Raw genomic sequence first — 70,416 nt, 5'->3', positions numbered from 1 at the left:
TTATCTGTGCAAACTGGCCATTGCAATCTGCACAGGGCCAAGCACTGGCTGCTGAAAATGCTCAGCTACTACAGAAGTACTTAATTTTTCTCCATCTCTGTCTGCAGTTTGTGCATTATGGCCAAGTTATAACAGTTAAAAATCCATATTTAACCTTCTAAAGAAAGCCTCCAGAATATGGCATAGCAGAATATACAGAAACCAGAGCAATAAAGGAAACTTGTACTCAGCTTCTCTACTTAAAATCATGGCTGTGCCATATCAAGTTACTTTGGAAAACACTTTAACTCAGGTCAGTACAAAAGTCCAGCTATTAAAGTTAAAATTCATCTATTATTGTACAGAAGCCAATATATAGCTGACTTCTTGAAACTCATCTCCCCCTTCCTAAAAATGTGAAGAGGAAAAATCCAAGTACGCAATCAGCAATGTTTGTATTCAAAGTGAGCATTAACTATTTAACCAAGCATTCATTAGAAATTAAACTGGAAGATGCTACTGAGAGAAATCTGCTGTTAAAAATTAGCCTGTCTATGTCATAAGCAGCGACTTATAAATGCATTAAAAATAGAGTATCTTAGTCCTGTTGTGATGAGATTTCCTTGTGCCCTTACAATGTTACCACTAGAATATATACGTTTTTAATACTGATAACCGTTACCTTATCAAAGGGGCTCACGGAGCCAGAGGCCAGTGGTGGGGACAAGCCATAGGTTCTGCCAGGGGAAGGAAAAGGCCTCAGTGGCAATGGGAGGTCACCAGCATTTCCCATTATTGTGCTTTAAAAACGCTCAGCATTCGCTCCCCAGCTATTGTTTTTCACATTCACCTTTGGAAGCGAGGTCACCCGGGTCTATTTAAAAAAAGTAAAACCAAATGTCAATATAGGTCTGAGCTATCTGCATGGAAAAGTCTGCAATAATTGTCATGTCTTACACAGAAAAAAGTAAAAGTTCTCCCTCCTTTTCCTTTACACAATAATTTCCCTTAAATCTTCCAGATTTGTTTGGACAAGACCAAGAACGGAATATTACCCTCCATTAAAAATTCTTTCAAAAAGAAAGGATGGATGCGATCAGGGATTCAGGAAGGAAATCTTAACCACAATATTCACAGCAATACTTCAATCACGTGTTACACCTCTGTCAATATATACATATATTTTTGCTCCATATACATATGGCAATGTTTTGTTCATGAACATATTACAGATCTGAAGCCCAGTTCTACCTAAGAGAAGATTATAGCATCAGGCTCTTAAAATGGCAGCAAATAATTTCACCCAAGACGTCGATACAAATACTTCAGCACATTATAATAACACCTAATAACACTGGTATCAGGAAGAATAAAATTCCACAACTGTGAATGCATTTTTTCTTAAAAAAAAATTAGCAAGACCAACCTGAGCATGGTTTTCCATTGTAACCCAAACACGACATCTCATGCTAACGTTGATTCAGTACAGACAGTCTGACATTAAAAAGCAACTCCCCCAAAGAGGAAAATGGCATCGAGTTTTGTTTGATGTATCGTATACAACTTCTCATCAGAACTTGCCCTATCCCAGGCTTCCGTTGCTAATGTATTAGTGTCAGCAGGAGAAGCAGAGATCTTCCAACAGAAAATGTCAAATTTGCATCTGTAAAATATAAAATATTAATCTGGTTTCTGCCATAAATTGCATTTTCTTAAAGACTTGGGAGGGTATCAAACCCAAATCCCTGACATTTCAGTTTGATTTAGTAAACAGCAGAATAATTTCCCAGATCACATCATATTCCCTGCCAGAAGAAGCTTAGCTAATGAGTTAGATGCGTTTTGCTGGTGATAACAAACACAGTGCTGGAAAGCCTGGTCACCAGGTGAAAAATAATGTGTGCTGCAAGTTGCAGGAGAAAGCTGGTGTCTGCTCAATGACATTATCTCTAGATCTAGATATGCAAAAAGTAAGAAAAAAACAAACCCAAAAACCAGGTCTGTGGTTTGTGCTGGAGCTGGGCATAAACATCTGATCTATACTAATATGCCAATCATTTCCAGGGAAACTGATTTAATATCACATTCCCCATCAGTAAAAATCCATAAAGTTCTTAGGTCTTGACCTAACAATCTGCTGATGTGTAAAATTAGAGACCAGGTTGTACATTTCCCCAAAAATCTGATATATTGAACATTTGAATATACCAAAGACTTATTTTCCCAGACCAGAACTACCGCTTAGGCTACACATGACATCAAACATTTCCCATTTTCATTAGCTCTATTTCTCATAGAAACTCCTGATGTAAAGGACAAATGTTACAGACTAATGCCCATTTCAGCATTTTTGACCAAACGCATAAACCCCATTTTTACAAGGGCACGTAGCAAGAGATGGCAGCCCAAGCGGTCAGTTCACTTCTCTGCGGTAACGTGATACAGCATTCAGCTCGTGGCAGCGGAGGTTTGCCAGATTACACAAACCCACTCAAATTTAATGGCAATGGAAGCTGAAGAACTTTCTCCTTGTAGTCTCTCCAACTGGAATTAATGTTGCTGAAAATTACTGTTTAGTGCTCCTCTACTGTTCTTCACAAACTGGTTTTTCCTTGAGCTTTAAATGGCTGAAAGTCTTTTAGTCATTCTTATTATGGGATCAAAGCTGCCGCTGAGATCATAGCTTTTGGTTGTCACTTGGATTTTTTTCAGTATAAACACTGTTTCAGTGACTATAATGCTCATGAAAAGTACCACATTGGCCACGCTGAAGTCTGTGCTTTGTAAGTGATGTTATTTCTCCATATTTTCTTTAGCCCTTAAACCTAACAGAGAGATTTCCATTTTGACTCCACCATCATCCTGCTGATTAAGCCCAACTACACAATGTGGAGAAATAAACACAATAGTTCCTATACGTTTACATGAGGAAACAAGTACGTATTTGTCAAAACAGTATGACTAATCAAGAAAAAAAGATCATTTTCTCAGAAGATCTGGGAACATACAGTGATGCAGGAAAGGACAAAGAAGGAATTATTCCTAATCAGAACCAAGAAAATGAGATTATCATAAAATGGAGCAATGATAAGAAAACTGTCATTGACCAGTGAGAGACGTGCTGAGAAAACAAACCAATCTTTAGTACATAAAGGACATAATATATATATATATGAATTACTTAAAGAACTGGAGACAGTTGCTCTGATGATGTTATTCCATATTTGTCTAATTCTCAGAGTAAAAACACAGTTCCAGTTTATTTTTTATGTCACATTAGTAGTACCTACAATAACCAAATATGACCCTTGCAATGAAAAAAAAAGAAATATAATATGGTTTTTGAAGGTCCTGAAGAGTAAGCTGCCTTTATTGCTATCAGGGTGGTCAATCTGCTTCAGGCCTGTATCACCTGGTGCTACAGGAAACCCCACAGAAGAGTAAGTATCATCACACCCTTTTATAGGTGTGAGCTGAAAATTGGGTAATTACTAACATAAATACAGATTACAGAATTTAACTTTGAGCAAATCTTAAAAAAAAAGAAGTACAAAGTTCAGTGTGTGAAGATAAAATGCCACACATAAATCAGTTAATCTCTGAAATGTCTCCCTGCAACAAAACTTCTTGCCAGAGAATTAACAGTAAGTTCTACCTGTTTTCCAGCCTAAATAACACCCCTAGCTAATCAAGGGAACCCTTCAAGGAGGAATATTTTTTTGTGTGCATTTCATCTTTTTTGTCTGAGACATGTTATAAATTATGGGGGTAACATATTTAAAAATTAGGATCACCTTTTAGGTTTGTCTGCCCAGAATGGTCTGTGCAGGAGTGACAGTGTAAGGATTGTCCCCAGCTGTGCTTCTACCAGTGTTTTGCCCGTTTTGGCTTTCGGTGAGACAAGCCAGGGACCGTGCAGCTCCGCATCCCCAGCTCCTGGGGAGAGCAGACCCCTGGAGATGGTCGCTGCAAAGGCCAGAGAGAACAGCAGTCACAAAGGAGAGGGCAAATGGGAGGATACAGTGAGCAAGACATGGAAAATGTGTTTCCTCTCAATTGTTACTTCTGCTGGATCCTTTCACACACGTCACCTTGCGAGTAAGACGGTTTGTGATACAATGTTGTGGAATTTAGTGTAAGAATTCGCTCATTCGTCCACACCTTATTTAAAACACTAACTGAACCGCCTTTCCCTTATTGTGCAAATATTTAATGCCTTGTTTAAACATTGTGCAACTAAACACTTCAAAAATTATTGTTCTGTTGCAATAGTTATTTAACAGTGACATACATTGAATCTTTATAAAACCAGTGTCAAAAAAAGCCAGTATTTCAAGGGGATTTTTATTGCTATCAGCTATGAGCAAATGTTAGCCTCAAACAAATCAAAATAGTTAGTGTGTGGGGCAAGGGGTGGTGACTTAGCATCCATCTGGGTCTGCTGGGAGGAATTTAATATGAACAGTGCTTTAGAAGCTCCATTTTAGACCCCATCTCTTGGAGATCTGGAGCACTGTCCAGACACCTCTGGAGAGGCAGTACAGCTGTGAGAGCTGTACAAAGCAAGGAAAGACTCTAATCAAACCTTTCAGCCCAATCTTTCAGCTGAGTTCCTCTCTGGCAGCCATCAGTGGTACAAAATACTCAAACAGGTGCATTTCCTATCAGCATTTCATCTTTAAATGGCTGCTTTAATTTCTATTTAGCTTTAAACAAGCCTGAGCATGTGTTCAAGATCCATTTTTACAGTTTCACAAGGCAGAATTGTGATTTTGGTTTATTAATAGGTATTATTTATTGCTTGTGTTTATTCTTGGCTCTGATTATATCTCACTGGGCATGTAAGGGATTTGTTTGCTGGGGCTGCCTATAAACTAAGATTTCTCTGTTCCATACCTGTTCCATAATAAAAAAAAAATATCCAAACAGGTTAGCAAAATGTTCTGTGTCTCCTTTTAATGTTAGAATACCAGTGATAATAATCTGCAATGATTTACTCCCCCTGGTTATAATATATGGGCTTTTGCTTTTCTTGAGGTCATTTCATATATATATTCCAATTTTCTAGCAAAATACAATTTCTGATTCCATTATTTCTTAAATTTAGCCATCTGCTATAAGCCTGTCTCATTTCTGAAGCCCAGCAACCCCCAAGCAAAGTCCATCCCAAGAAATACCCTCCAAACCTTTCCTCACTCTTCTGCCAGACAGGCTCCAGAGACGCTGGCACCGCAACATGCACAGCATCCGTCCTGTACACCTGATAAATGTTAAGAAACTAAAAATAACTGTAAATGCAGTCAGTCTTAGCTTTGGTGACTATTCCCCGAAGCAGATGACTTTAAATGTGGTCCTATTATGAAATACACCCTTAAGAAACCCCCGAAGAATCAGTGGTGTGTATTGCATTAGTGGGTTGAAGCAGTTGAAGACGCAGCCTGGCGACAGGCTGTTTCACCCTGAATTTCCCGTAGGTACCTCCATTACAGAGAGAATCCAAACTGCACATGCTCTGGGTTACTAGATTCAATGCTGGCACATTTATACTGCAACCACTGTTAGTATTTGGGGAAGTACAATAAAAGAGGATGCTATAAATGCTCATGTGCTTGAGAATTTTTGTGCTTCTCTGTTTCACTGGGTTCACAAAGTTTTTTTCTGCACTGAAAAGTTTGACACTGTAAAAGGTATTGATTCGATACACTAAGATTGAATGAAACACCATGTGGCTTCAGACACCTTCAGAAAAAAAGAGTACAACGGGAGATTAAAGGTGATTTACACCATCAAAGATTGATTTTGAACTGCAGGAGCCTCCGAGCAGCAAGACCAGAAGTCCTGATGGATAGCTCACTGGAAAAGTTTGCCAACAGCACAGGGGTGGTTAAAAGGAAGCTCTGAAGCTTACCTGTGACCGTTTCAATTTTACAGGATGGTGACATGTGTTTTAAAAGCAACATAAAAATATACAAAATAATGGAAACAGATAGCATCAATCAATTTGCAGGTTCTGGGCCAAAAGGCATTACTAGACTTACTTGACTGACATAGATATCGCAGTCCCTTACATGTCAAGTGGTGTCCCTGCACTGACCCACATAACTTGCATTTAGTGGTGGCTTTCAAGTCCTTTCACTTCTCTTCATTTCCTGGCTCTAACAATTCTGGTCAAAAACAATCCGGTAAGTTAACAGGAGACCAAGTCAAAGGCCTTGAAGGTAATTCATGTCACAGTGCGTATTTATTGGCTTCAACTGCTTTCTCTCTCCTTATTTATTTTTCTGTTAGTTCCCTATGGAACTATTACAGCTGCACAGCAAACTTCCTCATAGGCCAATTGATACACAGAATACACAGGTTTTTAGAAAACTTGTCTACTGTACACTCACTCAAAATATAGGAGACTTCATTTTGGCTTTAACATAGCCTGCCCTTTTGTAAAAATGCAACATATCGTATATTTTGTGCACTAACACCTGCAGAAAAATACAGTCTGTGTTGAGTCACATGTATAAAACCCACTGGGAAAATTCTGGTACCTGGGTGTACAAGAATGGCATCTGTCGCTGCTGACACTGAACATATACATTTGTCTTTTTAAAAAAATCCTATCCATAACCAGAAAGATTTAAAAACAGTCAGAAGCCTTCAAAACCAAATTTCCCTGAAAAAATGAGCCACACTAAAACATACATATTTTTATGCCTATGCTTAACCATAGGCAAGTTCAGCCCAACAATGCATTAGAAAATCACCTATTCAAAGCTTGATAAATCCAGCAAAAAAACCTGGAGACTAATTACACAGAAAATAAGCTCTTGTGATTAATTATTGGGAATAAAATCAAGTCATAATTATTGATGGGGGGGAAAAAAAGCCATAAACAATTCACTTAAAATCAAGTAACAGAGCTTGTTTTTAACTACAGCAAGATGCTGAAATTAGAACTAGAAAAGTTACAAAACAAAATAAACTGAAGTTTGTCCAAATTCATTGTATTATATTACAGTCATCTGTTAGTGATTATGAGCCAGTGAGGTCTGTTGTAAAATGCTTACAAAGGATATAGAAATAGTCTTCAAATATGAAGCAAATTAGGAATAGCTGGCCTCTAAACAAGCATTTGATGTACGAAAAAAGACGGTAAGAAAATGAAAACCTCAGAATGCTTTTTAGAGCAGCTGCTGCAAACAACCCTCATTTCCATTTCTAAAGGGTCCAAGTCAGATGTGACATAAGCGTGATGCAAACCACCGCACAATCTTAACATTGGGAAATTTGCCACGACGTACAGTTTGCTAAAGGAGAACAGAGAAAGGAAGAGTGAGAGAGGCTTATTAACATGTACCACCAGCACCGTCCTCTTTGAGTCTGGACCGACTTAACTGGAATGAGAGGTAAAAAGATATTCTGGAAGGACAAAACCTACATGCATCTCATTCTAGCTAACCAGAATATATGTGTCACTTCAAGTTAGATCACTCACTCTGGTTCCCTTTGTTCAGATGGTACATGCTGTAGAGCTTCATTTTCACTGTCACCAAAAAGTCTGAAGCACATAAGCAGAGTCGAGCTTGAGGCCTGGCTGTTAGAGTATGCACTTGCAGCTTTTAAGGGCCCCATAAAATCAGGGCTTAAAATAAATACATTTTCTAAATGTTGCGGAAGCAGCAAATGCCTGTGTTTGTACATATTTAGGAACATCCCCCCAGCCCTGACCTGGACCTGTTCAGCAGTTGAGCTTTTATTTTCCCAAGTCGAAATGCTTTGTAAATTCAGAGTCATGTTTGATCAACAGCAAATTATAGCAACATAATCTCTGCAGCAATTTAGGAAACTGCCATGGAAATTCTTTTTTGACCCTGCTTTGTGATACAGGTCCTCTGTCCTTGTCATACTGACCCTCGGGTCTCAGTTACTCACAACCTCTTTGTTGCACTCGGGAGGAAGGAAACAACCACATCACTGACAGCGATGCTGACTGAGAAAGCAGGAAAAGGAGGAGAACATACGAGGGAAAAGGAAGTACATCGAAAGTTACGGATGGGGTCAAAGCCTGGCAGCTCAGGCATCACGGGTTTGCACGCTTTTCCAGTACGAGCAACAAAGAGCCAGATCTACAAGCTCTTACCTCTTTTTAAAGTCTTACCTCTCATTTGAGCTCCCACAAAACCTGAGGCATCAAAACTGTGAGCGTGAAACTTCTGTGCAGGGTGGTTTTACTCCTTTCCTTGAACAGGGAGAGCTGCAGAACATGAGTAGACCCATGTCATGAGTCGGAGAAGCTGGCCCCTCGCCTCCTCCCTCCTCACCCTCTGCTACACATCCTGCGCCAGAGCTTTCCTCATCAGCGATCCCTGCTTCACCTCGCTGCTTGCCCTTCCGTGGCCTGTGCCTCCCCTGCTCCCACGACATCCTCAGCCGCTCCAGAGCACTGCTGTCAGAAATGAAGTGCGTGAAGCGAACTGGTTGCATCAGGAAATGATCGGCGCTGCTCAAACCCCTCCAGTGTCAGCTAAGGAGAATCACGCTTTGTATTTCATTTTAACAGTAACATCGGAGCTGTCATCGTGGCGAGAATAAATGAGAAAAGACTGGATCTTGGTTTCTTCCAGCTAAACAGAAAATATTAGAGACAAACATGGCCAGTGTCCCAATAAGGAAAATATTAGCCTGCTCCCTCTGCAAAATGTTATAAACACTTCCTCATAAAAATATATGAAAAATGCCGTTACCCTCTAATAAGCAGCTGTGTGACTCCAGATACGTTAACTAAAGCAGCGCATTGTAAAACTGGGAGAGCTGTCAAATTAATCTAAAGTTAACCTTTCTATATGGGCTATAACTCAGGTGCAGATGGAAAGTTTGGTCCCTAAATTAGATAAACTTAAGTTGCTGCATAAGTTATTGGCAGTGTCAGTTAAGACTGAAGGCAAAAAAACCCCAAACTGCTTAGCTCCACATTTTCTCTTGGATGCTGAACTTACTGAAATTGAATTTACCAAAACTTTACCATCTTCTAGTATGACTGGTATGACAGAACAAATTATTTTATTTTCTTTCTTAATACAAGTCCTGGAGCCAGCTGTCACACGGGTTACACAGACTCTCTGAGGATGCAGACGGAAAGCTAAACAACGTCAAAGAAAGAGATGGGAAAAGAACACGTTTGCATTTTTGTCTGGAACCAGTCATAGCGTATTACAGAAAAACAACCATTAATCAGCAAAAATAAAGATGAAATTAAGTAGTGTTCAGAGCCTGGCCTGCGCCTTGGGGAAACTGGACTAGTTTGAGGAAGAGAGATCTGCTGAAGGTTACTAACTGCCCAGAAAATACCTCTACCATCTCAGGAAATCACAGAGCCAGAAGTGGTGGGAAGATGGGAGAGTACTCCTGGGAAGCACCGCCTATCCTTGCCTCTTCCTTACAGTCTTTGCAAAGCGAAGGTGCTGTCAAAGGAGATTGGGCTAGATGAGCTCTTGGCCTGCCCTGGAACGGCTGTCTTCATCTTACATTTTCACTCAAAACACGGCCCATTTCTCTTGTGATACTTCAGAATTGGTAACAATTTGTTAACAAGTGACAAAAAGGAATAAAGGAAGCTGCAGAAGGGACAAAACAGAAACAGCACGGGGTTTCTGGGAAGGGAAGGAAAGGAAAAAAGAGAGGAACTACCTTTGCATCTGCTACCCCAATGTAAAGAAAGAAAACAGCATGCCAGAGAATATGAAGATAAAAACTATTACTTATTGAAAATATTTCAGGAAGGAAAATCATAATCACCAACAAAGTCAGGGCAATTAAATGAGTTGGGTGGCACAGACAACGGTCTAAAAAAGAATGTTATTATACCTTTATTGTAATAATTCTCTCCCTCGCTTAGGAAAACCTCAGAAATACTGAATTTCAAGTTCTATGAAAAGCATTACAGTAATAAAGGCAACTTAATGCTCCATGAGAGGCGGTTTGAGTCTTTAACCAGAGTTCTGATTTACTTCTTTGACATCCCAGCCCTGAAGTATGCCCCAATACACATGCAGAAGCATAAAAATAGATTCCCAGCTGTGCATATTAATACCCATCTGCTCAGATGTTAATAGACTAGGTCATTAAAAAAACAGCATTTTTTAACCCAGGAAGTACTGCAGTCTTTTACGTTAAACCACATTCAGTCTTTCCGAAAGAGATGCTTCCAGGAGTAGCAAGGCAGAGGGCCAACTGTATCCTAAAAATCATCTTAAGGGAATCTGGCTGCTGGGCTGCTGTCTCAGTTCATTTTCTTCACACTAGAAGAGATATGACCATACAGGTTCCAAAAAACTTTGCTTAGTGTGATTTATTTCAGGGAGGAATGCTTCCTTCTGCTCCTTGTATGCAATTTTTGGAATATTTCAGCTGTATCTCAGGGAAACTGTGTCTCTCTCTGAGCAAGCTTGTTTAAGTTTTGGAAGCATTGAGTAGTAACACTGAGAAGGAATTAAGTCGTTTTTTTCCACATAATTACCTGTATTTGTTCGGATATGTTATTATGATTGCACATCTGTCTTGGAGCAGCAGTCTCTCACCTCACATAGGCTCCTCTCCTGGATGAGAGGGCTGGGGGCTGTCTGAGGGGAGCTGAGGGGCCTCAAGTTTTAGGAAGTCTTGAGTTGTTGCAACACTAAGAAGGAAATAAGTGGGGGTTTCCACATAAATACCTGCATTTCTTCTGATATGTGTTATTATAATCGCACATCTGTCTCGAAGCACAGTCTCCCACCTCACATAGGCACCTCTCCTGGACGAGGGGGCTGTCAGACAGCCGGGTCCCGGGTCCCCTCAGACAGCCCCCAGCCCCCCCTCAAACCCTCCGGCTCCTCTCAAGACTCCCCCGGCCCCGCCGAGGCAGGTGGGAGGGATGAGGGGAAGGGGAGTAGCCGAAGAGCCAGGAGTTTCCCCGAGCGCTTCCCGACACTGACAGCGGGCGGAGGGAGGGAGGGCGGGAGGTAGCGGGCTGGGCCCCCCGCTATTAGTACCGGCCCTCGGCGGAGCCCGCCTCAGTGCGGAGCCACCCCGGTCGCTCGTCGCCTCTCAGCACCATGCAGGGGCTCAGCGCCGCGCCGCCCGCCGCCTTCCTCCTCCTCCTCCTCAGCGCGCTGCTGTCGCCGGCGGCCGCGGCGCCGGGCGCGGAGCGGGAGCTGAACCCCAGCGGCCGTTTGGCCGCGGGGGCGGCGCGGGTGGCACTGCACTACCTCAACTTCCAGGCGGGCTCCCCCGGGGCGCTGAAGGAGCTGGGGCAGGTCCGCAAGGCCACGCTGAAGGTAGGGGGAAGCCGGCGGGGCAGGACGGGGAGGGGAAGCGGGGTGGCTGCGGCTCCGGAGGAGCGCACCGCTGGTGAGGGGTGAAACTCCCCAGCCGCGGTCTTTAAAACGACGCTGAGAAAAGTACAGTCTACAATAATTATTATAATAAAATAATAATTATTATAATAAAAGAGTGGGGCAGCGGTGCGGGGCTGAGCCGCCCTGACGTTAGGGCGGCCCCGCGCTGGGCGCCGGGCACCTTCCCGCCTCCCTCAGGGAGCTGCTGTCCCGCTGCCCCTTCCCTCAGGGAATTCGGGGCACCCACGTCCCCTCAGAGAGCTGCTGTCCAGCCGCCTCTTCCCTCAGGGAGCTCAGGGCACCCAGTTCCCCTCAGGGAGCTGCTGTCCCACCCCCCCTTCCCTCAGGGAATTCGGGGCACCCGGGTCCCCTCAGGGAGCCGTTGTCCTGCCACCCCTTCCCTCAGGCACCTGGGTCCCCTCAGGGAGCTGCTGTCCCGCCGCCCCTTCCCTCAGGGGGCTCGGGGCACTCAGGTCCCCTCAGAAGGCAGTGGGGATCCACCTCGAAAAGTCATGATTTAAACAGCACCCAAATCCAAGCCCAGTGCCCCGTAGGGTGGTTGAGGTTGCTCTGAGTGCCCTGTCCTGCAATCAAAAGCAGCATAGCGCAGATGAGAGAAAGAGGGAACCGAGGCACATGGCAGGCACGTGATGGAAAGAAAAGAGTTTGATAGGGAAACATTTTTAGCAGAATCGCTTCTGGAGCGACCATCTACTTTGTGTGAGTAGGGACAGAAAGGACTTTGGCTTTCTACCTCTGGAGACCAAGAGTTTCAACTAAAAGGCAGTGCAGCTCCCATCAGAAAACCTGCCTTTCTCTTCCAGAAAAACATGTCAAATTGAGGTGACAGAAAGAGGTGGGAGTCCTAGATAGGAGCAGCTACAGGGGCAGAGCTTCCACATCACCAAGAGCTTGTCAAGGATGCTCAGAGCAATGCCCAGGGTAGGCCCAGTGTACCTACATCCTGTGCCCCAACGAGCAGGGCCACTGCCCATGAGCACCGTGCCGTGCAGCCCTTCTCTTCCTCTGGCCATGGGTTTGGGTTTTTTTTTTTTACAGCTTACTCAGTTTCTGAAAGTAAGAAAACAGGCAAAAATTTTGGGGGAACATTTGTCCAAGGCTGTAGATCCTGGAAGGAAAGCACTACCTTCCTGGAGAGCTGAGGAGGGTCTAAGCTATCGCAGTGGATGAGATTTAAAAACCAGCCCTCTCATCTGGTCTTTCTCTCCAGGCTAGTGCTGGGCAGCTCCCAAAAGCGAGGGCTGGTGGTTTTGGATTCCCAGTCTGAAGTCCCAAATGCATGACTGGATTCTGGCTCTGGCATCTGAAAAGGAGATATTAACTTTTCTCCTTCAGCATCTGCACGGCTTGTTCACCCTCACTCCTAAAATTGAGAATAAGATGGTGTAGTGTAAAATTTTCCCTTTCAAGAAAGAAGTTCCAAGCCAGCCTAAAGTGGCTTAGGATGGATTGTTGCAGTCCTTAGAGCACTGAACTTGAGCCTCGATCTTTCACATACATCCCAGCTGACTGTGGTTCCAAAACAATTTCAAGTCTGCGTTGCACACAATATTTACCAGGCCAGTATAATTTCCAGTTAAATTTGACAGAACACAAACTACTGCCTAACCATTCCGAATTTGAGTATTACTTTGTGTAACACAAGGCTGAAAGATGGCATCGGTCATGCTGCCTGTTTGGGAAGGTAAGCACGATGTCCTGCTCTAGATTTATCTGAGACCATACCCTTTAGGTTATCTCACTTATCATCATCATTCCCAACACAACAGTACACATATAGTGTGACAGGTGCTGCTCACGGATGTGCTAGTCGGGCATTTCATTCTTCCTGTGAAATTGCTGCAGACACCCATGACAAAAATTGGTATTTGATACTTCTCTCGAAACCTGCAAGTGCTCCTTCTGTATTTACTGGGCACTTTATTGGGTAGTGCACATACATATATATTTACATATACAAATGCCTGTGCCTCTTTTAAAGCACAGCAGTGTGGCCTCTGGGAGCAGCGTGTGCTACTGGAAGCTACTGGTCTAGTAGAGACATATCAGAAGTACAGGGTTGGTGCAGATCCTCTTTCCAACCCCAGTGTAACTGACTAGTTGTGAGGTAGTTCTGGTTGCGGGGAGGGAAAGGGATTTTTTCTACCCACTATCAGCCACCTGCCTTTTAATATAGGAAAGAAAAAAATTGGTTCATTATAGAGAAGTGAAATGCTTCATTATTTCCTCACAGTACTCAATGCTGTAGGAGCACACTGTAACCACTTTCTGCACTTTATTTCCCCTTTTTCTTTGCACACTCTGTGAAAACAAGAGGAGAAATGTACTAGACGTGGTGACTTCCTTCTTTCCTGTCCTCCACTGTGAAAAATGAAAAGAATTTCCTGGAAGGAATGTGCTATATTATGTGAATGCAAGAGACAGAAATGTTGGGGGCTTTGGGGTTTTTTTGTTTGCTTGTTTTTTAATTTTTTTTTTAAGAAGGCTAGTTTCCTATTGGTTAGTATATTACTGGATCTAGTAAAAATAGGATAATTTTATCATGGAATTTAATCAAGAGCACTGTATTTTAAAACTAACATTATTAGCCCACTAGCCAATGAAACTGTGGTAATCAGAAACAGGACTGGAGACAGTCACCGGTACAGTAACTCTTAAATGTGAAGGATTTTTCAAGTTCAGGTAAAATGAGACTTCAGTGCTTTTCTCTCCCAGCAACAAACAGCAGGGATACACCAAACATGTAATAATTCCTACCTTGCCATTGGCTGCAGTTTTCTTTTTGTTGTCCCTTCTCATTCATGTGGGTTTTTTCTTAAGTGAGTATCTTCTAGGAGACAGCAGCATGCATCTTATGGAATTGTTGACAGCTGCACTTTAAAATACATTTTTGAGAAGCATTAGTGTGTGCCAGCTGAAGATCCTAGAATTCAAGAGAGAAACTTTCACAGCACTGACGTAGCAGTCTTCCATACCGAGCTGTCCTGGAAATCCTAACTAAGCAGTGAACCAGGAGAAGTGTAAAGGTAAAGCTAGGTAATCTCTTGACTAAACTGCAACATTTGCTTAAATTGGGCTACAAAATACAATTTTACAAATGGATGTTTCACTTCACAAGCTCACCGTGACAGAAAACAGTGCAATACCAGAGCTATGGTCCTAATATTAGAAGTCAATTAAAAGATTTCTACTTATTTCCAAGAGCCAGGACCCCATGTTAGGGTGGGAAAGGTAAAATCAGTGGCAGGGTAGGTAAATTGTCTAGGGCAAGCTAGAGAGGTCGAGAAAATACCCATCTCTGCTGGTTTTTCCCTCCCACCTGGCGCAGCCCGAGGGCTCACCCACGTCTCCAGCACGGAAGCCCCAGGCCACCTGGGTTGTCTTGCAGGGACTGTGGCAGGGCTGCGAGGGGGGAATCCCACCAAACACCTCTTGTACTCCTCTCCAGCAGTGCCAACATCTCCGTGCTCAGCGATCGGGTCAGCGCGCTGGTCCAGAGACCGCAAACTGGTCCTGGAGAAGAAATGCTGGTGGGAGAACACACAGAAACCTGAGCAAGGGGTGAGAGAGGGATTGTGCGTTTCCGTGCCAGTGAGGAGTCTGAGCAGTGTAAACCAATTGCAAAACCACCTCCTTTGGGACCTGGAATGAAACTACTCTTAAACAGCTCTTCTGGCCTTTATAGTATTAAAACTCTGTCATGAAAGTTGCATTGATTTTGAGCCCGGAAATAAAACAATCCCATGACCCAGATATTCAGTGGAAAAATGAATTACTCACTTGTTTTCTTCTCTTTTGGACACTTCTATCTTTGGCTGCTTATCAGCCCGCCATCACTGTGTGACGTCAAATACTCCTGAGCTCTTCTTTAACTCACACTCTGCGATGGCTTATAGTGATGCACTTTGGGATGGCAGTGGAAAGTAACAGTGAAAATAAATGTTTTTCTTAGAAACTAGAAATACTTTTGTAAAAGTTAAAATTGTTTCATGCCAAACGTACCTTCTCCCTCTCCCCGGTAAGGTCAGAGCAGCCCTCTGGTAGACATACCCAGACTAGTATGTGTTTTAGCTGTGCAGCACCACTCAGAAGTGTTCTAGGCGAGTGGTACTGCTGTGGGGGAGTTGTTGCAAATGAAGAGACAATATCCACTTCAAAACCCACATCAGCACAGAATTATGTATTTAAAGCAAGTATGTACCAGGTCATTTGTCAGGAAGCTTTCCTACAGCCCTTCTATTGAGAGGAATCAGAAGCTGAATAATTAGTTTATAAAAAGTTCCAACCGATTTTGTTTCCTTCATTAGTGCTTGGTATCAAGGAAATGCAGTGAAACTGCTGAGATGTTTTGTCAGAATCTGATTACTATTCTCAAAGTTATCACAGCTCTAAAAATGATTTTTTTCTTTAGCACAACAGGTGACACCAATGCAAGAAAAATAATATTGGAAGAATAGTTGAATATATTTTAAATGACCCAATGTGCTGGACAGAAAAGATCCAGCTTAACTCCAAAAAAGCTTCTGTTACTAAGACCCTGATGTGATGGGGCGTGTGCAGCCAGGCTGCTGCGCTCTGCCCCTCGAGGAGAAGGTTCAGCAGGAAACCCCCTCCGCTGTCACCAGCCAACTCAGAGCCGAGTCTCTCCTGCTTCAGGAGCGGTGTAGTCCTGCCCACTCTTGCAGGTTCTCTCATCTGTGGTACTGACGCCAGGAAAAGGAATAAGCCTAGGTCAGTGCGCTTAAAAAATACCCTTACTTGATCAAATGAAGAATGTGAGAAGCAACAGTGATAACACCTCTTGGGTAGCTTTACAATAATTAGAAACTTAAGACTTAACTGCAGTGATTATCACGAGAGATTAGACTCTTCTTTCAGCACAAGTTACTGATTCTTTTGTAAACCTGCATTCCAGAAAGCTAGTTTTTACCATTTTGCTATGCTAAGAGTGTCTGCTCATGTCATAATCTCTATCATTTTGAGGACAAGGTTTTAGCCAATACACAAAATGGGGACAGGAGAGGTGGGAATGAGGAAGCAGAGAAGAGATGATAAAGGTCTGACCTCATCATTTCTCCCTTTCCTCCATCCCCTTCGTGGTTGATCTGGGTCCAGCTCCAGACTTGCCTGATTGTAAAGCTTCAAGAGGGGCTTTTATAAAAGTAGAACAAGTGACTAAACTGATTTCTGCTCTTATCTGCAGCATGTAACCCTGTGTACATACTAAATGCAGGTGCAGGGCTGATGGCCTTGCCCTGGGAGGGAAACTTTGCTGACATTACGCTATTAATAGCTTCCTGAAAGAAAGTGTGATGGGAACACAAAGGCCCAGGTTTAGATAAATAAAACATGCATGTTTGCTTTGGGTTCTAATCTTCAAAATTATGCAAATAGCCAGAATTCTCCTCCTGTTTATCTGAAGAGTATTGATTTAAAAAACAAGTAAGACTGACAAATCAATGCTGTTGCTGGAATACAGTAATTTGACTTATGTACACTTTAGAAGGCAGCTTGTTCTCCAGTAAAATACAATTTCTACACACTACATCACACGTGCCGCGCAAAGACAGCCTGTGTAACTATATATCCTCCACTAGCAGCAGACAGAAGCAAGAAGAGGCTTGAGAAGGGAGAATGCCTCTTGTTAAACCAGGTTTAAAAAGAGGTTTATGACAAGGGAGAATGCCCCTTATTAAACCATTAAATATGCAAAAGGAATAAACTTTCAGGCATGGAAGTGACCTGGCTTGTATATCAGAAAGCTTGTCTGATAAATCACAGTTTAGCATACAGAAAGACTTATTTTCTTGCATTTATTTTTGACTGATTTCAGCAAAGGAAAGGCTTGGAAACATACCAAACAGTTAAATGACACATAATGTCATTGTACAAGGAATTAGTTGAATAAAGTTTTCTACACTGTTTGTTACTCAGACTCCCCAAGTCAAACATATAGACATTTCAAAAATTAATGTAAAAGTTGGTAGGAAAGTAAGAGACTGACTAATGAAGTAAAGAGCAGATAATGCAGATATTTTTTACTAGGCTCTGCTCTTACACTTTTGAATGAGACATTGATCTTGTTTCAGGATAATCAGTATTTTTCATGGCCAACGTTAAAAGCTAATTTCTGTTCTGGCATGCTTGGGGCCAGGACAGTCTGTCATATCCCGCACCAGAAATACAATTTGTTAACTAAACCATTTCTGTCAGAAACAGGAAAAAAAACCCAAACAACAACAACAAAAAAAAAACAAATCCAAGAAAATAACGTATTTCAAAGGTGTACATTTCTAAGGCTTTTCTGATGTTTTGGGCTACAAGAGGTACTTCTGGGCTACTGGCTGCCTCCCATCAGCAAGGAGTATTCTTTAATTTTTCCTTAACAATCATCATCTTGGTTAGTTGATTGGGCAACTTAATGACTGGTATTTTCAGGGCAAAACAGAGCAGGCAGATCAGAATCCTGCTCTGACATGTTGTGTAGCAAAATTAAGTCTTTTTCCAGTCACAGCAGAAAAAAAACTACAAAGGTTAGCATCCCTAAGATTAAATTAGCCTGTGTAATTCCTGTTCAGTTGTGAATCAGTCAGCAAGAGTTGATTCATTTATCTATTCAAGGGCACTCTGATAACCTGTGCAAAAAATACCTCCTTGGAAGCTGAACACTGCCTTGTAGTTTTATTATTTTTAAAGTTACTCAGTATCAATCTGTCCTGTGAAGGACTTTGAGCTGCGTTTTTCTTCTTGCATATCTCTGTGAGGAAAGGCTTTAAAACAGCCCTTAATTTAAGGCTTATTTATTGCTGGTGTGAAGACCCTTTGTGTCTGCTGCTAGGATCATCTCATCTGACCGATTTCCTGACGCAGCAAGGCCACGAGGTAGCCATTTCCTGCCGTTTTCCCCCTCAGCGCTCATGGCCACACCTCGGCGAGTTACAGTACGTAAGGATGCAGTGACACTGACAGCTGAACCCTTCTCTCTTCCAGAGCATCCCCGACTCCGGTCACAAGTACTACCTGCAGTTCACAACCGAAGACTACAAGAACGGGGTGAGTTGATGGTTCTCCACATTCCAACACTGTGTTAAATGAACCTCAACATCTCCAAAATGGGAGATGTTTTAGTGCTGTCGCAAATGGAGCTTTCACAATGGTGAAATATGCTTCTACCTGCTTTCTACGGGGCACGGGTTGCTCCTAGGGTCACCCACAGAACCACAGAATCATCTCGGTTGGAAAAGCCCTTGAAGATTCTCCAGTCCAACCATGAACCTCACCCTGACCGTTCCCAACTCCACCAGATCCCTCAGCGCTGGGTCAACCCGACTCTTCAACCCCTCCAGGGATGGGGACTCCCCCCCTGCCCTGGGCAGCCCATTCCAACGCCCAACAACCCCTTCTGCAAAGAAATACTTCCTAAGAGCCAGTCTGACCCTGCCCTGGCACAGCTTGAGGCCATTCCCTCTTGTCCTGTCGCTTGTTCCTTGGTTCAAGAGACTCATCCCCCCTCTCTGCACCCTCTTTTCAGGGAGTTGTAGAGGGCCATGAGGTCTCCCCTCAGCCTCCTCTTCTCCAGACTAAACCCCCCCAGTTCCCTCAGCCGCTCCCCATCAGACCTGTGCTCCAGACCCTGCACCAGCTCCGTTGCCCTTCTCTGGACACACTCGAGTCATTCAATGGCCTTTTTGGAGTGAGGGGCCCAAAACTGAACCCAGTCATTGAGGGGTGGCCTCACCAGTGCCGAGCACAGGGGTAAGATCCCTTCCCTGTCCCTGCTGGCCACACTATTGCTGATACAAGCCAGGATACCATTGGCCTTCTTGGCCACCTGGGCACACTGCTGGCTCATTATCAATCAACACTCCCAGGTCCCTCTCTGACTGGCAGCTCTCCAGCCACTCCTCCCCAAGCCTGTAGCCCTGCTGGGGGTTGTTGTGGCCCAAGTGCAGCACCCGGCATTTGGCCTTAGTGAAACTCCTACAGTTGGCCTCAGCCCATCGCTCCAGCCTGTCCAGATCTCTCTGCAGAGCCTCCCTACCCTCGAGCAGATCAAAACTCCCACCCAGCTGGGTGTTGTCTGCAAACTGACTGAGGGTGCACTCGATCCCCTCGTTTAGATCCTCAATAAAGATGTTAAACAGGAGTGGCCCCAAAACCCGGCCCTAGGGGACACCACTCATGACCGGCCACCAATCAGATTTAACTCCATTCACCACAACTCTTTGGGCCCAGCCATCCAACCATTTTTTTACTCAGCGAAGTGTGTGCCCATCCAAGCCACGAGCAGCCAGTTTCGCCAGGAGAATGCTCTGGGAAACGGTGTCAAAGGCCTTACTAGAGCCAAGTCACCCGAGTATCTCCTCCACCAGTCCTCTGCTGTGCTGGGGCTCAGCACACCAGCGCTCCCCACTTTGCTCAGCGCCTGAAGAGGTGGCCTTGTTTCACCTCAGGCAACCAAGCACCCCAGTGAAACTCTGCAGCAGGGCAAAGCCAGTGTCACAGTGTGGTCCTCATTATCCAGTCGGGGCTCCTGCTGTGTCCACACGCCAAAATGAGAATAAAGAGTTGACAGCTGCACGTTCTTTTTAATTATAAACCCCCTTCATTCTGTCAGACAGTTGTCATTAGCAATTTTACTGTAAGCATCTGCTTTTCCACTACATGCGCATTTTATGAAATTCAGATTATTTTCAGAATTTAATATGGAGCATTAGACTATTTTTGTTTCAAGGCTGACGTATCGTACCACAAAAGTCCCTGTTATCAATTAATGTTACTTCCTGAGAACTCTCAAACATATTTCCAAGATGACTTAGTGCATTTCTGCTGCACTTTAATTAAAAACTTCTGTTAAATCACTTTAGCCTTGTGGTTTTAACCTATTCACTTTTCTGGGAAAAAAATTATATCCTTCTAAAGACTTCCTTGACCCCTGTACAGCTTCATACAAAGCACCTCACTAAGACATATATGTACTCCACATGCATACTTCACCTGTTAATACCAAGAGCTTTTTTAAGAACATGTTGCTGGTAAATAAAATCTTGCTTAAAGATAACACTTTTAAATTCTACCTTTACAGGAAAATGCTGGGAGCTGCCTTGCTACAGTGCTGTATCGGAGGACAAAGTTTCCGCCTGTCGTCAACATCAAGTGCATGCATACCAAGGACCAGAAACAAATCCAGGAAGAGGACAACAGACTTTACCAAAAAATTAGGCACCAAACCAAACCAATCATTGGGAACAATATTCCAGGTATATTCCTCCAAATAATCAACTGTATTTCATTTTATCTTAAAGAGCCTGGGCGCTGTTAAGAACACAAGCAAATGTAGACACATTTTAAAAAGACACATGTATTTACAGTAGCACCCTAAACCATAGAGCTAACTATCCAAACAATTCCACCTCACCAGCGATTCTTGGGCAGAAAAAAAACCCTGCTGTGTTTAGCAACAACGGTGGTCAACACTATGTTGTGAAGGTGTTTGGGACTTAAAAACAAGCCTGTGCCATTTTATATTCAACTAAATGCAAAATGTCCTCAAGTAATAACAGCTCCCCTAACCCACACACCTCCCCCAGCGTGGGTGGAACTTCCCAGGGGATGACTAACAGAACTTTTCCATACTGGAAAGGGAGCGCTCCGGTCCCGCTTTTCCTCCCGGCCAGGTAGGGATGGCGGATGGCGGGTTTCTCACCTCCCAGGGGGACCCTGCGAATAGTCTCTCTTGGCAATTTCCGTTCTGTCACGCTTTCACGCTTGTACCGTGACTGCAGGTTTAGCATCATTCTCCTCCCCGTTCAAGACTAAGATGTCGGGGGGAACAGTCGCTCTGCCAGGCAAAAGCGCTCTGTGAATTATAATTTTTCTGCTGAACAGCCAGAATTAATCATATTTCTGTTACTCTCTTTCCCCCTTGCAGACAGCTACGGCCACATTGAACCTGCCCTGGAGCCAGCATGGGCTTTGGCTGTTGCTGGCAGCAGTTACATCATGTGGGAAAAGTCAACAGAGAGCCTGGGTTACTTCCTGGCACAAGTGAAGTCCGTGAAGCAGTGGGTAAGCGAAGTGGAAATTACACCTCTGTGTCACAGAACCTAACAGTTTACCAAGCAGCAGAGAGTAAACCAGCCGCCCACAGCTCCCGCTCTCTGCGGTGGGTGCGATTCTCCCCATCCCCTTGTGGGGCATCTCCACCTCTGGACAGGTATTTTATCCAGGGTTTGGTGGAAAAATGTTACTCATTTGGACAAAATGTGGTTTTCCTTTGCGCGAGTGGATCTGTTTGCTTCTGGGGGTTTAATCGGGAGATTTGAACGTAGGGTCCTGCAGTTCAAGTCGCTCCTCGTGCCCGTTGCCACATGCAGAGGCAGCGTCGGGTGGTGCCTGGCAGACGCTGGGGGAGCAGCTCTGGCACCACAGCAGCAGTTCCCAGAGCTCTGTTTCCCTCAGGCACCCAGGATTGGCAGACAGCATTCCCTTTGTGCTCCCTAGTTATTTCGAATGCCATTTTTCCAAAGGAGGGATTAATAGGCAGGTAAGATTCTCCAATTTATCTGAGGGTTAAACTCTCCTGTCAGAGGGCTGACGCAGAAAGTGCTCCCCATCCCAAACCTGCCTCGCTCCCTGCACGACCTAAACGCCGTCAAGTAAAGCAGAGTAGGCTCTAAACTTCAACAATGTAACTTGTGTTCGTGATCATTTTCTTCTCTTTGATCCATGCCCAGATAAGGAAAGATGATTTTATTGAGTTTGACTACACTGTCCTACTCCATGAAATTCCAACACAGGTAAGAAAGCACACGTGTGTTAGTATCTCCTTTCATCCCCAGAGAAACAGCATAAAGATCATAAAAGATGTGTATTTTTAAATCTCTTCTCCAGGAAATTATTTCATGTCACATGCGCCTCACTTGGCTCCCGGGTCACCCTCTGAAAGTGAAATACTTCTGTGCTTCGGAGAATCAGGGGCTCGAAGATGGATCGGGAATGGAATCTGGATCAGCTGCTGGGATTTTACATGGAAAAGGAGCAAATTTTTAAGAGAGATTGTCGGCTTTATGTATAAGTATTAAATGAGAAAATCCTTGTGTTAATAGACCTGGAGTTGTGATAATTTTTCTGTACAAGTCGAACAGTGAATTTGAATGCTTTCACTAGTCTGTTCTCTTGCAAAATTAATTCCTGTAATTTCTTAAATGGCAAGACTCACCTTCTGGAGTTCTACCTAAAAACTTTGCTACTACATATATACACAGATAAGCACACGCACGTTGATTTTATGTCACTAACTTAGAGTAACATTGTTTGTAAACAAAGTTAATATATTTGGATAAAAATCTTGAGAAAAGTATTAACCTGTCGCTCTATTTGTCTACTAACTTTTTCTCTATGTTTTGGGATGCATAGATGCTGGTTTTTAACTTACATCTCCAATAAAACAAGCACCATTACGCAGGGTCGAGGCTGCATTTTCTCTCATGTTGCTGCCGTCTGGCCCCAGCGCTTGTTCCAGCTTCGCCCCAGCGTTCATTAATTCCAGCTTCGTCCCTTTGTTAATTCCAGCTTTGCCCCAGCATTCATTCAACCCAGCTTCACAAGGCCCCACAGAAGCCGGTGACCGGCGTCACCATGGCCCTGTCCCGACGCCGTCCCTTGCAGTGTGAGCCGACATCAAAAGGAAGCTTCTTTTCTCCTATTTGTGAAGGTAACTCTGAAAATATTATCGATGGAAGGAAAACATGTTTTCTCGTCTCCCCACATCCGCCGCTGAACCCTGCAAGCAACTGGGGTGTCCAGGAACACCTTTTCCCCCCTTCACCCCAAATCCTCTGCTCGGTTCCCAGCAGACCCGCCGTCCCACCTTTGGTCCCTGAGATTGTGCCAAACTGGCCCCCGGCTGCCATTTTCTTGCCCATTAGAAGATTTCTACCAGGTGAATTAACCCCTTCCAGTGCGTGCACCTTCCTCAGGAAGCCAGGTGACGGTTCTGGGACAGCCCTGTCCTTGGGAACTCGCAGCACACCGTGCTCTCCCAGATCTGTAATCACTAACGATGATTGAAGAATTCACCACAAAGCTCTAACTGGGGGATATTTAGGCTGGGTGATTTGTTAACCCCCCAAATTCAGGCATTTTCCGCAAGTGTATTAGAGTCTGAAATACTTTTTCTGACTGAAGCTTTTGGTTGCAGCACAGAACAGGCATTACAATAAACTCAGTGAAGCAGCATTTCACATCCTCTTGGTGTTTTGTGCTGGTAAAAAAAGAAAATTCTCATCATCAAAGCATGAAATCAGAGCTTGTAACAGCAACATTTCTGTAAGAAACTGGTGACGAAAATATTTTTTTAGAATTGAACCAAGAAAATAGTATGGATTTTGCACTTTGGGGCTCTACTTTACCACTGTTTCGCTTCCTTACCTTGGTTTTGCCTCCGCTCTCCAGACTGGCAACAGGATCGGGCACTTCTGGCACATCAGAATGATTAATTGTGCTAATGAGCAACACAGACTCACATCCATTAAGAAACTGCACATTAACTTCTGGACAAGTAGCAAACCTGTTGGAATTCAAAGGCAAAATTTCCTCCAGCTTTGTTAGGGCCAAGACTTCAGTCAGTGGATCAGAACCTAAAATTGTACAGTTTTTACTCAAGCAGAATTCTTGGTGGCAGTTCAGACGGGTTCCCAGTGAATTCTTCACGCTGTAAAACCACGTGTGGAGCCCTTCTGTGAGACACGGGCAGAGAAGAGCAACAGTTCTCTCCCATCTTTGCTGCGAGGAAGAGTCCAACTGTGCCAGATATACCAGGAGCGCTGCCTAAAATCTGGTTAAAGAGAAAAAAAAAAGAAACAAAATCCAGGGTGCCCCAAAAACGAGGCTCTTACTAGTGCTTCTGTCCTCCTTCCACTGCCCCGCAGACCCCCTTCAGCCTCGCCCCCGCCAGCAGATTTTTTTAAGAAAATCTCCAAATGTCAGAGAACCTGCAGGGCTTTTCTTGAAACGAGTTCCAGCTGAGGATTTTCACAAAAACAAAGCTACAAATGTAAGGGAATTGAGAAGGATTTGGCCCAAAGCAACATCTTACTCACATGCAACCAATGCAACCAAGTTCGCAGTTACATACCCCTGACAAATCTCTAACACGGTACTTTTTTTTTTTTCCAAGGTTAAAATAAATAATTTTCAGTGTCTTTCTGTGAAGGCTGAGGAGCAGCAGCCCAGCCACTACAGCTCTGTCTGTGTCTGGTAAACATCAGGCGCAATCCCGTGCCAGGAATGTCGCTGGTTTTGAACTGGAACTTCATTCTCTGTTTACTGGAAGTCTGGACAAAATGCTGTTAGGCTGAGTCGGGCAGGAACAGAGAGCACACAAAATTCAGCGTGGATCTTCTGGTGGCAATTAAGAAAAAAAAAATGATGCTAATATCATCCCTTTCTCCCCTAACTATAATGCCCTTGTTATATCTGTTTTCTACGAGTGAGCAAGATCTTTTCAACCGATTCCCATCATCGGCAACACGCCCTCTGGACTGTGAGATTTGGGGAAAAGGCATTTTTTTGTTGGGTTTTCAAACAAAGAGCCACGAAAGCAAGCCCACAGACTAAATCCATGTTGTTCAAAGCTTTGGAAAGAGTTAACATCTACGTACGCCATCACCGACTCCTTCCCAATGCCTTGCACCGTAAGCAACCTCCGCGTGCCGTTCCCGAAATGATAAAATTACAAAACAATGCCTAATTACAAAACAATGATGTAGCAAGTAAAAAAATAAAATTATTTTAATAAAAATGGATTAAGACAAATTTCAAGACAAATTATCATCAGTGTTTTAACATTTATATATTTTGTTCTTGAGCAGCATTTACATGGGAACAATTCCGTTGCAATCTCCCGGTGGGTTCTGAGAATACCACAAAGGATGATTATGATTATGATGAAATTACAAGTCCAAGTCCCAGCGCAGCCAGCACTTACCCAGCCGGCCTCGATTGCTTCTGCGGCTTGAGTTGCTGAGCTTTCAGAGAAAAGCGTGAAAAACTGTTCAATATACTCAAGAGGAGAAAAGTCAGCTCTTGGCTTTGCCCTTTTTTGCAGGAAGTCGCCCTGTTGCTTCGAGGTATTTGTTAATTATTTCTTCTTGAGTGCTGGGCAGACATGGTTGATATTTACAGTATTCCATTGTATATTCACCCTTTCCCTGGAGAGTTGGAAAAAGACAAAGGGAGGATGCTAAATGTGCAATCCTACAGCAGCGGGCCACACCTTGTCCGTGAGGTAACACCCAATCATCATTTCCAACGATGTATGCAACCGCCGTGTACGTGCAATACATAAAACCACACAAGCAGTATCTGAGCATTACTTCTTTGGCACAAGAGTGTAAGATTGCCCGTGGTCCCCCTCTCATCAGTGTGACAATTGTGCTCAAAAATGGACAACGATCATGGTGTTAACAACCAACCCCCCGGGGCACTCACAAATAGCGGCGCTTGCACGTCACGAGACATGGAACAGCAAATTGTACGTCGCACAAACTCACCCTGTTCAAAAGCTTTCCACGAGCATGAAACTACAGCCGTATGTATTATTAAAAAAGGACATCTTAGTAATGCAAGCACTGCTGTCAAAAATCTTCTATGGGCACTTCTGTCACTGAAGGAGTACACCTCAACTTCTCTAGCCTGTGAACCTAACATCTTTACTCACACCTATCACTTCATATTACTTACGACTCTGAATCTCTTCCCTCCTCAAAGCATGACAGGAATTTTTGGCCAGAAATGACACAGCTAATGATGGCTATGTTAATTAAAAAGCAGTTAAAGCAACAGTAAAAACTCTAAGGTTATTCTCCTATTCTGCGTTTGATTTTTACCGCTTTTACTGCTGCGTATGCTAGGTGTGTGCTGATGCAAATGAGCATTTACAGAAATAAAGATGATTTACAGAATTAACTTGATTTACAGAAATAAACACGTTCTAGCAAAAAGTACTGAGTACCTACCTCTGTGCAAGACCTCAGCTCCGTGGCATATCCAAACATATCGTTCAGTGGCACCTAAAATCCAAGCAGACTATTCTTGTAAAAACAAGATATTTCTCCATCAGCTTTGGGTTATCCAGTTAATCTCAATTACAATATAAAGAGTAAAATCTGGTGCTCTTTCTAAACAGCACTGACCTAATTATCTATTTTTGTAAGATACCTCTTATTTCAACAAATTGATATCCACGATGTGTTTTCAGCGGGAAACCCCACAAATCTCAGAGTCTGAATGCACCAGACACTGAAGTGTCCTGAATTCAGTGATGTGTCGCCCAGCAAGAGATCATAAATTGTCTGAAATATCTGACGACTGCGGCTCTAAACACGATTTAGGGAGCAGGAGCGACGCAGCATATCATTTGTCGTTAGCTAAGGATTTGCTGAGGTGATTTCCCCTACCCCTGCTGTTAGACGGACACTTCTCTACGCCCTGACACGAGAACAAACATGGTTTTGGAAAGGACATAAAAGCAGGAACACTGAAGACAAGTCATTTGCATTTATCTGTAATTATTACAGTCAATGCAGGTAACAGCTGAGAAAAAGATCTTCCCCCTGAACCCTGTCTTGCCACACAGGTTTCCTTCACTCTGAGGTAGCACCCTCAGCCCATCTCAGGAAACCTGAGTTCTGCTCCTTTCTCCGCCACCCTGGGGTTTCGGGTTAGTAAATCGGCTTCTCTGGAGCGAGATTTTTAAAAGCTTCACTGATACTGCACAATACGCTGCCAGGAGCTGAAAATTAATGTTATGCTTATCCACTGAAAAACGGATGTTATGTTTATCTGGAGAAAAACCTGGCTGCAAGTTTACGTGTATTAGTCAATAAATGAAACAGTAATGGAGTCGAAAGGCAAAGTGGGAAAAGAAAAGGTCAGGAACCAGCGAACACCACAAACCTCAGCGTAGAGAGTGAAGTAACCCTCTATGCCATCTTGTCCTGTGATCACTCCATGCCGGCGATTAATTCCAGCTATCACTGCTCCCTGGAATTCGGTGGGTGCCATCACCTCCACTGCCATAATGGGTTCCAGTATACGCACAGCGGCATTTTCCATAGCTGCAGAAAAAAACTTAACTAAATAACCAAACATCAAGAACAAGCCTGGTGTACTTCAAGATACCCCTATGCATAGCAAAGGAGTGTGTTGTGTTACATCAGTGGGGGAAAACAATAACTGGCTATGTGGAACTCCACCTCCCCCGCTATTTATTCCTGAGACCGCAATGCCGGGAGGCACATGGTTTGAGAAAACGTTCTTTTCATACCCGTGTAAAGATGAAGCTGTTGGTGTTTCTTTATTCTAGGAAAACAGAATTCCCTTCATACAACTACAGGAATTATTGCGCCTCCCTCAAAATTTCTATAAACTCTCACATATATTCCACTCTGCACAACCAGCCAAACTTTAAATGTCTGTATGGATGCACCAGGAAGTAAATGAACCTATAGAAAGGAGGTCCTGGAGTCTCCTGAACCAAGGAACCAGCGCCAGGACAAGAGGGAATGGCCTCAAGCTGCGCCAGGGCAGGGTCAGACTGGCTCTTAGGAAGTATTTCTTTCCAGAAGGGGTTGTTGGGCGTTGGAATGGGCTGCCCAGGGCAGGGGGGGAGTCCCCATCCCTGGAGGGGTTGAAGAGTCGGGTTGACCCAGCGCTGAGGGATCTGGTGGAGTTGGGAACGGTCAGGGTGAGGTTCATGGTTGGACTGGAGAATCTTCAAGGGCTTTTCCAACCGAGATGATTCTGTGAGGTCATTAAATGTAGCTCCAACAACAAAGTAGCCAGCAGGACTACGCGTTCAAACGACTGACTCTGTACCTTGCTTTAGGGCTCCTTCTCCTGCTCTGATGAAGGAGATTTCATTGGAGTCCACCATGTGATGTGCACCATCATCCAGGACGAACCGCACTCCCGATATCCTGTGCCCTGATAGCGGCCCTTTTTCACAGGCTTCTCGGAAGCCCTGTCAAATAACAGCTCCAAGTTAGTAGTTTGTTGACCAAAGCGAAGCTTAAGAAAGAGTAGCACTAACAACAGCCTGTGAAAGACATTAAACTTAAAAACCAACAAGAACATAAAAAAGCCAAAACCTTTCACAATTTTTAACAGCAATTCCGTATCTCCCCAATGGACCCTCTTGCTTGATAAGCTGATGGAAGAACATAACAGTGGGAAAAAACCTCTCATTCCCAAGAATTTGAAAACTTTGTACTATCACTCTTTGGCACCTCAGTTTGATACTGATATTTTTTTAAAAACAGAAATCCCGTAACAAGCGAAGAACAAGAAAAAAAAATGTATTCAGGATTTTGCTTTGTTAAGGGACTGTATGATCAAAACCCAAAAGCATGCTCCATGTGGAAAGAACTACTCTAACCACTTGACTGAAGAACAGGATTCTTTTAAGGCTGCATGCTTTTTCCAGGATTTGGCAAAAATCTTTAAGTGTTGCATCATGGAATAATGAAGGAATTATTTTTGGTTGTTCCATTATGATAGGAATTCAGAGATCATGGTAGGTATTACTTAAAGCAGTATGTGATAAATTATACAGTTACAGAGAGGCAGACACAGAGGAAGCCTGCAGAAGAGATGAAAAAGAGAGAATATTTGGCAATTCATGCAGAAAATCTAGCTTAATTACAGTTTTCTACAAAACTGGCCTCAGAGAAGTCACCAAAAAAGTCACATATTTTGGGGTTAAAGATGAGAATCGTGTGGCCACAATCAAGAGCAGAAGAGGGCCATTAAAGTTGGATGCAACAGAAAGAGGCTTGTTTGTAAGAAAGGAAAGCTCACCTTTTGCACTGAGGCACTGCTATGGAAATAGAGCAAGCACACACCACCAAAGAAAACAAGCAGCAGCTTCTAAATTAAGTGGAAAACCTAGGAATGTAAGATATTAAGCAAAGCCACGCAAATTTGATTCTGCTTCCACTGAAGTAACGGGAAAAGCCTCCTTGCCTGGGGCGAGACGGTCTCAGTAAACGTGGACAGTATAGCAGGAAAACAAAAATCAGTATTTCTTATATACACACACAAACGCTTTGTACCTTTTCAACAGCGGGTATGAATTGTTTTGGAATATTTGTGCCAACGGTTCTGTCTTCAAACTCTAATTTTGTGTAGTCCTCTGGATCCAGGGGCTCAAGAACACCTATAACTTTGCCATACTGGCCTGCTCCACCCGTCTGCTTCTTGTGCGTAAATTCAAACCTAAGAACAAACAAGTTTCCCCAGAATAAGACGTTACTCATTAAACAAACCATGCTTTAACCACAGTCTTCTAAGGAAAAAGTTCCCATTCTGCATTTTGTTTTACATTGCATTTGGCGACGTGTAACCAAAACGGCTGAATGCCATGACAGCGGCTGAAACAACAGCTGAGGATATTTAATGCCCGAAGAGGGAACTCCACGATTCTTCATCTTGCCCCTGGGAAGCTGTGAGATCGTGATGAGTCAAATCACTCAGAAAACCACCACAAAAACAATCTGCTTCTCTGTGTCGCAAGCAACGCTCATAAAGCCTCCTCACCTTTAGGCTTGTGCTTTTTCTTGACTGAATAACAAGGTTTTTTTGGTTGTTTCTGCACACACCTACAGTTTTGAACAAGAGGATCATCAAGGGGAAAAGCGGCGAATGTGAACTGTTAAATACTTTTTAAGTGAAACTGAAGGGATTGAAGGTCTCTCTGAACAACCCCCCCGCGGGGTGCCCGGCCCAGCTCCGGGCGGGCCGGGCCAGGGCGGGGGCGGGAGCCGGCGGGGCCGCCCCGCTCCGCCCCGGTCGCTTCCTGCGGGAGGAGGAAGCGGGTCCCCGCCGCCATGGAGCTGCTGCCGGGACGCTCCACCGCCACCCGGGCGGCAGCGCTGGCCGCCGGCTACATCTGCTACCGCCGGGGCGGCCCTGGGCGCGGCCTGGCGCTGCGGGCCCTGCGCCGGGCCTGCGCGGAGGTGAGGGCCGGGGAGGGCCCGGGGAGGCGGCGGCCCCCGGGGCGGAGCGGGGACAGGGCCGCTCTCCGGTTAGCTGCACGGCGTCTCCGTGGCGGGATAAACTGGCGGGCTGTGAGGGGGTGAGCCCGCCAAAAGCACGTCCCACAGAGCGGACTGTCCCTGCTCCCTCAGCTCAGGCTGACAAACCGGCCCTGGCCGCCCACACTGCCCTGGGTGGGTCGGTGGTTACCGGCTGGTTCGTTACCTGCTGGGTGGTTACCAGCTGGTTCGTTACCCGCTGGGTGGTTACCCGCTGGGTGGTTACCTGGGCGGGTGGTTACCAGCAGTGTGGGAGTGGGGCTTCATCAAGGCAGCAGCCCCCACTGAACCAGACTTAGGGGGAGGATGATCTTCTCCTGACCAGGACAGGCCAAACTCTGTCCCTCCTGAGCTGTTCTAGATTTGGTGGTAAACCTGCTAAAACAGGGGCCATAGCTAAATGAACCTGCTTAAGTCATTACCCAAAAAATATGATGCCCTGATACAATTCATAGTGAAGAGCAAAATGGACTTAAGGCAAGGAGCCCCATTAACTCTCACCTCAGTGTTTAACCAAGCAGAACGTTATTGCACACGATCACACAGGGAGCCCAAATATGACAATTAAGTAGTATCTAAGACTAGTGACAGGCGAGCAGATACTCCTCAGGGGATATCAAATGACCGATCTTAACACAGCAGGCAGAAATAAAAGAAGATCCTAACTTTGCACGAGCACCAGCGTGTTTCACAACTACAATCTTTTCCACAACGCAAAGTAATGTTTTAGGAAAGCATTAAGAACATTTATTTTCTTATTTAGGACGTCGATGGTGTTGGGCATAAGTACCATCTGGAATTGGAGTTAGAAGATGTCCTTGACAAAGTGAGTTCAGATTTATCTCATACATTCTGGGGGCAGAAGTTGGCACTACTGATGTGTAATAAAAGCCATCGCTTTGTGCTGCTGATCCCAGCTGAGGCCAGCGGACACAGCAGTTGATAATGCTTGGTATCGTGTTTCAGATTTTGCTATATTGCAAATCAGGCAAAAAAAAGGCTCAATTTTATCAAAAGGGAACCCCCATTTCTTACACCATAAAAGCCCCGAATGTCTGGTCCCTACCACTATGAGACAAGAAAATGCCTGAGGGATGACAAGGACATTTCAGTGTCATTCAATTTCAAAGTGAAGTTATTTGAACAGCACAAGTGACATTCTGCACCACAAACATTGCCTTTTCTATCACTGCAGAAAGAAAACTGCTCTTAGAGCATATTCACAGAAATACTATGAATTTAACCTTGTCTTAAATAATCACAAATCTCTATGGGCCAGTCTCACAGGAAACAGCAACTACATAAAGAAAAAAATACATTTTAGAAGTGCAAGTTACCAATATTATATATGTATCTAATCAAATATTAATACACCTAATTATCTCTCTAACAGGACAGTACTGTTAACTGCACTGCTGAGGTTCTTTATCATCTGAGCAACAAAAACATTGCTCCAGATGTGCAATTCACACTTGAAGGAGAACTTAAGAACACAGATGAAGCAGATAACGTATTCTACAATCGAATCAAGAGCCTGGAAAAAGAGCTTGTGGCAGAAAACATACCAGGTACAGAGAAGGGGGCTGGGTGAGAAGGAAATTCTTGAGCCCACATCCTTCATGGCCAGAAGCTCAGCTGGTGGTGGTCCGTGTAGGAAGCCAGGACCGAGGAGGATCAGGCCATCAGCCCTACACTGAACACGTGCTGCTTCACTTTCTCTTACTCGGGGTGGTGTGTCAATCACAACACGACTAAATCTCTTCACCATTTCTGAAACTAGAACCGACACGTGATTTGCATGTGCCTGTTCTTGAAAAATCACCTGCTACTGTTTCCTGTCTCTTTACCAGCACCCTGCTCACTGTTGTGGCTGGCCCTGGCAACAGGGCATCAGACACCCCGACTGTAGTACTAGGGTCTGCTCTTACTTTAGAGCAACCCCTGCCTTGGAGACCTTACAGAATATATGTTAAGAGAAAGAAGTGGGAGGAAAACACAGTGGTGATGTAGCAGCTCTTCCAAGATGCTATGGAAGATGTGTGACACAGCAAGGAACGTAAGGGAGTGACTTGAGGTGATAAGGTTCTATTAACGGCTGCAACTCCCTGAATCTTGCTTAAAGGATATCGTTCGATTTTGTCTGCAGACAACTACGGCAACGTGTCCCCAGAAATGGAGCCCATCCACCTGCTAGCGTGGGTCGCCTCTGGCTATGTGATATGGCAGAACTCGACTGAAAACACAAAGTTCCAACTTGCCCAAATTAAACATGTGAAGCAAGTGGTAAGTTACCATCAACGCCCTGCAATAAATATAGTACGTTGGAGCTAAGCAGCTGTGTGTGTACTGGACTACAGCTGAAGCAAAGTTCTTAAGCAAGAAACTTCAATTTTGTCTGAATTTCTTGGTCTGGTTCATTTTTAAGCCGGTGTTTGCTTTTCCTGCCCCTTTCCTCTACCAAATCGTGAAGGCTTTCACTGATGGCTGGAGTGTTTATTTCCATCACCACTCCTCTCCATAAATTTTGCTTATAGAATCTGTGTCTTCTTGGCAAGAGCAGTATTCGACACTTATTTAGTTAACATTGACTCTTCCACTCGGAGGTCATCACGTTGATTACAATTTTATGTTACTTTCCTGCCTCTCATCTGTAAGTGCAGGCCCAGCTGACAGTATTCTTGTATCTGCATAACCTGCACTGGAATACTGTCCTTTAGCTCTTGATCTGCACCTGATCTAGCAATCAGTCACAGTAATACTGCTCGACATCTCTGCGTCTAGACAAATACCAACGGGCTGCACCTCAAATTCAATAAAACACAATCTGTGTTACTTTTGTTTCCAGTATTGCAGTCTCCATCCATTTGCTAGTTCACCTCAGAATGCTCAGAAAATATTGATGTAATTCCTCTCTCTTACCAGCTTTTAAAATTCTGTTTTTCTCAGACTTACTAATTTTAATTATTTTGGGGGAGGGTAGAGGAGGGGAAGAAACCTAAAATTAATTTTTAGTTGAGCTCTTAAGACTTACATTAGCCTGATAAGCATCAGTTAAGTTTACAATAAGCAAACTGAATTCAGGAAGACGTGTCACAAGAAAGGGAACAGAATACTTCAGGACAAAATATTTTCTATTTTTGCTTATTTCTGAGTGGTTACAAGTGCTGTGCTTATCTTGAGCAGATCTGGATCTGCCCTAAGCTAAGAAATAAAAGTGACTGGCAAATCTCACCATGGCTGTTCAAATTAATCGAGTCATTAGCTGCCACCATCAACAGGCCTTGCAGACTTCTTGCCTCGAAAGGCTTAACTGATAAAGCAACTTCCTTTCAGAAAAGTTATCAGAGCAAAGATTTTGGTTTTGCTTTTAAATTAATAGAATGCTACAGACTCTCCCAGTTCTTCTCTATTTGGAGAAAATATGCTGTGAATTAAGAATAACTCCTAAAGGGATGGTCAACTTTAAATTCAAGGAAATTTAGTATGTAAGCTAGGATAAAGAAGCAGGACTCTGTATTTAGAAAACCCAGTACATCAGGAGTCTTCAGAACAGACTTCCTAAGCGCGTATGTTTTTCCACTCAGAACAGCCAGTGGATTCCCCTGAAATTCTGGGTGTGAAGGAAAGGCAGGAACTCATTCTGGGAGCACGATTTGTTATCGTTTTGCTCCCTCTGATGGCTATCTGAAAGCAGCTCACAGACGCTGCAGGGCCATGCACGAGCAATATCTCAAAACCCTCTAACACACCGGATGAATTTAAGGATGAGGCAGACAGAAGACTGTTAAACTAAACCAGCTGTCGCCTCTCTTTAGTGATTTTGTTCTTTTTTTTTTTTTCTGAAGAATAGATACGTAAGGAGTATATTCCAAAGGCCAGCGGGTATTCTGCCTCTCACACAATCACTGATAACTTCTTAGCCACTAAAAGGCCTCTGGAGTTCCCTCCAGGTCTTATCCTACTGACAATTTTATTTAGATTATTTGGGCTAAACTGACACTTTATAGAATCAGGTGTTCCCTTCCCAAATGAATTCCTGAAGTTGAGATGTATCGAGCTTCTTCAAGGAAGGAATTAGCATGGTTTTAAGTTTCACAGTCTCTCAAATTTGGAGTTCACAGAAATACAAAACTCTCTTTTCATTTTGGTATAGTGACTAAGCTCCATCTGCTTTATTTGTCAACAGGAGCTGCCAGTTGTATCGGAGAGTTTTTATGCCAACTAAAGAGAACTGATTCACTACTTTTAAGGTGGGGGGAAGCCCCAAATTTCAGCCCTTTTCATCTTGTCTTTTCAGAAAAGAAGTGATGAATATCTTGAATTTGACTACAAGATTCTACTTCACGAAATGCTGACCCAGGTAAAGTCGTATTTCTAAAAAGGCTTTTTTTTTTTGTTTTAAGACTGCCAAGTGCATAACCTCCAACTCCAACTCAGTCCTGCAGATCTGGGGCGGTCACAGTTAGCAAACCAGGAGAGGTTAGAGCAGCCATCACATGCCTGTCTCAGTGTCTGCCCCTCTGCAGGCAGGAGACACCAGGTCTCCATCTTGTGTCAGCACACGGTAATTTTCAGCTATTTCCAGGCCCTCCTTATGAGTGGCAGGGATTCAATATCACAGAATCACAGAATCATCCAGGTTGGAAAAGTCCTTGAAGATCCTCCAGTCCAACCATGAACCTCACACTGACCGTTCCCAACTCCACCAGATCCCTCAGTGCTGGGTCAACCCAACTCTTCAACCCCTCCAGGGATGGGGACTCCCCCCCTGCCCTGGGCAGCCCATTCCAACGCCCAACAACCCCTTCTGCAAAGAAATATGCTGGTCATTCATGGCTCTCTCCTCTTGGGAGATCCTATTGCCAAACTGGCTGGGGATACAGGGAAGAAGCAGCTGCCAGCAGCCTGGCCAGAGCTGCAGAGTGCTTCTATGCTAGAGGACAGTGTGCTGGACCAGTACACAGAGGCAGCGCCTACCCCAGTAGCTCACAGAAGAAAGCAGCAGAAACTTTGGTTCCCAGAACAGTATTTACATTGTATGCCATTCTCCATCATCATTTTGAAATCTGAGCTAGTGCTTTCATAAGAAAAACACAGAATATTTGAAAGGTTCTCAATTGTGCAACCTCCTATAATAAATCATCCACTGGTAACGGAGACCTCACTGCCACTTCTAGCTCCACTGCTTCCGACCCCACTGCACTCTCTGTTATCTTGGGGCATCTACAGTGGTTTTAGTTCCTAAATTTTCCATGAAGAGCAATTCCTGAGAAGTAGTAGCTAACTAAGAGCAGAACAAAAGCACAGGTTCCTCATTGTGCTCTGTTTAGTGAAGGGGCAGGTGCCCCAAAACATCACTAGCACTAACGGTGAGAGGGGTACTCCAACATGGACACACTCGAGCTGCAAAACTTGCCTAGAAGAAAGCAAAATGTAGTTGCAGCAGCGTGGAGCACAACACAGGCTGAAAAAAGCTTGCAGGAGAAATTCAGCTATTTGGAGAGGTCACAGGATGGTGCATTACAGTGCTTACCCTGCACTGTTACTGCTGCTCCATCAACCTGCTTACAATCAGCCCAGGTATGGCTGGATCACAGCACCAGTCCCATTCAGTGTTTAAAGAAAATACATTCTTACTTCCCCCAGTTTTTTCTTCTACCCACAGGAGATCATTCCCTGGCAAATGACAGTTCTCTGGCACCCCCAGCACGGTGTTGAGGTGACACGGGACAGCCGTCAGCCAAAACAGGCATCGGAATGACGGAGCCCCCGACACTGCCATGGAAGCTCAAACACTCTGATGAGCATTTGAAGGGAGGGCAGATAAGTGATGAGGGGGGAGACGCAATCAAGGTACAAGACAAAAAGTCCTTCCTCAGTTAAGCTTTCCCTGTACGTTGTGCTTTGATCTGACAATGCAAAAGGCACTTTCTCTGCTACATGAACAAATTCTGCATCAAAATAAATTTAAAAAACTTGTTACCAGAAAGAATACTTACGGCACAGGTGCGGAGATGCTCTCCCTAAAGGCAACTTTTGGCTTTCCCATGATGCAAGGGCAACTGTATTCTCTTTCCATTCGCTGCAGAAAAAAAAAGCAGAATGAAATACAGGGTTGTTCCACTGGAACAATGCATTGGAAATTATTCTATTACAGATCTTTCTGAAGTAAGAAACTTGATCAGGGTTAACCAGTTTTTTGGTTTGGGGTTGGATTGATTTTTGGAGTCTCAGTGGGGGGGTTTTTGTTCTTTAAATGTTGTAAATTATTCACTGTCATTCTGCAGTCATCCTTGATTAGGGGCTATAGCTTTAGATACAGGGAAAGGGAACAGCATTAATTAGTTTACTCAAGTTTTCCAAGACAAAAGCCATCTTTTCTTCGATCTGTCAACATTCCATATACATCTATTGTTAGACTAAAATAAAATACAGACATCAACTTGAAAGAAACAAATAAATCTCTGTAACTAACTATTTTCTCCTGCCTACATCATCTCTTACTATAGAATGATACATTTAAAAACACAGAATATTTCTCTCTCCCATAGGAAATGGCTAATGGTAAAATTCATTATAAGTAAAGGCTGTTAAAGCAAAACATAGTGCTTAATACAACATTTTTTCATGGATTTGAACCAAAAAGTAAAATTATTGCAGGCAGAAGTTTCATTTAAGTAGATTACAAGCCTTCAAAATAGAACCCCTGGACAGAAGGAATCTTCAGAAGTTGACTAAGAAGTGAAGCTCTTCCCCAAGCAGCTGGTATTGTTCACATTAATGCCACGGTGCTTTCTGCTGGGAAGATCTCAAAATTGTTTTGACACGATGACCTTGATTTACACAAAAGCAAGTGGAGTTGTGCATCTGCAAAATATCCTGTAAACCTGACGGGCGGCTGGGCACCGACTTACAAAACAGGGCGTGAAGGCTGGCATCAGTTAGCCCATCTGCAGATAGATTTGGGTCTCAGCCAGAAAGGAAGGAGAATTCTTGGGTGGGAAAACAGTCAAAAGGAGAAGCTGTGGAATCTGCTTTCCAGATTACCTGGGCATAGATTTCCAAGTGCAGTTCCCCCATTCCCGAAACAATGGTCTCTTTGCTCTCATCATCAAAATGGATTCTAAAAGTTGGATCTTCCCTTGTAAAGCGGTTCAGGCCTTTTGAAAATTTATCAAAGTCATTCTGAAAAGCAATTACACACATGAGAAAACATTAACTCAACACCCAGAAGTCACACAACAAAAAAGGCCTCACATTTTCCTATCAACTGCTTAGCACTTCTAGCCTCATGAGGTTATTTTCTGAAACACAGCCATACATTTATTGCTGTATTTATCCCTCCAGTTACTTCAAGTCCACATTCACCCAGGTCAAAGACACGCATCTTCTTTATGGCTAAGTGATACCATCTAACACAGTCACGCTGAGTTATTTGAATGGCTTCTTAAATACTTTGGACAGAACATTTTAAAACACGGCTCATTTTAGTCTGTGGTGCCATATTTAACTGCTAACCTGCATAAAATTATAAAAGCAGCAGAGGAAAGGTAACTCGGTGAGGAAAAGGTTGATTCACAGGCTCCTACCTTGTTGGAAGGCTTCATAGCTACTGAAATGACAGCATCAGGGATGTGAATTGATTCCTGCAACGACCACAAAGGAAGAGATCATACAGTCGAGTTCCACTACACCTGGCGATGTAATTTCTCCAGAAAAGTTTGGTGATGAGAACTCAGGGTTACAAACAGGGATGACTGCTTTACTCATCTGGCTTGTATCTAATACTAAAGTGTAACAAAACGATGAGACTCTCCTGAGGATTACTACAAGGCTGTAACCGCCAACCACAGTATTTCCAACGCCGTTTCCTAGATGTGAGTTGATCTCTGGATTTCACACTAGTTAGAAGACTCTGCTTCCTATCAGATTTTGTAAATAAATAAAACTGACGTATTTAAATACCTATACAAACACGTAGCTTAGTATTTTGGGGTAACAGCATCCACTTCTAACAGCCCAGAACAGTTTCCTAACACTGAAGTAATATATTTGATGCCAAGTGTATTAAACAGGAGTGTATCTCTCTTGCACATACCGTACTTCTATATATTCAGGCTCCTTCAGGTATAACAAATCACCACCAAAAATATTTGTGGTTGCACATACATCAAAAAATATTTAAACTGATCAAACAATTACAAACTCTTACAACAAAATCCCGGTAAAGTCCAACGCATGAGGCATAGAGATGCCAGGGGGTACTCACCATGGAAATGTCAGTACTGGTTTTATCCGTGAACGTATCACCGCTAGCACAATCGATTCCAAACAGCGCACATATGTCTCCTGCGTAAACTTCATTTACATCCTTAAGAAAGAAAAGTTTACTACTTAGATAACACTGAAAGATTTTTTACAAACTACAGCAGGTTTTAAGAAGATATAGAAATACTGTGTTTAAAAGCTTGAAGTTAAGCTCCTTTGAAAATTCCAGCTTTGATAAAATGCTCAGTGAATCTTCTCTTTATTCAAAGCACAAAAAGGAGGCCACGGCTTGGATGCTAACTTATTCTAGTTTAAGGACGTGAAGCAAGCGACATGCTGTGTTTCAGGCAGTCCTGACCCAGCTATAGAGTTCAGGGATCTTAAACAGGAAAGGATAGTATTTGCAGCAGTTTGAGAATCGATTTTTAGTTTAAGAATTGTCTTCAATAATCACATGCAAGAACACTTTTTTGTGTATTTTGCCAATCCTATTTCCCCTCTCCAGAAGTATGGAATATGGGGATAATGGCACAGCTGTCTTTCTGTAGCTGTCACCTCAAAGCCATTTTATAAGACTTCTTGGGCAAAGACTCTTCCACTTCAGTGGAAATAAAGACACTAGAGATCATTCCAGTTTCTTGTAGAGCTCTATAATGTGCCACAGGCAAGTAGGGATTAACAACAAAAGCAGGAATTTGACATAAAACTTCACTGAAAAGCGAGAAGCTTGTTTAGTCCGAGTGGCTCAGAAGGCAATCCGTGCGGATTGTGCCCGGCACGCTCACCTCCATGTTGTCTGAATGCATCCGGACAAGTCTTTGTACGCGCACTTTCTTCCCAGTCCTAGTATTATAGATATAATCAGATTTCTTCAGCATCCCCTGATAAACTCGAATGTAGGTTAATTGCCCAAAACGGCCAGCCTGGAATCAAAATTCATTCAAAATCAGATACGATCACTCTGGGAATCAAGACCTCTACTAGTCAAAGCAGCATCTGCAGTGACTGACTAAATGTTTCTGGTTTTAATTTACTCAGGAAACTTTTGCTAATCCAGTCTCAGCTTTCCCTTGGCTCTGGAACGGAACTTGGCATCTCCTGGCAATTTTCTTGACTTCACCAATTTTACCACTTCTAAATCTTCCCAACAGAGGCAAACGTTAACGAGCAATTTGGCCATATGAAAATCTGAACTGCCACCCTCTAGGTAGCAAACAACTTGTTTGGTTAAAACTTTTTTTCCTCTCCGACTCTCTCATGTTCCACTGTCTTCAACTTAAAAGCAGGATTTTTCTCTGAAAGTATTTGAAATAAGCCCACAAAACCTGCAAGCATTCAGGTTTTAACTAAGAAAACCATGAAGTATTTGAGGCACATAACCCATTTTAAACCTTCCAAATTGGCAACGTTTGATACATTTGTGGATTTTATGGTTGAAATCAAGTCTTTTAGAAGTAGTTTAATTTAATTTAAACATAAACTGATTTTAAAATCTGTTCTATGTAAGTTTTGGTAGTACCATCTGTTTGGACTTGATCTGTTTTCTACTCCAATCACAAATAATGAATCTGGATACCTTCCTTCCTCCTTCAGGGTTAACACAACACGAGTACAACTTTTACTCTGCAGAGGTCAGACACTGGTAGCATGGGAAACTCTACCATATACACAAGTGACCAAGCAAAAAAGCCATCACACGCACAAGTAGATACACTGAAAACCCCAAACTTTAAATTAGTGTGCTTTCCCCCCCAAACAAAAGGCATTTCCCAAGCATCAGTGACAAGCCAGCAATAGTTCAGGGCAAGCAGGACTGGCGTACACCACCGACTCCTGCAGGAAATGCCCCGCGTCCCTACTGGTTTTGCTGCATTAGGAAGGAAAATGGTAACAGCTTACCTCCAGTTTAAAAGCAAGGCCTATAAAAGGCTGGGAATCATCTCGAGCAGAGTTTAATACAAACTTGTTTTTGTCCTCAGAATCCCTTAAAAATAGGGATGGAGAGAGAGTTTATGTTATGAAGCAAACACAGCAGCCCAACCTCAGAACTTCCCAAGGGCCTTCAGTTTCACAGGTTTTTAATAGAGACTTAAAGGTGCTCACATACGGAGCTCCCATACACTCAGAAAGTCTCAGAGAAACTGCAGCAGATCCCAAAAAGGAGGTCAAAACTATGACAAATATCACTACAACTATACTGCCATGAAAGCAATTAATCATACACTCAGACAACTCATGTTTTAGAGTGAAGAAAGAGACATTGCAGTAACTCTCTGACAGCGCTCACGAGCCACTTGAGAAGTTTTAGTCTGTCCCAGGAGACAGATCTGAGAGGCAGCGAGAGACACAGCTGCAGCAAGGACCTGAAGGTCAGGTAACCACTGGGAGAAAAAGTCATAAACTCTATTAATTAGCATAATTTCTATTTAGCTATTACATTGTCTGAACAACTCAAACACCTTAAAAAAACCTGATGGCCACCCCTCAGCTGGGACTGGCATGTTAAGGGCTATTTACTGGCTCTAATGTTGGGTTTCATGCTTCTTAACTGTGAAGCACATCTACTTCAGCAAACACGTCCCACGAATAAAACACTCTTTACGCATTTCAGATGTGTTCTCTCCTCTACTATAGGCATGGTTTTAAGGGTTGGCATTAATTTTAAAGAACTATCTCATCAGATAATAATTTTTCAAATTTACCATTTAAAGTGTGTTAAAAATACCAGCATAAACAGCCACCCTCAAATGAGAGATGAGCTTTCTCTATTTTGAAAGTTTATGCAAAATTATGGCGGCATTATTTAATACGAATGGTAAATGTATTGTATTGGTAATGTTTCCTGCTATATATTACACTGCTTTAAAACCTGATTCTAAGACCACTTCATATGCCTATGACTATACTTACCCCTGGTTAAGAATAGCGTAGTTCTCAACCTCTGAAGGATTGGGGAGGTATTCCAGGACAGCATCCAGCAACGGCTGTACTCCTTTGTTCTTTAAAGCACTTCCCACAAGTACTGGGGTAAAGGACTTCTTCAGTGTTGCTCTTCTGATTGCAAGCTGTAAAATGTCAGTTATATCATGTAAATATCATTACTCTCCTCCTGCAACAGCTTCGGGAGTCTGACACAGTACCAAGCCAGCAGCAGGCTAGATTCTCTCTTTGCTGGTCACCTCTACTCCTGGAGTAAAGTAGCTGCTCCCACAGAATCTCCTGTACAACCCCCTACACAAGAGCCTCCCATAAAACTTGCTCACCAGAACTCTAGAGAAGTGGGAGATTTTTTTTTTCCCCTCATCTTAAGTTCAACTTAAAAATGAAAATGCCTAAGATAAATATAATGATAACCCAAAACACTCAGAGGAAGTTTCTTGATTCTCTGCTGGTAAAGTCAGGATTCTTTGTTTTTGTTTTAAATGTCTCATTCCTCCTATTTAGTTATGTTGGGAAACAACACATGTTTAAATTTGCGAAAGTAAGATGAGATGCTTCAATATCTTTATGTAAGACTCTTCTGAAAGAGGAAGTTAGGCAGGGAAGGGATATTTGGCTAAGTGCCACGCTCAATGAATCATCATTTTTTAAAGAATGTTTTAAAAGCACAACAGAAGAACCTATTCACATTCATCCACAGACCAGCTGTAGTTGCACCAACTGTCTTGGGAATCTTTCCGGGACGTCGTAGCAAACTGAGCAAGATGAAATAACTGCACAGTAACCTCACGCTTCTTCAGTGCCTTTCACCCAAGAATTACATGTTACAAAGCATAACTGAGCTCCAACAGCTTCTGGAACAGTGATCGTAGCTGTCTTCCATAAAGGTGGACAGAAGTTATCTGCCCCCTGCCCTGCTTTGCAATTAATTACTGAAGACTTCCACTCGGCCCCACCTCTCCCTGCCACTAGAGGATGCCACTTCCCTGCGCTTACCGAAGGCCTCGCTCCAACTAAATCAGCTCCTCTCTTCTTTGATAAGCTAAAAGAAATCAATTCTCCTTGATAGAGCAAGATAGTTAACCACATCATCTCATCTGGGAGTTATTTAAAACACCCAAAGACAGACGGTTAAGGTGTCTTCCACATTAGCAGAAAGAGCGTAGTTCCTTAAATTTGTTGATGTAATGACTTCACAAAAATAACGCAAGGAAAAAATCCTCCATCAACAATTCTGCTCATCCAGCCCACGCCTGTTCTCAGATCCCAGAGCGCTGTACTGATGCCCGGTGTTTTTATTTGGCCACGTTTTCAAATGAAGCAACATGACTGCAATTTATCCTCATCCACAATTACCTCAGGGAAAAAAGTAATTCTATTTTCACATGAAGATTATTGTCACTGAGTGCCCCACTGAATACCTGCGGCACATCAGTTCCTTGAATGCGGCATTATGGACAGCAGCCGATTACGGGATGTTTAAGCAGCTGATCTTCAGCAAACATCATGTGCTACGACTGTGGCATCCAGGAGTGATACTCAGCATCATTTCCACAAAAAGATATTTTCAGTGGAAACTTGGCTGCTGGCCACTGAAAGAAAATCCATCTTCAGGGACATATTAGTACAAATTAACCTGCATCTGCAATACTATAGCCATTAGGGCAGTAATTAATTGGCTTTCAGAAGTGGGAAGCAGAGGCATGCTGAATAGACAAATTTATCTTGGTAACAGATTTCCCTCCCAGCAGGAGCTATCAAAAATAGCTTCTTGCTCAAAATCTCTCACCTCTTAGAGCAATACAGCATATTCACAATGGTACCATTCCCTCTGCCAGGTGAAGGACAGATCCTTACAGGTCTCTAAAATTGCTATTTGTGTCTTTATCAAAGTGAGAAGGGCTGCTTTGCAACAGGAATAGCTCAGGTTTCATAAAATATAATTTAATTACTGGATTAACTAAACGCCTGGTTATCAATATGAGATACATTTGGTTGGCACATCAAAAAAACCCCCTTTCTGCTTTCATGTCTCAAGCCAAGCTGGGATATGCAGATTCCTGCACACTCTTCCTAGAGACATCAGTCCCCAATAAATCACCCGTACAGCCCAAACTATTTTTTTTAAAAAAACCTCCAAACCCAAGGTATGTAACAAATTTAAAAGCAATCAGGGGTCATGAAGATTCAAATAAAAAAATCTTAAGGGGACTTGCAACACCCATCAGCTTTGAGGGACTGCCAGTCCTCTATATCCCACAGATAGAGTGAGCAACTTCCAAGAAAGGGAGCACCGCAAACCCTAACAGGGAAAGGACTACTGCAGAGGCGCTGCAACCAGGCCAAACCCTTAGAAGAGGACTTAAATATCAAAGCTATGTTTAAAGTAGCAACCTCAGTGATCACGTCAGACTTGAACTCAGCTGGCCTAGCAGGCTCCACTCAGAAACAGCTCCTGCTCATAACATTTACGTCTCAGTTCGGCTTGATGTCTTCAGCCAGCAACTGAAGCACTCAGCTGCAGGCAAAGAAAAGCAAAAGGAGGTTGCAAGTGCCATGTCAGCCAGGCTCCAGGCCCCAGGAGACTCTGTGCAACACCAAAACAAGCTGTTCTAGCTCCAACAGCAGCTCTCGGAAAAAGCAGTCTGCCTGCCAGGCTTCTCCCACTGCAGCAGGCTCGTCAGGCCTCACTTTTTTATTTAATCCCATTAAACAACCAGTCCCCTGTAGCAGTTTTAAATCTTTGACTAATTAATAACTATTAACAGCCAGCACTAGAAGATTACTGCTCAAGTTAACTCCCAACACTAGCAAGAGGTGGTGACGAACAACATGATGCATCACGGAAATCCTTGCACCCAGCGTGCGTTAGGGGCAAAACCCACATTGGGATCAGGCCTCAGCGCTGTTCCCTCACACCGCAGCCTGCCAAGACACAAAGCCCGGCAGCCTGCTGTGTGTCAACAGCTACACGCCGTTGTCTTGAGTTACACACCCACCCCAGGACCGCCTGGTAAATGTGAACCAGCTTAGCACTTCTTCTCCAAGGGTCCATGGCCTCAGATTGCCTTTATGCTCACGGCACGGCAGAAGCAGGTCCACGTGCGACACAGGCTAGGATAAGCCAGGCTTTTGCACCTGTCCTGACTAAAGCTAACACCACAGGAACTCAAGAAGCATCATTACTCAACTACAAACCTTCAAGGGACTGCCATCCCAAACAACTCGCTATGGTACGTGTAGGTTGCCAAGTCTAACCTAAAAGGGTCTAAAAGAAGGAATACATGCTCGTCTGTGTGTGTTCCAGTGCCAGGACTCACATAAAGACTGTACGACTGCAACTGCTCTTCCCAGGCCTCCCTGAACCTTTTATTATGTGGAATGTGCTTGAAGCAACGGTGATACCAAACTATCACGACAATGAGTAATTTTCAGTCTACAGCCATCTGATTACTCCTGTGAGCATCCTTTTATGTTGGCACGTTTGCTGTCTGATACCTGAAGTATTTCATAAAATAAATCAGGTATCAATTTTTCCCTCTCTTTCAAGAAATGCAATTCTCTTTTTTTCTGAAAACTGTATTTTGACATGGATTCTTTTCTTCTAGAGTCTCCATATAAAGTCATTCCAGTTCCCTTCTTGCATAGAGCTCTTTCAACTTAAGATGTAATCAGTACAAATACAAAACAAGGCAGGATTTCCTAGGCACAAAGACGACTCACAGCATCTCAACAACTGACTTGCTGCGGGACATGAAGCAAGTCACAGCCATCGAGCCACAACAAGGGCAAGAGAATGACAAAAATGACTAGAGAGACCTTTGAGCCATTTGCTGGTCCCTAAATGACATGCACAAGCTCAGACTTTCCAGTGCAAACCAAAAAAACAAATCTGGAATGGGCCCTCAACTGGAAGTGAAGTGGGAGTTCACCTGTGGGAGGTGACACTCATTCCAGAGAAGCGAAGCAAACAAAATTTCTTCAAGACGTCAAGAAATTTTTTATTGGGGAAAGGAGGAGGATAGGGACACAAAAGAGCGAGGTAAGAGAGCTACAGGAAGAACCACCGCAATCACATTACCTTTATCTCAGCAGCTGTAGGAATCTTTTCTTCCAAAAACAGTTCCCCAAGCTGATCATCTGAGTTAGCAACACATTCGATCAATTCCCGACGTCTCTCCGCAGCCTCGGCTCTAAACTCAGCTGGAATTTCATCATACCGAAGAGTCTGGCTACACATACATAAATAACATCACCACTCCAAAGGAATACCACGTGAATCCTCCCTTCAATCACTAACCATTGTGACGACCCGTCTGCCCAAGAAGATTCACCATAGACATGGATATTGAAAAGACATCACAGGAGAATATCAGTCTATTCTCGTTGGTGCTTTAGGAGAGGGTTTCTTCCCACCCCAGCAGGAGTTTGCCAGGAGGCAGAATAACCTGTTCAACAGCCTCACCCACCCCTGATCTTCACCCCAGTAAGCTCACGCCAAACACACACTATCAGTTCCCGTTATGAAGCAAGTCTCCCAGTTCTGAGTGTGGCAAGTGTGGCTACCACCCCTTTGCGCTGCTGCAGTCAGCGAACAACTCACGCTGCAGCCACTAAACCTGACCCTCCAGAGTCGTTTCGCTGTAACCTGAAGAGCTGAAGGGTGATACCTCAGCACAAGCCACATCCCCACCTTTCCAAACAGCAGGCTTTTTCATCTCTGAAGAAAAACTATAGGTAATTCCTCACACAAAAACTAGTTCCAGCTAAGAAATACGCAAGTTTCAAAACTCACCCAAGTGCACCATCAAAATATATAGCTTTTTCTTCAATAAGGTCTATAACTCCTTTAAAGTTTCCCTCCAGGCCAATTGGAATCTGAACAAAAGCTGCATTGTGTTTTAACTTGGATCTGAAAGAGTGAGCAAATATAAATTAGTTCAAGAAAAAAGTCGTTTCTATATATGTACTCCAGATGGTCTTTGAACAACACCCCACTCCTACAAAATCACTATGTTTTGTTCTTTGGACAGTGCCAAAAATCTACCAATACTGATGAAAAACACCTAGTTGCATTTTAACCTGAGCGACTGCCAGCCCTCTATATCCCAACAGATCCAGTGAGCAACTTTCATGGGAAAGGAGGCAGCGCAAACTGGTTTACTATTAATTAGTTGATCATGGGAGTTGCTTCTCCCTTAATACATATTAATGCATGTATCTCACAGATCAAATTAGGCACAGAAAGGCTGCAGGTAAGGAGCAAGCAGAACTCCTGCTATCCAAACTAGAAACTCTCCAACCCTGTGTCATCTCCCTGTAAGCTACAGCACGTTTGCTACCAGGATCTAGGAAAAATGAAAAAACTGTTTTCAAAGTGGCTCCAAATATAGTTCCATCAACAAAATAAGAATCAAAACCCCAACTCCATCACTGCAAGCCTGGGCTGACACTAACATTTCTTTTTCTTAAGAAAATGGAGACTTGTTATAGGTCAGATTAAGATTTAACCTCAAGTCAGGCATTATCCTCCAAAACTGCGATGACAGACCCCACAAAAGAATACTTTTCAATATTATAATATATATACAATTACATATAGTATATAATCAATATATTAACCTGCTACATGAATAGTCCAGAATTATTTCACTAAGAATTTTAAATGGTAAATACCTCAATTGCTGTACTGCTCTGGTTGGACTAGAGCCCAATCTGTCCAATTTATTGATGAATGTTAAAAATGGCACACTGTAACGTTTCATTTGCCTGTTGACAGTTATTGTCTGGCACTGAACTCCTCCAACAGCACAGAGAACCAAAATAGCTCCATCAAGAACTCGCAAAGATCTCTCCACTTCAATTGTGAAGTCCACATGTCCTGAGTAAGAAAAAACCCCCGTTATCCATAGATGACAAAAGGTAACCAGAAATTGTTTTCTCACACATGCAGAAAAAGCAACAGCCAACAGAAGCAGTCTCCAGCTCTACAGAAAGTTAGCTCAACTTGACTGATTAACACAAAGATGGCACCATGTTCTCTGTATACACGAAGGAACAGCAACCTTAACACCTTCAGAACTGCCCTTACCTGGTGTGTCTATGATGTTGATGTTGGTGTCTTTCCACATGGTGTATGTTGCTGCAGACTGAATTGTGATTCCACGCTGCCGTTCTAGCTCCATTGAATCCATGACAGCTCCAACTCCATCCTTACCTTTCACCTTAAGAAAAAAAAAAAATTAAGTCCAAGGGAGTTTACTAGGAATTTTGCATGTGCAGGAGTGATGCTTTATACACCGAGTGTCATCTTTCCTGCAATGAAGAAAACCAGACATGGCAGAATTACTTAGAATTCCTGAACTACAAACAAGTTTGATTTTTTTTTTTTTTGCAGCTGCACCTCCAACTTTAATGTATTTTGCTCTCCTAAGTAGCATTGCTGAAAAAGGTTATCAGAAATCTGTGGGAAATTAGACTTCACTGTGAACTTAACAAAAGAACATACCTGAAGCTAAAAATTACATCCCTATGTCCCTTGTTTCTCTCAGTCATCTTTGACTACATCAAAAAACCCATATATCTTCCATTGTATATTTACCATGGAGATGGTAAGGGAGCAGCAAGTCTTGAAATAAGATCTGAAGTGCTCTGAAAGAGCAAGAACACTGCAGTAAAGGAGGGATTATACTTTCTGTCCCCTTGCCTTCTGCTTATTTTTAAAGGGATATCAAAGAACTCAGTGGATTTTTAGGATTCCTTCTCCAGCTTGGCCAGAGGAGCCTCACTGGACCCACCAAGTGTGGCTCCCTCACCCCATGCGCTGCACCCTGCAGACAAACAAATCACAGCAGTGTCGCAATGGCATCCAGCATGCGCTGGGGTCCTCTGCAAACCAACCTCGTGCATTTGTGCTATCCTGCCCGTATAGAAAAGGATTCGCTCCGTTAATGTCGTCTTCCCCGAGTCGATGTGGGCCGAGATCCCAATGTTGCGGATCCTCTCGTTGGGAAGGACTCCTGAAGAACAGTGCCTGCAGGAGTTCAGGAGGAACTGAAAGGCAAGAGATCGTCGCATTTTTAGCTAGGAGCAGATCAAATGCAGCTCACCATGGGACAAATTTCCAATCACCTTTTCTATGGCAAATGGGTCATTTATAGCAAAACGCCCTTTCCAAACACTCACAGCGTCACCTCAGAGCTCTGTGCTGCACTCGAAGAAACCAGACAATCCCTCCACGCTAAGTCTGGCTTTGCCAGTCCAGCCTTTCAAACCCCGCCGTTATGCTGGCTGCCCTGCTTTGCCTCCTGTCGATTTGACCGAGTCGCTGCACGTTTTTCTGCGGATGATGCGGTGCTTCCAGACGGGTCTGTCCTCTCCCCGCCACGCTCCTCTCCCTCCCAGCCGGCCTTACCTCCCTCCCGCCACCTCGGTAACGGGGGAGGCCGAAGCGGCGCCGGGGCGAGCCCGCCTGGGCACCCGACATTTTGTGTCCGGTCGCCCCGTCGCCCGCTCGTCCCCGCGGTCACCTCGTCCCCACACGGGTGGGCTCGGCCCTCACAAGGCTTCGCCGGGCCCCAAGGGGCCGCGTCCCCGGGCCTCCTCCGCCGGGCGCCCGCGCTGTCCCGCCCCGCCCCGGCCCTGCCCGCTCCGCGGCAGCCACCGCCCCTCCCGAAATGGCCGCGGGCGGTACCTGCTGCCGCTGCCGGAGGCGGCTGGGCGCCAGGCCGGCCCTCAGCGCCCGCAGCATGGCTCCCTCCTGCCGCCTCCACCGGGGCCAGGCCGCCGCCGCTTCCGGGGCACCGCGCATGCGCGGCGGGGGCTGCGCCCGGGAGGCGGGAAAGGCCGCCTGGCCTTGAGGGGGAGGCGCTCAGAGAAATGGCACCGGGTACAGCGCGTCAGAGGAAGGGGGATGAGGAGGGTTCCCACCGGCTTAGTCCTTACGGATTTCTCGGGACTGAGCCCATTAATAGTTTAATTAGCGACCTTGACACGGGAATTGCCTTAACTTTGCCCCCCAAGGAGACGTGCTGTCTCACAACCATCTTCTTAACTGACTCCCTTTAGACTGCCAATTACAGCACGGCTATTTCCTACGGCTATTTCTTCCATGAAGACTCTGATCAATTATCAATTTGATCAATTATCAATTTGATCATCGATCAAAGTCTTCATTAAGCACTGTAAAGGTTCTTCAGAAATGTCTGCCAGCTGCAAGGCTCTGGTAATTGCACTATTATCTCCCAAAAGTAGACAAGACAGCTTATTCTTCAGTTAAATCCATACTACCTTTTTTTTTTTTTAAAAAAAAAGGCTGTATTCAGTCACACACATGCAGCACTCTGTAGTGCTCTCTCCGGCAGTTCACTGAAGTGCAAAAATTGGAGTAGAGCCTTATTACCAGAAATAATACTGTCCAAGTCCTTTTGTGAGAGAAAATGCGTCTATAAAATCTCGGTTTACGCTCCTGGAGCTCACTGAGGACAACAGTTATCAGGTTATCAACGAGTATCAAATGCCAGGTGACCATTCACAGGTATATTCAGCTGAAGGTCACTAAGTAGAAACAAATACAGAACACCTGTATAGCAGCACTGCATGAAAAAGGGGAAAAAAGCTCCTGATGTGTAGGAGAATGCTGTGCAGGGCACAGCTTTGAGTTTATAACGCTTTGAATGTTGTGTTAGAAGAGCAAGAGAGGTCGAGTTGCATCAGCTTCAGGCGCTGGGATATTCTGTTTGTGTATCTGTAGTGCTGATGTAGTTACTCTGCACAACTTCCCCCTCGTGAACACCACCACGAAGGAAGAAATGCTCTCATTTGGTATGGTGTACTAAGGTTCATGGCACAGCTCAAGGAAGCTATAGTATTACCTATATTCACAAATACAAAGAAAAAAAGATTAAAAATCCACCCTTATTGGGATTACACCAGCACCAGTTAGTGTTTCATACCAGAGAAGACCCCAAGAGCCTTTCTGAAGCAGCCTGGCCCTCTCCATACTCAAGTCGCACCCCAGATGTCTCCTAGAAAACTTTTTTTTTTTTGTGGTAAATGCATGTTTGCCTTCTGGAAACTGAGGGGCATACTTTCCCTCATTGTGTTGCTATTACTGTCACATAACATTTCAAAGCAGCCCAAAATAAATAATGTGCAAGTCATTTTGTGGTGTAGAGTAAGCCAGACAATAACCATAAATAATAAATAACTTTATTAAAGAATTAGTTTCAGATGTGCTACATAGAACAGTTTCTTTTGCGTTACATTTTAGAACATTGTTTTGCATAACAAAGTAATGAATATTAGCCTCTTTCCACTGTAATTTTAAAACCATGGTATGTACTTGGGTTAATTACATATATGTATCTTTTTTTTTATCTCAGTAAAGCATAGATGGAAATCTAAGTTGTCAGATGACTACTATTTTCTGTTAAATAGCAGTGTCTCTCAAAAGATTTCTGAAGTTACGACACAAAACACTTTTCTGATACTTATTACTCGGAAATTTAAGTGACATACCTGGAAAATGTCCATGGCCTTATATTCTCAATGACATTTATTGCAAAATTAATGTTGTCTTCAGGGTATGGAAGATCAGGCCCTGGAGTTGTACTCTTTAAGGAGAGTAGAAGCATCCCTTAGATTGAGGGATTGGCAAGCCTGGCTCTGGTATCTCAGGGTTTCAGCCTGTCCTTCTGTCAGCAGTTGCTACTCCCTTACCACCCACTTACTCATAGCTCTCTTACTGCTGCTCCTAGAATGGCTCAAGAGCAGAAACCACTAGTCTTTGCTCTAATAGAGGAGACCACCACTGCATTACAAAAGCAAAAAACCAGTTGTCTTTCCCTTGTCAGAGCTCTACAAAAGTACTTTTGATTATTTTTGCACATTAATAAACAGAATTAAATAATCTGGGGAATCTGCAGAAAGATACAATTTAAAGGCCATTTCCTTTTTAGCCAAACAAATGTTAAACTTAAACCTATTTTCTTTTATCATATAATAGTGCCTTTTTTTAAGGCTACACTACAATGTTTTAGCCTTAATATATGCTATAGTGCTAATGTTGTAACATCTACACAAATTATTTCTGCTACAAGATGGGGATCCATTCTGTGTAACAAACCAGGACACAAACTCAACACTTTGAATACAAAGACCCTTCCTGTTCTCAGTCCCACAGCTGGCTTTCCTCTGCAACGTCAGACTCTTTAACCAAACAATGAACAACAACAACAAAGGAGATCAATGTTTCATTTCAGATCATTCTACATCCACTACAACAGGACACACAAGAACACAAACACATCTCATCTCAGCTGAGGGGGGACATGGTTTGCTGTCTGCAGAGCTCTTTTAGCTTTTTAGGACAGAAGAAATGGTGTAATCATTCGTTATCCAGTCAAACTACTGCCTACTCAACCAATTTCTCCCACATATTTTTCTGATTACTAATAGTTACAGCTGAGTTTGAGGACACAGGGGTATTATTACAGAAAAATTAAAAGCTACTACAGAGAACCTTCCAAGAATGAAAAATAATGGGCCATCTCCAAAGTAAATATACAAAGGATCAGAAATACAAGACCGACAGTCTAAGCACAGAAAATGAGATGCAAGCACAGCTTATGAACATAAGAACGCTGAGAAACTAAAATTTAAAGTATTTGACATCTTAGTATTTCCTTTCACTTTTCTTCATGTTAAATCAAGGTGAATCTGGGGATTCTATAACAATTTACAGTATGATTTTAAATATATATATATATAGTGGCTACAGCATATTCAAATTGCTATTAATTGCTCTATCATCTAGAACATTAATAATTATTTCAGCCACACAAAACAAAAAGAGAATTTACTTTCTGTGCAAGTTATAGTGTGGGAAAAAGTAGTTGCATTACCAGGCTTAATAAAAAGTCTGAGACTGGTGCTGTTGTAGCAGAAAAATCTTGCGAGTCAAAGTTGTTTTTTTAAACAGAATTAGTGATAATCCATTAAAGTGCTTTTAAGTGGGAAGTTGTTGGGTTTTTTTTAATTTACTGAAACTAGACAGTTTAACCAAGGATGTGAAGTTTTGAAGAACATTCAGTTGTCAAAAGATCAGAGTAGCAAGGCACGCTAATACTTACTAAAACAAAAAACAGAGATTGGTCATATATACGTGTATACTTATATGAACATAAGCAATGCAGCACCGTTATCTTCTCTGAAGAAACTCCATTCAAACGGAGAATGGAAGCAATTTATTTTTTGCTGCTTTTGATGGGAACATGTGTTCCTTTCACATTGAGATTCTCCAAAGAAACTCTGGGCTCCCTGGAACCTGCAACTGCAAGTGGCTTCTCTCTGAAACAAACAACAACAAATAGGACATGAGGGTGGGGGAGTATAAATTTTGTTAATTATTTATGTGGAGGTGTAGTTATTTTAGTTATAAGGCAGAGTTGACTCTCCCTCCAAAGCTACTTCTATGGTGGTAACAATAGATTGAACTGTTTCCTCATCCTGCACCCTCAAGAAGAAAGAACCAGCTTAGTTTGAAAACTGAAATGGAAGGTAAAGTAGCCTCTGTAAAAAACCTCTAGAACTGAAGAGGTGCTGGAGGGAGAGCACTCTGTAGTTTACAGCAGAGGAGCGTTCCCCTTCTGTAGCATTCCCTACCAAACACACAACTGATAAAGGCATCACAACTTCCCCAGCACGATCTCAACAGGAGAGGAAAAAAGCTGAAGCTTGGCAGAGAGCAGCCTATGCCAGGGCACTCCTGCATTTACAGGTAAAGTCCTCGCTCCTGAATTTAAGATTAGAAGAGGTCTCATTTGAAACCTAACCCTGAAGAGAGGGGTGTCTGTCTCCAACTATGGAAGGTGTCTTTCCTTTCACCCAAGAGAACAGATCAACCTAGCCCTTAATCAGGATTATTCCTTAATGCAACTAACCCAGTTTAATGGCCGTGGGGGCAGCTACAACATTTGTACACAGTTGAGCTAAGAGAACTGGCATATTTCTCTAGAAGAACACTCACCAGTTTAGCCTATCAATTTGTTAATTTTCAAAGTCAAAATTCCTAAATTTCTTCAAAAATTAGTAAACAAAATACTGCCTTACACTCTTCATTGTGGCATCATGAGGAAAGGAGGAGTAAACCACGCTATTTCCTCCTCAGATTGCCAGTAAGGATCGTTTGTTCATGAACAGATTGCTTCTGAATTAAGTTTTCATTCTGCTGCTAGTATTTCCTTATTCTGGTAGGAAACTATTTTTACCTTCTTAATCCACCTTCCCTGGGTATGTGATGAGTACTTCTGTATTTCGGGGCTTCTAAAGTGTACTTAGTTCTAGATGGCTTGAACTTCATAATCTCTTTCTGCCACTCTTCATCAAAGGTCTGGGCCTCAGCTGAAAAACAGTTAAAGTTTACTTTTTAATAAATGCAAACAGGATGGAAAAACACATGGAATGAAAATCAGAGGTTTTTTGGACAATCTTTTTTAAACTTGGGGTCCATGATTCTCCACATGGCCTGCAAACTATTTCTAGGGGATCTATAAAAGACAACTAAAAGCTTACTGCTTATGTTTGGAAGACCAAAATAAAAAAAAAATCTGGAAGTCACCGTGTTGTAAAACATTTTAACCACACATCTCTTAAATATGTATGTCATATTAGCCACAAACACACAGAGCAAATAGTAAAGTTCTGTTAAAAGTTTGTTTGAAACCATGAAATATCATTAAAAGTACTTTCAAATATGAGCAGCTATTGTACAAACAGTGCCAACTGCATTGTAGCATTTTCAAGTCTGACTGGTTACTTTAACTGAAGTTGTCCAAATTTATATCAACTAAGGAAACTTGATTTGCAAACTTCCAGACTGTCTGAAAAACAGTCCCTTTTAAGATGTCTCAAGCTGGAACTTCAAAATCTTTATGTGAAACAGTGTAAAGCCAATGAGAGAACTGCAAAGTGCATACTTTCATCCAGGTTGATGAATTCTTGGTTCATTTCTTCATCACCAGTCTTGCTGTTCTTTGATTTTTTAATGACATGAGCACGATCATGAATATGATGACCAATAGCCATTTTTTCCAGTCCACTTTCAGAATCCTTAAGTGCTTTTCTTGTCTCCTTAACCTGTACAAAAAAGGGAATTAAGTGTCCTTCAACCAAAAAAATAAAAAAGTTTAAAAAAAAAAATCCAGTTTTTTTTCCTGAAGGTTTTATATCTATCTTTTGAAAAGGTTAAGTTTCATGGGCTTTTCCAATTGTCTCCTTTACTGTATTGGCTGAAAATACACCAACAAAGCACAGATCAAGTCTATTTTCTTTTTTGCCAACAGACAAAAAGATTAAACAAGAACACCTAAAGCTTCTTAGGCAACTTATACACTGGATCTTAATTGTGGGGGGAAAAAAAAGCCTAGTCTAAATATACTACATGCAGACAAGTCTTCAACATTCTCCTTAACAACAGAACGAGTAACAGCCGATGCCAATATTCCCAGCACGAAGGGACAACTAATTACTAAGTTGTCATGTTGACTGGCTTGAAACCCAGGCAACCACTTATCACTGTGTTCATAGGTATATTCTTAGAACCTCTCTGATAACTGAGTGTCTGCTTGAGCTTGAACATATCCCACAGCCAATCATGCTCAATGGCCTTTACCGCTCGCATATAGTCTTTCATGAACCTTGCTTCAGGGTTCAAATTCAAATTCAAATTTCTTAGCAGAATTAGATGCAACAGCTGCAAGGAAGTCAATGAAAGGGCATCTTCATCCACAGCGTTACGTAAGCATTTAAAAGTGCTTGAGTAAAGGGGAGGATTTGAAGCCATGTTTTGCATAGACAGACCTGCCTCTTGCTATCTTGTATTTTAGACAGAATTTTAAATGTACAAGAAGAGGATTAATTATAGCAAAGAGAAAGACATTGGAGACCGCCTTGAAGATCAGCTGTTCCAGCACTTGATTTTTCCAGTCTTTGATAGGTGTACAATTTATTTAGAGGTATACTTAGAAGCATACAAATTACAAGGAAGAAAAGTGCACTTTAGCTTAGGAAGCCTTTAATATAGAGCAATATTTAAACAGACATATATTTTTCTAAATTATAAGAGTAACTGTCTCCAGTAAAAGGAACCTGAAGGAAACTGTGCCTTGGTATAGGTGAACTTAAATTCTGATAATTACATACCACCTTTTTGCTGCATCTCAGGACTACTTACACCTCCTGGAGCTGTGCGTGTCTGAGCTGAAGCTTGGAAAACTTTTGGTGGTTCATCCCCTATTTTGGAGTATGTCATCACAGAGGAGGAGCTGAACGTGTGCGCATCTGGATGGATGGACAGGTCATCCTACAAGCAATGTACATTTCTTTTATTAATAAAAGTTTAAACTTGTGGATAATAGGTACTTCTTACATTCTGAGGCTGTCTTATTATGAAAAAGAATACCCCTCTGAAAATTTAACCCTCAGTCCTGGCACCATAGATGTGGTCTGTGGGAAGAGACCTTGGCATTTGATACCTCCAGCCTTGTCTGGCCACAGGTCTCCCCGCACCAGGAAACACGACAAATAAAAACCATGGGCAGCAATAAGCAACTGCTCAAACATTTGCCCTGGCACAGTTTAGTAGTGAAGATAAAACCTATAACATCAGTCTTGCCACATACAGTATATAATAAGGTGTGTGAGAGTTCAGGTGAAACAGGACTTGAGCAACAACGGTTACAAGCCATTTTACAAGGCCAACAAACCACCATAAATATACTTAGCAACACTTAATAGGTATCAGTGTTATCTTCATAGACTGTGAAGAAGAAAGCAGCAGAATTGCAAATCAAAATCAGAGGAAGGTCTAATTACAGGGTGTTTGTGGGTTTGTTGTTTTTAAGCGTACGGTAACACTTTAAACTGCTCCTTCACTTGAGGTGTCAGCTCTGGCAACAGCCAGACACCAGATAACTTACATCAGTTCTAACCCCTAGAGAATCAAGCATACATTTAAAGTACTGTTGTTAGCAAATAATCAGTGACAGCACAGAGAATTATGACCATGATATAGTCTGGGAGAAAAAAAAAAAAAAAAAATATTCTTACTATCTGCTTAAGACTAGTAACATTTTTCTTGGCAGGACTTTGAGTAACATGCCATTCTCCAATACAATTAATTTTACAACAAATTTTTAAAAACTTACAAATTTCCTTTGCATTTCCAGCATACTGTTTCTCATATTTGACATCATCCTGTCCATTGCAAAAAAAGGTTCCCCAAAATCTGCATCCTGCTAGAAGAAAAGACATTAAGATTAAAACACAGTCTCCTGCCTCCTCAAGTGCTGAAGCTGTTTTTCACATGCATTTTTAATGCAAATCAGACCATCAAAAAGGTTTGCACAGACTGCCATTCATAGTAGTAGACAAGCCAAAATGCATCTTTTCAAATGAAAAACAAAGCTAGCACAGAGAGTTTGCTTGCTAAGTTGGAGCTACTAGAAAGAGAGAAGTGAAAGATTTGACACTCAAATGTCAAAATAAGCTCATATTGTGGCCAATTTACAAGAACTATTTTCATATACCTTCTAACCTAATTCTGCTGTAAAAAGTACTATATGACCCTCCATGCCTCATAATCTACGGAAGATCAAATTATCTCTATTATGTAAATCCCTTAACGCCTATGGAATCACACTGAAACTGCCTCCCAGCAGACATAGCTCTTTGCAACAGTAGTGTACTCATAAAAGGGCAGTGTGGAAAAATCAGAGAAATATAAATTGGTATTTTAATGGCAGCTTAATTATTTGATGCTATAGATGCATCCAACAAACCATTCATTCGTTATTTTTACATGAAAGCAGAAGATCCACTGTTGCACAAAGCACAGCTACTAAGACAGGTTGACATGCACAGAATTTTATTACTAGGATCTGTAGCTGATGGCATATACTGACCACACTGATGAAAGCTACCTTTGGAAGAAAACAAAACAAAAAAATAGACAGGGAGATGGAGCATGCTAATTAAGAGCGAGCACCGCACGCTGCTCGGTGAGCTGGTAGACACACACACACACGCTTTGCTGCTTCCCTGGGCAGCTGCTGTGCCACCACCACCACGCTCTGGTCTGCAGGTACCAGGAGCAGGGAAAACAGCTCCCAGGGGCTCTGCCAAAGCCAGCAGCTTTGGGAAGAGGCTGTGAACCACCTCACACATTACAATAGCACACTCCCCGCGTTCCTCCAACTACTGGAAACATCTAAATAAATTCATGTAAACAGCTATGGATTTAAAGGTTTAAAAATAAAAGCTGCAGTTTAAGCACAAAAAGTCAAATTGAGGCATAGAAAATCTTCGATTTGTTTCTTGAGTAGCAAGAAATCTGAATCCTTAAGGGCTATTCAAAACCTCTGCACATTATAGACAATTTAGGGCACCAAATCATCACAAATGTCAGTAACTCCAGAAAACTGCCTTATACAGTTAGAAATCTGGATGATGACCAGTGATACTACACAGGAATCAGCTGCACCTATGGAATTACATGCCATAGATTGGGGAAGGGGGAGTAAAACCATAGCCTGGGCAGTTAATAGCAAAAGATCTTTGATTAGCTAATACAGTTTGCATACAGCAAGTTGCCAATTTGTGCCTCTGGAAGAGATAATTAAACAAGTAATACTTTGGGATCGGAAAATTCAAAGACGCATGCTTATTTTCATCTGCTCTGCAAGTGAGAGCCACTCTCTAAGCTACTGGTTTTCAAACTGAGGACTCCTTAAAGCCTTCCAAAGTAAGCAAAAAGCTCCATGAGGTCATAACAATAAACTTGTTTTTCCTCAGATATCTTTTACAGATCTTTCAAGATATTCCAGACCTCCAAACTACAGCTGAAAACCATTCCAAGCCCAGTTCCAGTGGAAATTCTGTCTTAGCTGTGACCAGCACTACAGGTCTTGTTGGTAATCACAGATACAGACACACCCCAAGCTACTGGTGTCCGACTACAGGCAGCACTGAAAATTGGGGGTCTCTCCAGGAATTATTTCATCTCTCCAGAGATTATTTCATTCCTATCCATCAGAGATCAAGCACTAACGGATACATCACTGAGTAGAAAAGCCAGCTGTTCTGTAGTAACTTTTCCAATCATGGTATCAGCATATTTAGTCTACCCTAGCATTTAATAAGGAAAAAAAAATATTTCTTGAATTATATTGTTCCATATAACTAAACACCAACAGAAGCAGTTTGCAAGCACACTGAGACTAGCCTTTGTCCATGCTTTAGCTATGCAGACAGTATACACATACTATCAAGAGCTACAAGGACTTTTGCTCCTGGGATACTAACCACTCTACCAAAGCCTGCAAACGGCATGAGAGCGCAGCTTGTGGCCTGGAAGAAAAAGGTTCTTTTGGTTATTATACCCATTATAAGACCCAGCAGAAGTAACTTTCATATACAGCAGGTGATATTAAACATTTCCGATCAAATAAAAACAGGCACTCGAGAGGACCTTGGTAATTTATAGTGTGCTACAACAATGTAATATGAGGTAGTCTCTGGGTATATAGAAGTAATATAACTAATGATATTGGAAAGCGATAGCTGTCACCACATTTAATAAGCCATATTCATACATATGTACTAGAAGCACTTAGAAGCTAGAAGTTGAGAAACACTTGTATACCGTAGCAGTTTTTGTACTAAAATTATTTAAAACATGGCACAGTGCTTCAGAGATCACCCACTTCTCTGAAAACACGTCATTCTTCCCAGGCCACAGAATGCCTTCCCTGAAAGTTGATTAAAATCAATAAATCAGTAGTCCCTTTAATGTAAATTTATGTAATTAAGTTTCAGAAGGCTGGCATACAATTTTAGAGCTTAAAAAATTAAGTGATGCGGGCAACCTGTTCACAAGTACTCATTAGGTATTACAAGAGATTAATGTAAATATAAAAGGTATTTCTCCAAAATATCCATACACCCCTTGCAATAAACAAAATGAAGTCTAACTTGTCAGCAGTTTCAAAGGTCACTGCAAAGAAGTTCTAGGTAAATCTATCATCATATACAGAACCACCCGAAGACAAATCCCCCTCGAGCAAATTATATTCTTCTGCAGTTGTATAAATAGATGTAGCTATAAACACTGGCAAATACAGTTCCTGTTTGAACAACTGATATTGAATACCCCTATATGACAGGGCAACAAGATGCTGGAAAACACACTGATGTTTCCAGGAAACTAAGATTGGAGAGTTATATAAAAGCCTACCTAAAGAAAGACTGGTTAGACAGAAGTCCCAAACACTTTACAATAACTTTAAGTACAAAAGGAAGGAATTATCCAATTCTTGAATTCCTTTATGAACTCCTTCAGATTGCAGTTCTGTCTAACATGTAGTGATAGAAAAGAATATAATATATATCAAGTGCAAAAGAACATCCTCAGAAATATAAAGTCGTTAGTCATATAAAACAAAGAGTTTATAAACTTTGCAATACATACTAAAAACAGTTGCCTAATATATAGGACAATCAGCTATCCAAACCAAACAATACTATCCCTTAAGATGTTTTACCCCATTCCTCCTGCTCATATCCTTTCCTCCTCCTTCCCTCCCTCCCAGAGGCTAAAAACTGACACTGCAAACCTGCTTGAGAAAGGAAAAGCGTTTTCAAATGTGAATGCTGTATTGCTGCACACTGAGTTGCTGCAAAAAATTCTGTTCCTTGTAAAGCAGTTTTAGGCATGCTTCAAACATGCAGTTGAAACCTAGAATTACAGTATCAGTAACCAGTACAGGTGATTTTAACAAAGTGTATTTTACATGGTAGTAAAGATACCCATCTTTTCCTACATAAAAATCTAACTATTCTAAGTGTTTGAATCATTTCTGGAGGGAAACCAGTTTGAGACTACTATAAGGCTCAAGTAATCAGTGCTGAGTCTTCTGTGATACCTGACAACTCTTAGGTGAAACATGAGGAACATCAAAAGATACTGGAAAGATTTTTTAGCAGGTGTGGAATTCTTTTGTGCTTATCAAAATAACACAGTGCTCTTGTACCTTTAACTTCTTTCTATAACCAGAGGGAAAGGTCTTTATGCCTCACGTTTAACGCTCACTGCCAAGAACAAGGGACGCAAACCCCTAAGCTATTAGGGTAAGGTCTGACACGTTCTTTTTCTCAAGGAAAAAGAAGCCTCGTCTGATTTTAGGCATCTACTGAACGAAGGCCTAAGAGTCTGCTTCAGTAGAGGAAAGATCATGCCCTAATTAGATCCAGCAGCATCTATATTTGAAACTAACTGGCAGCGTATGAGCACGGAGGAAAGAATCTGACAGTTACCCTTTTGACTTGTAGGTGACAGTCTGTGTTTCAGCTATGTTTATGAGGCTCGCTCTATCTAGGTTTGAACAACCACCACCAAAACTGGCCGAGTTCCACAAGCCCTTGTCATCTCTCTTGTCTTCCAACTGTTTTTTAAAATCAAATGCAGTTCATTAAAGTAAGAGATCATTCAGCTGCAAAATATTTAGCCTGGTGGAGGGAAAGGAACCAACTTCAAACATATATCCTTTCTAAATACAGCAATTAAATAAGGTTTAGCTACAGAAGCTTAAGATCTAATTGTCCTGCACGCCCAGAGAGTTGAAAAGATACTTTATGTAAAACATAAATCGTTGCCAACTTCCCAGTTTCAGGTGGTAATTTACAGAATGACTAGGTTTCATATCGATTTCCCTAATCTTTAATTTTTAGTCTTATATCTAGGGGAAACATTAAGCATCAACCCAAACACAGAACGTGAAGCCTTTATTCACAGTTGAAACAGGGTTTAAAATATCTCTGTAGATACTGTTTAGGTGGCTGAAACACAAGTTTGTGTTAAATCAAACCAACATAAATAACTAGACACAAGATACTCAAGTGCAGAGTGAAGATATAAACATACCAAGGTACCTTTTTAAGCAAAGTTAGCAAGTGTTCAGAGAAGGCTCTGTCATTGGGCATTTTTAATGCCTTTCTGTAATGGAAATATAGTATTTATTAAACCAAGCATTTGATAAATGTTTAGTTTGTTTCATTAAATATTGTATATTCAATGTTCAATAACAGACAGACTTGCTACTAGCCCTAACAGAAGTTTGTCAGTGTTAAGTAAAGGGTAATTAAGGAACCAAGAGGGATGTTATTCACATTCTACTCAGCCACGAAACAATCTGACCAGGGTTGCGATAGCTGAGCCAGGCCTCTATTTCCACTGGACCAAACTGAACAGAAGTGGAAATGTGAAGCCAACTATATTACTAATAAATGTAAATTCCATGTAGCAATCCTTCGAGATTAAGAAAATACTTACTCTGCGATTTCCTCTTAGAGCAACCTGAGAGTCCTGGCGTGCTCTTCGATCTACTGTTCTCTCCCCACCATCTGTTATACTGAGGAATGGATCTCGTCCAAAAGGATCAGAAAAGCTTCTCATCATCTGCCGCATATATTCATGGTGTGCAGCAAAAGGATCGCTGAAAGAGAGATATTTCGCATAGAAAGTCATTGAGGTTTATTCCGAGCTACATAATACGGCTCTGAAATTTTTAAAACTAAATTTTTTAAATCATTCCATATGGTTCTTTATGCAAATTCTTTAACAGGACACAACTGGGCAATCTCTTGTTCCTCACAAACTCTCACTTGTTTCACTTTTCTTCCCAACTCTGAAGTTGGTTGGGTGTTTTAGTCTTTTTGTCTTCTCAGCTGCTCTTGGGTGTCTGTATTGCTTTTTCTCTTTCCTCATCTTTTCCAAAAACATTCCATCCTTTGCAGCCATCTTTCACTCCAGCCTATGCTTACTATCTGCCAGGAACTATAAAGCTGACCTATATTTTACTCATCACTACTTCTACCTCCAACCCCTAATATTAAATGGATTATTTTTTTCCTCTCCTTTGTCCACTTTCATTGTCTAAAGCTTTGCACAGTACTACTTGCTGATTCATTGTGTCCCACTAGATTTTGCCCCCCCACCCCTCAAATTTATTTTGCTGGCTGCTCCCATTCTACTTTTCATCCTCCTTGACCCACATGCTCAAAAATGTATACTAACCTCTAAATTCCAGACAGCTCCATCTCCTTTACTTTAGTCACCCACATCTTTGCCTTCCCTTTCCTCCCCCTCCACAAATCATTTTCTCACATCCCTTTTCTCTGCTTAGGAAGAAAAGAGTCTTACTGGCTTTTTGCTTTCCTGTTACTTCCCCTCCCCTCTCCTCTCCTCTTTCTAAACACTCAACCTCTGTTTCCAAAAACCTACAGAACCCCACCAGTAATCCCAAAGCTTGGCTTGCAGGTAAAACATTGCTCAAGTTGTTCTCCCTTACTACTCACTTAATTCTTTGCATTCTCCAACTTGGACAAGAACTAAATATTTCTGAGGCCAAAAGAGGAGCCAAATACGATTTTGACAGAAGGACAATATAGAATCAGTATTGCTGCCTGGGGTCCAAGGCTACAAATTATTACTTCATACAAAAAACGTGCTTCATTTCCTCCCTTCATCTCCAGTCTAATTTTCCCCTTTGCTATTCCACTGAAAGCCACTTTATTAACATTAAGAGTCATTTCCCAGGTATGTTTACTTAGACTTAATAGCACCTCATCTTCCTTCCTATCAATTTCCTGGCACTCCCCAGACACCTCACACCCTCATTCTCTCCCAGGCACCGCAACCTTTCCCATCACATCTCATGCCTCCATGAAGAAAAGCTTCAGGATGCTCCTCTGACTTCAACACCCAACCATCTCTTAGAAATCTCGTGAACAGCTTTTCTATTCTCCCCACCCCTTATCTCCAGTCCCATGAAAACTAGTTTCCACACCATGTGGCCACTTTGATCTCTTTGCTTTGTACTGTCTTTGCATGCCAAAATTGCATTTATTTTTATTTTTTTGCCTTTTAAGTGAAGAAGTAAGGTTACAAACGTAACGCCGGATTAATTTTCAAACAAGACTTGAACACAATATCCCTTTAAGCTATGCACGTAACTCACTCCAGCACACCCCAGAAGTAGTTTTACCCGTCATTAAGCAGACCCTAATCTACACCCTCACATGACTGCTAGCTTTAACTTCAATCCTAATGTGATAAGCAGCTCGCAGACAGCCAGCAGCCCCTCACCTTTCACAGGATGAAGACCAGATGGAAAAAAGTCACTGCAGAAGCCAAGGCAAGGGAAGCACAGTACATACCTACTTCCATCTAATCTATTTTGACTCCCCAAACTTCAGATAGGTATGGTTATCAAAATACAAATAAATATGAACTGTATTCCATCAGTAACTTATGCATAACAAAATTTGTCCCCAGTCCCTTCCAGTTCAAAAGTAGGACGCTCATAAGTTACCTACAACACAGCATAAGCAAAACAAGATTCCACAGATTTAATGTAAATAAGAAAAATTGGTTGAATTTGGTGTGCGTAACATGCTGCAATACATCTCACCTGACATAAAATAATGCTTCCTACCTTGTGAAATTGTCCTTTTTGCCTTATTCCAGTTTCTCTGGCAACTTCTCCTGGCCATTCACCCTCCACTACATCTATTTGATACACACACCCGCATCTAGAACTGTGGGGTTTTTTGTTGTTTTTTTTAAAAAAAATGAAAGGTTCATGAAACTATTCATAAATACAGCTTCTTACTGTCAAGACAGGGAAGTAAGATATAGTGTGGACTGACAGATTTAGGAACAAAAGTAAAGTCCCTCCCAATTCCCTAGGGACATTTTAGGGAGCCATTCATAAAATGATCTAGTGTTGCCAAGCCTCAAAAGAAACACTATATAATTTTGGTACACTCTGGAGCAGGGCAAAACCAACCTAAAGTCAACAGAGAATCTGTCTGGAAGACAAGGCTTCCAAGGAATTAAACCTACCACCTTGATGGCTCTGATGACTGAAACTCAAGCTGTAACTACAAAAGGAGTGTCACCCTCACTATATATATTAAACAAGTCAAAGGCTCTCCAGTAGAAGATGCAAGATCTTAAAATTCTTTGCTCCAATCACAGGTTTTATAGGATAGCAACAGGTGGAGAACACTACTTTTAATTACCACCAATCACATCTGACTTAATCTGACCTTTTTTAGGGGGAGTAAAAAGATACTTTTGATGAGACAGACATGATTTCTGCAAGCTTCACACTATTATACCATAAAAGTGATGGGGGGGGAGGAAAGAAAGGGGGTTCTGTAAGGGTTTTGCACACAGAATTTGTACCCTTCACACGTTAAGCACTGTAAGGTATTTCCAAAATTAAGTTCTGAATGGAGATAAACGATTTATACATTTGTTGTTCCACTACTCTGCAGTAACAAAATCTTGTCTAATGAGTAGTTTATCTGACCTTCACCTGACATTCAGGTCTTTGCAGGGATCAATAAAGGGAAAGAACATTTGCAGCCTCTGAGACTGACAGTCTCAAACAAGTCCATCTGCTGTATGGAGAAAGAGACCTTAAGGCGGCTGATGCTGCTAGCACGTACACAAGTGAGGATTTTCACTAAGATGTATCTCACTTGCTACATTCTTTAAGCTTAAGCTCCGAAGTTTAAGGCTTTGTGTTCCAGCTGAAACCCTTTACCGTGTTCTAGTGAAAGTACAATGTTACTCCTTACTTCAGTGGGTTTCTGGTCAGTTGAAAAACAGTGTCCTAGAACAATAAATTCAGTTTACTATTTTTGAAAACTGTACTTCATGTTAGTGTTGGCTTTTTTTTTTTTCCCTTTTTACTTAGGAAGTTATGTAAGCCTGAAGTTGCAGAATCCCGCTGGAGATAACACCTGGAACAATAAAACAAAAGCTGTGTATTGGTAAATTAAAACCAGATGCCAACTGTGCTTGGCAGAGAAGACACAACTCCTGCACCTGCCCAGGCTATGAGGGATGAAGCTCAGCTGGGCCCGGGCAGCATTCTGGCTGACTGACTGGTGCTTCCCCAGGGCAGCTGCTCACAGATGGAGACATTTTTTTTAACCCAGGCACTATTTCCAGTTCAGCAGTCAAAAATCTCTCCTTATGAGGCAACAGAAACCCATTATTACACTATTTTGGAAGCTAATCTTATCTGAAGTAATAAGCTCGTTTCCTTAACTATATGCAAAACAGATTTACAAGGACAATGCCAAGAAAATGAATCTCGGTATCAATCTCTCATCTCTTTCACACACACTCCCTCTGTCTTTTGCAATCTTTTCTTCCCTACAATTTTAAACAGCATCAGTGGCTATAATAAAAATGCACAAATAAAATGAATAAATAAGAGGAAAGAAACTGATATTTCAAAAGCATGCTACAAATTGCTACAAACAAGACTTAACTGCCATTATTATTTTAATTTCACACAGAGGATTTGCATAGTGAAGTTTTCTGCACAGTGTATCCTGCATATAACTGATGAGTTGTTATAATAACGCTCATATTCCTAGAAACCAAGCATCCTAATCCATCTTGCGCGGCTTTAGAAACTACCCCACTGCTAGGGACGTGCTTTTGCAGCTCAGCAGTAGGTTCTTTAAGAGGTACAAATGCAACCTCAGCTAGAATATCCTGTAACTAAGAGATAAAGTCAACAAACCCACATCACAAGGCCTGATGTGTTACCCTTCCTTGTCCACCCACCAGCGTTACCCCTTATCTTTGCTTGTAATTAAGCTCCACATCTTTAGAAAAACTAAAATCATTCAGGCTCCTCCGACTTCTCCAATCCCATTCTTACCCTCTACAGATTAGTTTCTGACAAAAGACATAAATTGGGGCCAGATAGATATTTCAGCAGTTTGGGCTATCCCAGCACTCTAGGGGAGCATTTGCACAACACACTACTTAGATTTAGATTCCACTGGCAAACTTAAGATTCCCACAGGAAATAAACCGATTTCAGAATTTAATGCGCAGACATGCTCTACCCCAAGCACTACCGACATGCTCATGATATAGAGACCAAAAAAACCCCACATTTGCTGAGCTAAAGCATCAACATCCACTCAGGAAACCAGCACAAGGAGCCAGTTTGCCTTTACTGCTCTCACACACAGGTTTGCAAAGTTTTAATGCAAGAACACCTGGTGTTATCTTTAGTGTATGCATCGGCAACAGGAGCTCAGAAAGTCTACAGGAAAAAAGAACAAATAAGTGGAGAAAAGCTAGAACATCTAGCACCTGCCAACTTCTTAAGAAACTGAAGAAAAAAAAAATAAGGAAGTCAACCCAAGGGAGATGAAGATTTCTTCTCAGTCGATGTCACTATGAAATTACGATTAAGCTCTTCCCCTCCAACTTTTTAAGAAACTGAAGGAAAAAAAAAGTGATCATGAAAGTCAGACCAAGGGGGGTGAAGATTTCTTCTCAGTCAATGTCACTATAAAATTATGATTAAGTTCTTCCCTGCGCTATGAGACAGTCAAGATTACATGCGTTACTGAAGAGGGGAGTAAGAGACAAGTCTGTGGTATTTAAAATCACTGGCAACAATCTACCCCCCTACACAGTTTTAAGGAACCCCCCGTCCGACCGTTGGTGCCGGGTAACCGGAGGAGCGCGGCTGTACACCCCACCGCCGCTAACCCCGCACAGCCCCGCGTCCCTCAGCGCTCCAAGCCCCCCCGCCTCGAATCGCTCCTTCGGGGAGCGCGGCGGCCTCCCCGCCGCCTCAGACCCCCCCGGCCCGACCCCTCGCAGCCCGGCCGCCGCCAGCGGTGTGACTCCAGGGGCGGCGGCTGCTCGCCCGCCCTTCCCGGGGCACCGGAGGCTGCGGCCGGCCCCTCACCGGAAGAAGGGGTCCTCCTCGAAGCAGCGCCCCAGCCCCCCGAACATGGCTGCGGCTCCCCGGTGCTGTGAGACCCGCCAGCCCCGCCGGGCCCTCACGGTGGCGCCCGCTGCCCCACGTGACACCGCCTAGCGCCGCTATTGGCTGCCGCCACTGTGACGAGCACGGAGGGGGCGGGGCTGGCCGGGCGCCGCCGTTGCCGTGGCAACCGGCGCCGCTTGCGCGGCCCCGCTCCAGAAGGTTCGGACCGGGGCCTGGCGCGGCCCCATGCAGAGCAGGGGTGGGGGGGCCCCACGGAGCGGGGACCCCCACAAAAGGGGGATCCCCACGCTCCTGCTCGGGCTGCCGCTCCCGAAGCCTCGTTTTTCCCGGCGGAGGCCGCGGGGTCCGGCCCCGCGCGGCCTTGCGGGGGGCGCAGGCCCCGGCGGGGGGCGCAGGCCCTGGCGGGGAGCAGGCCCGGCCTTCAGCCCAGCTCCTGTCAGGCGGTGGCGGGTCGGGGCTGTCGGCCCGGCTCGGGCCGTTGCCCCGTCTTTAGAAATTTTGGAAAGAATTGTATTTTTTCCAGTAGGTGGCAGTAAAATAAAGCGACCGTGTTGTGCGAGGCGGGCCGCGTCCCTTTCCCAGCTTGGCCTGAGCGGGAGCCTCTGGGCGAGCATTGGCACCCCGGTGGCCTGTGCTAAAGCAGCCATAAATAGCTGTTCCAGCCGAATCTAGCAATGAGGAAAAAACTGAGGCCGGGATGGAGGAAGGATATTTGACCGCCGTGGCCGCGGGTGGCCATCGCCGCCGTTTGTGGATCGGGATTACCTTTCACTCCACACCAAGCTAAGCACTGACAAGGCGTCTCCGATTTCTGAGGCTTACGGTAGTTGCCTTCTGGCCAGCAGTTCATTCTGTATTGCTTAACTGTACCGGCTTTGGGAGCCAGGCTGGTTAGGATTACTGGTTAGGCAGAAAGGGAAAAAGAGCTCTTTGTCTTCTTGGCAGGAAGAAGCAGTCCCGTGGCCGGCTGTAAAGGAGAAACCCCGCATCAAACCCTGTCACTGGGTATGGTTGTCAAAGGAAGGTTCCAGTAAAAGAATGGAGCGAGTGCATGGGGAGCGTTATCTTGGTTTGCTGAAGAGCGGAGTGGTTGTGAACATGTAGGGGTGTGTATGAGAACTGTGGTTATATATAAACTTACTTCTGAAGGAGGGCAGTTTGAAAGAACCAGAGGTATAGGAATCTTGCCTTCATTCTTCATAAAATGGGAGAATTGTGGAGAAAAATGTGATTGGGAAAATTCTCCTGCTCTAGAAGGCAAAGTTTCTCAGAGCTGTGAGCCCGGGGGGTTGTTTCCTCCCTTGCATCTCCTGTCGAGAGGCAGGTGGAGGCTCTTCCCTCCTCACATCTCTTTCAATATCTCAGCTTTTAGGGGAAAGCTAGAAAAATGTGCCCCGGATAACCAGGTGGGAATAGAGAGCATCGGAGTATTTATATGGCAGTCATGAAAGTAGATCCTTCGTTCCACTAAGATCCATCATGCTGCAGAAGCAGCTCTGCCGGTATTTGGCCCAAAGTGGAAAACCGACATAAAAGATGAATGAACTGAGCCTGCAATATTTTTGAAAAATATCTGTAATCGGGTGAGCATTGATTTTGCTGTCTACTGATGTAGACTTCTCTTTAGATCCTAGCAAGTGGTGATATTGCAGCCTTAAGATGCACTCCAAGTTTGAGCAGTTGTTACAGTGAAAACGTTTATACTGAGTGACTGGTGGGCAGGGAAGCATGACAGAAAAAGGGTTACCCATTGATTATCCAGGTGAAGTCTGTGAACTGTTTGTACATTTCTGATGAAAGATTAGCAAATAAAACAAATCAGGCGGTAGTCATGGAAGTGAACTCTGCTGCTTTGGGGCTTTTTGTAACGAAATCTCGTGCCGGTTATGATGTTATCAAAGAACTTTTTTATTGCTCAGAGACAGAATTCAAGCTTTGTTTCAAACCACACATGAAAATATTACAAACATTGTAGTAATATCATCCTCTGCACTGTAGTTAGTCGTTCAATCCACAGATTTTAAAGCTCTTTAAAACTCCTCTGAAGCTAGAGCGTATTCATACTAGAAATGCAATAAGCTGTAGCTTTGCCATCCTGATTAGGTCATATACAGTGCTCATTTCTTAATTACTTGTCATTATATTCTGACTAATAGACAGATGCCCTGGATCAATTTGGTTTTGCTATTATAGCGGTTCATTAATATCCAGGACATGGTATGCTACTTGCTACAAACCAGCAAGGTGAATTTTCTTCAACATAATTAGCGCATCAAATACAGAATCCTGCAAATTTTTATCCTCCTGGAGCTTTATCTTCTCAAAACGTTTGTTTCGGTGTGGTTAACTTGTTTGCAGTCTTCTACCAAAACCTAACTAGGTATTTTTTTACAGTATTTATTTACGGTTTCTGAACACAGATACAAAACCGACTCCGAGTTCAGTTACCACCGTGTAGCCTTGGTATGAATTCAGCATTGTAAAAAGAAACCTCTTCTGTGCAGCGATGAAACAGAAATGTGGAGCTTTCCAACAGCTGTTCAGAGCACATCACATCATCTACATTTTGCTATTTCATTTTACACGGACTCCAACTCCAAAAGATGAAATTTCTTTCCAAGTCAGAGCAGATCCAGAGCTGGATTACTGTGCAGATAACTGAGCAATAGGAGTTCCAGTTATTGTTAATTTTTTGGCTGCTAGCGGGAAGATGGGCCCCGTTAGAAGTGAGCTCATTATGAGAGGCTCACTAACACGATAAAGTCAGTACTCTATTTGCACAGAGTGATATCTCTAATTGCTCAGGCCTTCTTATGGTTTGTGTCTGCTTGAGTTAGATTTCTTTTGTGCAGA

The 70,416-nt window shown here is 42.9% G+C and overlaps 4 protein-coding genes across 9 annotated transcripts; 2 read left to right on the top strand and 2 right to left on the bottom strand.

The window, feature by feature from the left end:
* Positions 1-11,012: 11,012 nt before the first annotated feature.
* On the top strand, positions 11,013-22,725 carry RARRES1 (retinoic acid receptor responder 1). Its single transcript, XM_074878418.1, has 6 exons — positions 11,013-11,282; positions 18,354-18,416; positions 20,449-20,623; positions 21,295-21,431; positions 22,100-22,162; positions 22,257-22,725. The coding sequence occupies exons 1-6, from the start codon at positions 11,061-11,063 to the stop codon at positions 22,413-22,415; spliced, it is 819 nt and encodes a 272-aa protein (XP_074734519.1). The 5' UTR covers positions 11,013-11,060; the 3' UTR covers positions 22,416-22,725.
* Positions 22,726-25,132: 2,407 nt separating this feature from the next.
* Positions 25,133-49,479, bottom strand: GFM1 (G elongation factor mitochondrial 1). Of its 2 annotated transcripts, none has more exons than XM_074878416.1 (18): positions 49,362-49,479; positions 48,569-48,721; positions 47,760-47,892; positions 47,345-47,549; positions 46,464-46,580; positions 45,750-45,900; positions 41,639-41,793; positions 40,628-40,712; positions 39,514-39,651; positions 38,730-38,831; positions 38,050-38,106; positions 37,508-37,645; positions 36,460-36,542; positions 29,480-29,642; positions 28,245-28,389; positions 27,324-27,484; positions 26,384-26,437; positions 25,133-25,576 (listed from the first exon to the last, which is right to left on the bottom strand). In XM_074878416.1, exons 1-18 carry the CDS (start codon positions 49,476-49,478, stop codon positions 25,445-25,447), a joined length of 2,289 nt encoding a protein of 762 aa, XP_074734517.1. In that variant the 5' UTR covers position 49,479; the 3' UTR covers positions 25,133-25,444. The 2 variants fall into 2 exon arrangements, with proteins under 2 accessions (XP_074734517.1, XP_074734518.1); XM_074878417.1 differs by lacking the exon at positions 49,362-49,479 and adding an exon at positions 48,854-49,108.
* LXN (latexin) lies at positions 30,205-36,935 on the top strand. Its single transcript, XM_074878419.1, has 6 exons — positions 30,205-30,382; positions 31,224-31,286; positions 31,854-32,028; positions 32,607-32,743; positions 34,758-34,820; positions 36,126-36,935. The coding sequence occupies exons 1-6, from the start codon at positions 30,254-30,256 to the stop codon at positions 36,219-36,221; spliced, it is 663 nt and encodes a 220-aa protein (XP_074734520.1). The 5' UTR covers positions 30,205-30,253; the 3' UTR covers positions 36,222-36,935.
* A 1,383-nt stretch (positions 49,480-50,862) lies between the features above and the next one.
* Positions 50,863-67,629, bottom strand: MLF1 (myeloid leukemia factor 1). 5 transcript variants are annotated; one of them, XM_074878410.1, is made up of 8 exons: positions 67,522-67,629; positions 62,055-62,217; positions 59,030-59,074; positions 56,875-56,964; positions 55,902-56,030; positions 54,646-54,805; positions 53,938-54,070; positions 50,863-53,017 (listed from the first exon to the last, which is right to left on the bottom strand). In XM_074878410.1, exons 1-8 carry the CDS (start codon positions 67,566-67,568, stop codon positions 52,915-52,917), a joined length of 870 nt encoding a protein of 289 aa, XP_074734511.1. In that variant the 5' UTR covers positions 67,569-67,629; the 3' UTR covers positions 50,863-52,914. The 5 variants fall into 5 exon arrangements, with proteins under 5 accessions (XP_074734511.1, XP_074734513.1, XP_074734516.1 ...); XM_074878412.1 differs by having other exon boundaries at positions 56,875-56,961; XM_074878415.1 differs by lacking the exon at positions 67,522-67,629 and adding an exon at positions 62,799-62,871.
* Between the last annotated feature and the right edge of the window lie 2,787 nt (positions 67,630-70,416).

The sequence above is a fragment of the Strix uralensis genome, chromosome 9 (genome assembly GCF_047716275.1).
Source record: "Strix uralensis isolate ZFMK-TIS-50842 chromosome 9, bStrUra1, whole genome shotgun sequence".
Taxonomy (NCBI): Eukaryota; Metazoa; Chordata; class Aves; order Strigiformes; family Strigidae; genus Strix; species Strix uralensis.
This window is presented reverse-complemented; position numbering and strand designations above follow the sequence as displayed.

Coding starts and splice junctions, on each gene's coding strand:
- MLF1 (XM_074878410.1), bottom strand. CDS start 67,568: ATGTTCGGGGGGCTGGGGCGCTGCTTCGAGGAGGACCCCTTCTTCCG. Junction 56,031..56,874: donor TGGAAATGCAAAGGAAATTT/GTAAGTTTTTAA, acceptor CATTGCTTGTAG/GATGACCTGTCCATCCATCC. Junction 54,806..55,901: donor CACGCACAGCTCCAGGAGGT/GTAAGTAGTCCT, acceptor TTTTTTGTACAG/GTTAAGGAGACAAGAAAAGC.
- GFM1 (XM_074878416.1), bottom strand. CDS start 49,478: ATGCGCGGTGCCCCGGAAGCGGCGGCGGCCTGGCCCCGGTGGAGGCGG. Junction 47,550..47,759: donor CAACATCATAGACACACCAG/GTAAGGGCAGTT, acceptor TTTCTTACTCAG/GACATGTGGACTTCACAATT. Junction 38,832..39,513: donor TGCATTCAGACAACATGGAG/GTGAGCGTGCCG, acceptor TTCTTTCTTAAG/GATGTAAATGAAGTTTACGC.
- RARRES1 (XM_074878418.1), top strand. CDS start 11,061: ATGCAGGGGCTCAGCGCCGCGCCGCCCGCCGCCTTCCTCCTCCTCCTC. Junction 11,283..18,353: donor TCCGCAAGGCCACGCTGAAG/GTAGGGGGAAGC, acceptor TCTCTCTTCCAG/AGCATCCCCGACTCCGGTCA. Junction 20,624..21,294: donor CATTGGGAACAATATTCCAG/GTATATTCCTCC, acceptor TCCCCCTTGCAG/ACAGCTACGGCCACATTGAA.
- LXN (XM_074878419.1), top strand. CDS start 30,254: ATGGAGCTGCTGCCGGGACGCTCCACCGCCACCCGGGCGGCAGCGCTG. Junction 32,744..34,757: donor TTAAACATGTGAAGCAAGTG/GTAAGTTACCAT, acceptor TTGTCTTTTCAG/AAAAGAAGTGATGAATATCT. Junction 34,821..36,125: donor TTCACGAAATGCTGACCCAG/GTAAAGTCGTAT, acceptor TTCTACCCACAG/GAGATCATTCCCTGGCAAAT.